The sequence below is a fragment of the Zingiber officinale genome, chromosome 1B (assembly GCF_018446385.1).
Source record: "Zingiber officinale cultivar Zhangliang chromosome 1B, Zo_v1.1, whole genome shotgun sequence".
NCBI classification, from domain to species: Eukaryota; Viridiplantae; Streptophyta; class Magnoliopsida; order Zingiberales; family Zingiberaceae; genus Zingiber; species Zingiber officinale.
The window spans coordinates 111,768,080-111,839,559 of NC_055986.1; the positions used below are offsets into that span (position 1 = coordinate 111,768,080).

Below are 71,480 nucleotides of genomic sequence, written 5' to 3' on the forward strand. Positions count from 1 at the left end.
AATATATAGTAAGTTTGGAAAGATCATTATAATATAATATATTTAACTAAATATATAATATTCATGGAAATTTGAAGAGGTCATTATAATATAATATGTTTAATAATTATTTTTGTTATATAATATTTGGCCTCGTCATTTAATACACGGTCTCCCCATATCTAAAATCTTATATCCGCCCCTGGACATAACATTTATAGATACAAAATAATACATGTACATAGTAAGTATACATGTGTCAAACAAGTCAAACAATTTATAGTTGATTTTTAAAGACCCATCAAATTCTCTATTTGATACATTTTGTGTGACCTATATATGTGTCAACCCACTTTGACACTTTTTAATTTTTATTAATTTAATTATTTCATTGGGTAAGATTTTAGGGTTTAAGATGGACAAAATAAGGAATGAGAGTATTAGAGAGAAAGTCGGAGTTACATCTATTGAGGACAAACTCCAAGAGACACGTTTAAGATGGTAAGACATGTACTTAGACGACCAATAAATACTCCAATTAGGCGATGTGAAACTATGATAAACATGCATATCAAACGAGGAAGAGGAAGACCAAAAAAGACTTTGTTAGCAACAATAAAATAAGATAAAATTTATTTAAATATAGATGATGATATAATAGGAGATAGAGCTCAATGGCGTAAAAGGATTCATACAGTCGACCCCACCTAGTGGGAAAAGGCTTGGTTGTTGTTGTTGTTGTTGGTGTTGTAAGATTTTAATAATAAGTTCCATAATTAGTTTTGTGGATTTAATTTTGAAATTAGACTTGTTTATTGTTCCATAATTAAAAGGAACATGATGATAATTAGTTTTAATATTTAATTTTGGGTTTAAATTTTAATTAGAGTTGTTAAAATTTCTTGATTTATAATGTTGAATTATGGTAATTAATTTTAAATTTTCTAGGGTTAATCTTGAATTCATAGTTTCATAATTAAACAAACGGTACTTAATTATAACGGATTAATTTCATATATTTTAGTATTTAAATTAGAGTTTATCATTTATTTTGAATTTATTATTATTATTATTATTGGTTTAATATGTTAAAATTTGTAGACTCTTTTTCTTGAATTTTGGTATTTAAATTTGAATTTATTATTCATTCTTTCATAATTAAATAGTAAATTATTATAATTAATTAAATTGTTTTAGCATAATTAAATTTTGAACTTTGATTTTCTAAAATTTAAGATTTAATTTTAAATTTTTTAGACTTAAATTTGAATTATTTATTGTTTCATAATTAAAGGGTATTTTATTATAATTAATTAAATTTGACTTTTTAGCATTAATATTTGAATTAGTATTACTAAAATTTATATATTTGATTTCTGGATTTTTATGATTTAATTTTAAATTTTTAAGATTTATCGTCTGGATTGGAGTTTATTTTATTTGTAGTTTGGTCTTTTGAATTTATTTTATTTGGATAATTATTATTTAAAAATTTAAAATTATTATTAAGATCAGAATTCATGTTATTAAAATTTGAACTTTTATCTTCTAAAATTTTGAGATTTAATTTTAAATTTTTAGGATTTAAATTTTTACGATTAGAATTGATCAAATTATTTTTTGGATTATCTTGATTAATTAATTTATTATTTAATTCTAAGTTATTAAAATTTTTAATTTGAGAATTTGAATTAACTAAAACTTTATCTTGATTGGTTTAATTATTAATATTTATTAATTTAAATTTATCTTGATTATTAATTAAACTATTTGAATTTTTCAAACTAGAATTTTCTTTATCATTCTTACTTGAATTTTTAATTAAATTTAAATTAATTTATTACTTAGATTTGAAATTTTTAGCTAAAGTTTTTTTTGAATGATTTGTTGAATTAAATATTTTATTAAGTATATTATCATTTTTATTCATGCTCACTGATCATTTTCTTTAGTTGAGTCTTTAATAATTTTAATTATTTCTAAATTTTCAAGATTTAATTTTAAATTTTTAAGATTTAAATTTTTAGAATTCAAATTTAAGTTATCCAAGTTTATTTAAATTAATTTTATGTTGATCATTATTAATATTTGAATTAGTCAAATTATTTCTAGAATTATCTTGTTTAATTATATTTGAATGTTTAAAATTAATCTTTTTATTAATTAAATTTAATTTCAAATTATCGGAATTTAAAATTTTCATGTGAATATTTTTATTAATTAAATTTTAAATTATCAGAATTATTTATAATTTTCAAATCTAATTTATCATGTGGCAAAAAAGATAATTCGCTCGCTAGCGCCTCATCAAATTTAATTTATCATGCACAATATTAATATTTATCTAATTTTATTTTCTAAATTATCATGCATAGGTAGTTTTGGAAATTATATCATCATGCACATTTATAGATCTACTTTGGAATGTACTATGATTGTAAAAAATTGGATTTACATGAAATATAAAATTACTAACATTTTTCACAATTTTTCTTATTGGACAATGATTCTTGTAGTGTTTGAACTCCTGACACTTGAAACATTTGATTTGATCTTTGTTCCTCTGAACTTTGGGCATCAATTCCTCCATTACCACTGATGGTGTCATTCGATTCTTATGAGTTGAACACTTATTTTTATAGTGTTCTCTTTCCCTGTACTTGAAGTAAATTATATACTGATGCGGTGATGGTAGGGGGCTCTGCCCCGTTACCACGGTGGAAGTCCATGGAGGTCAAAGTCAAACGGTTAATGGATGGACGGTCTTGGTCGGTCGGGTGAGTCATATCCCGATCGAGGGTTAAGCATCGACCCACCGTCTCCGACACGGAGTAGTCAAACCGACGCTCAAGGGATGAGCAGAAGCCGAGCCGAGCGGCTCCTCCGCTCGGCCTAGCTACAAGCTCGAGACCAATCGAATACACGAATAGTGAACTACCCGCCGAGCGGCTATCCCGCTCGGCCAAGCAATAGAGCAGGTGGACAGTGGGCTTCCGGCCGAGCGGTCATCCCGATCGGCCCAGCAACAGACAACACTTGAACAAGGGAATTTCAGTCGAGCGGCCATTCCGCCCGGTGTGGTAGTAGACGTAGGGATATTAGAGTCCTGGCCAAGCGGTCATTCTGCTCGGCCAAACAACAGATACAACGGGATGTCCTTCGACATCCTTTTGGGAGCTAGTGCTGATGACGAGCGGCGTGGTCAGGCAGAGGATCGTACGGCGGAAGCTTCCACTGTCACTTCAGAGATATGCTCGACCCGTTAATGTACTATATCAGAGACACTTTTTTGACATGTCTCTTCAGAGAAAGCTTGGGATAGCGTGCCCTTTTTAAGAAGCGTGCACACATGCTACAGGAGCCCTATATAAAGAGGGTTCAGGCATCGGCGGAGGTATACTTTTCTCGCGATTTCTACTGCTGTGCTATAGTTCTTTCTTCTTGCCTCGTCGGAGATTGACTTGAGCATCGGAGAGCCATCGCTAGGGACCCCTTCCCTGGCTCGGCACTAATGCTACTTGTGTTGCAAGCAGAAGCGAAATCCATCGGAGGTCAGCAGGAGTGTCATGTCCCCAGCAACCGTCTCTTCGACTTTTGGACAGGATCATATTTGGCGTCGTCTGTGGGAACATCACCTGAATCCGAGCCGAGGAAATGGAAGACGTTGGATGACTCTCACTCAAGAGGAGTTGGAGATGCTCGTGCAAGCACGGGCAGCAAAAATGATGGAGCAGCAACAACAACAAGCGATAGCCAATCGGCCAGCACCGCAACCTGCAACCTCAGCGGTCGATAGGAGAGCAGGGCAAGAGGACCGAGCAAAGCAACTCTCCGTATGGCGACAAAATCGAAGGTCGATCGACACCCAAGGGGAAGCGCTGCCCACGCTGATCCCCTTCCATCGGGCTCTATTCCAAACCCCCTCGGAGATAGCCCAAGCGCATCAGGAGCGGGGATCATCTTCTGACGAGGCGCCCGTTTGGGACGTGCGGAAAGGAAAAGCGCCCCGAAGTGCCGCTTCCCACGAACAGATCAACAGGCAATTCTCAGAGAAAATCTTACAAGACCCTCTGCCTTGACACTATATCCCGTTGGCAATCGGGACATACAACGGAACGACCGACCCAGATGATCATCTGGATCGGTTCGACAATGAGGCTACGCTGCACCAGTACACGGATGGAGTAAAATGCAGAGTCTTTCTCATAACTCTCTCCGAATCGGTGTGACGCTGGTTTAGAAGATTGCTAGATGGCTCGATACGAAGTTTCAAAGACTTCCAAATTGCCTTCCGGCACCATTTCGCCAACAGTCGACGCTACCTGAAGACAAGCGTAAGCCTCTTCGCCTTGAAACAAGGGCCCAAGGAAGCGCTCCAAGCATACATCCAGCGCTTCAACCAAGTGGCTATGGATATCCCCTCGGTCTCGTCCGAGACCATGATGAATGCCTTCACCCAGGGGCTCGCCGAAGGGGACTTCTTTCGGTCACTCATCAGAAAGTCGCCTTGGGGCTTCGACCACATGCTAAAAAAGGCCACGAATACATCAACATGGAAGAAGTCCAGGTGGCCAGAAGAAAGGAGGCGCCGACCGAGCGTCGACCGGCTAGCAACCATCTACTGCCCAAGGGGCCGAGGGCTAAAGGAGCACGGCTACACCAAGATACCAGGGCGAACGTCGTACATCATGTGGCATCCGGTCGGCCCAAGGCGTCAAAGGGCAAGGTATGGATGCCTATGTTTTGTTCATTCCACCAGTCAACAACGCACAACACACGGGACTGCCGAGGACTGATGTCAATCGTCAGCCAACCGACCCCCAGGGGATATCATCGTCGCTCCCCATCTCTTGATTGACGGGATCGTCGTCGCTCGACCGAGAGACGAGAAGAGAGAAGGGAGCCCGAGTGGCATCACCATCAGCGGAGGGAGGAAATCGATCCTTCTAGGATCCTGGCCGAGCGAAATAGGTCATCTGCCTAGGAAGAGGAATACAGGAACAATGCTTCCTAGGGAGAGATAGGCATGATCGCGGGAGAGCCGACCGGTGGAGACTTCAATCGGGCTAGGAAATCATACGCCCGATGGTTGGAGATCCATACCGTCGGATGCAGCAAGGAGAAAGCAGAAGGGCCTCAGATCAACTTCGGCCCCAGCGATCTAGAGGGGGTTGAAATCCCTCACGATGATGCTTTGATCATCCGAGCAATGATCGCGAACTACACCATTCACTGGACCTTCGTCGACACGGGGAGTTCGGTGAACATCATTTTTAAGAAGTCGTTCGATCAGCTGCAGATCGATCATAGCGAGCTAGTGCCCATGGCGACCCCGCTCTACGGGTTCACTGACAATGAGGTATTACCAATCGGCTAGGCAAGATTGGTTATCTCGCTGGGAGAGGAGCCGTTGAGGAGGACCCAAACCACCAACTTCATAGTTATGGATGTACCATTAGGAGGGACAGTGATTTCATCTTCGCTAGCAGAGAGTTATACCAGCTATAAGTCATTGGCGGAGCCATCAATTTCGGTGAGTGGTTAGCATTGATATATGTGTAGTTTAATCTATTGGATTATGGACTTAGTTAGTTTATGTGAGTATTTAAGCTTGGAATTGATTAGTCTAGAGGATGAATGATTTAGTCATCGATTAGTTTATTTGAATTGAGCTACAGATTGGGTTATGGAATGATAAGAGTTTATGGATTCTTGATCAGATTGATGTTAAGGTGGCTATTTGGTTCATGATGGATTTAGCTAACTAGTTCCTACTTGATTGGTTACGTTATGCGTATTGTGATCACAGGACTTGGATTTTGGGACAAGCGTCTCGACATGGGAATACTGGACACAGTCTACGTATAAAGGTGAGTACTTCTTGCTTTCTCTCTTTAGTATTTTGATAGTGCATGAGTTTTAAATTCATATAGATATTGTGTTTATCTTGATTCCACTCTTATTTTTCATGTGTTTGATACTTCCACTCAATTTTTGAGCTACTCGTTTCTGTTTCTATACAGTCTCACATTGCTATATATGATATTTAGTAGATACCAATTACCAGATACTAGATTTAGATATTGGATACCAGACACTAGATACCTGATGCTAGATGTTGGATATTGGATATATGGATACTAGTTACCATGTTTACATGCTTTGTATGTTGTACGTTTACATACCTTATTGAGCATGCTGGCTTCATGTAGCATACCTGTTATCTGTTTATATATATGATAACTGCTGCATATTACGTGTCATGTCATTGCATGCATGCCGACGACCATGTCTTCTTTGTGGTTGAGAGGACTGTTGGCCAGGGTCGCACGCTCGGCCACTCATGGGTAGTGGCGGCTGGAGTTGTGAGCAGCAGGGACCCTATTGCTACGTAGCTAGATAGCTACTATGCAAACTATCCACTCGGTCACTCGAGAGTAGTGGCGGCTAGAGTGTCGTATAGTTGTTATCGATCCAGTCTTTCGACCATACAGGGGTCGTGGTGCAGAGAGGTGGGCGGGGTGACCATCCATGCATACGCTGTTGTTATTATACTTGTGATGTTGGCTGCTTACTTATGTTGTTATTGCTAGTTTATGCTGCTGTTGCTTATGCTGTTATGCTTACATATGTTGAGATATACATCTGTTGTATGTGTTTAGACTGACTCACTTATTGGTATTATGTATATACCTCACATGATATCCTTGTAGTATGAGCAGTACTGTAGCAGATCTTTGTTACTTGTGACCTATTACTAGCATAGAATATGGTTTCAGGTACGGACATTTACTATGATCTCACTTTAGTATCTGCTATATTCCCTACGAGACTGTATACCTTTGTGTATCTCTAGTTCTTTACTATACTCATGCACTATCTGTCCATTACCCGCTGAGTCTTTATACTCACCACCCCGTATATTGGTAATTTCGCCAGGTAGCAAGTAAAGGATTTATGGAGTCGCCTGGAGAACCTGCCCGCCAATCCCACGTCACATTTGAGGACGATCTTATGGTTTTGGTATTCCTTACGCTATTAGTATTTTGGTTTTATACATGTTCTTGTATTTGTATATTCCTTTATATGGAGTATTATTGGTGGTATCTTGTATTTGGTTTGATATTATTGTGTCAAGTCGAGCCGGCTCGCAGTTGGTTGCATTGTGATCTTGTGATCGTTATTTGTGATTTCTGCTGTGTTTTACTTTCAGTTGTGTGGGCTGTTTAATATATATATATAATTGCATGGTTGTGTTTATTCTAGTTCCAGCCGAGTGGGCTGATTATATAACTGCGTGGTTGTGTATATATTCCAGTCGTATGTGACTGATGTATTTTGTTTGTATATATGCCTCAAATTGTCACCGGTACAGGGGAGATGCTACCGAAATTTTGTCCGTAGGGACTCCTCTAGGGGCGTGACAAGATTGGCCATCTCCCTGGGAGAGGAGCCATTGAGGAGGACTCAAACCACCAACTTCATAGTTGTAGATGTACCATCTGCCTACAACATCATCTTGGGTCGACCGACCCTCAATGAGTTCCGGGCAGCAGTATCCATTTACTGCCAGAAGATAAAGTTCCTAGTGGATGACTAGGTGGGCGAGGTCAAGGGCGACCAACTGGCCGCTCGGTATTGCTACGTGGAGATGGTCAAAGTCGAGGACAGAGCAGCTCGGAAGGCTCCACGACTAGAGGTAAATGTTATTACCAAGAAACCTCCCACCTTTGTATATGAAGAAAAGGAGGAGGTTCAGATCCACCCGAGTCGGTCGGAAGCCATGACCTTCATTGTCGCCGACTTGAATGAAAAGAAGAAGGCAGAGCTGATCGTCTACCTCAAACAAAATCATGATGTGTTCGCTTGGTCGACACATGTGTTGGAACCCCAAGGTTGTTTTGGTGTGATCAACAAGTTAAGTTAGGTCCTGTGTGTTTTTAACCTTATGTCTAAGTGTGTAGGAGCTTAGGAGCACAGGTAGTCTAGTGGAAGATGCATCTAGCGAGAAGGACGGCACACGATGCGTCCGAGGGACGAAGTGCTGCGGAAGAGTACACCGGTGGACGAGAAAGAAGCGTCCGGTGGTTCCGAGGGACGAGAAGCCGGAGCGGAAGACTGCTCGAGGAGCAAGAAACGCAGCTAGCAAGAAGGTCGGCACGGAGTGCGACCGAGGGACGAAGACTGTGGATGAGTACGCTAGCGGACGAGAAGGAAGCACACGGCGATTTCGAGGGACGAGAAGCCAGAGCAGAAGCCTGCTCGAGAAGACCGGAAGTTGGGTTCGGGTGAGCCCTATTCCGGATGGCAGAGATCACCCAAGCGAGCGGAAGACTCGAACTGAGGTGGACGGAGCCGGAGCAGAAGACCCGAGCTGAAAAAAGTCAACGAGGTTGACTTTCCCAGCCGGGGCGCCTGGAACTGTCCGGGGCGCCCGAACCAGTCCTGGGCGCCCGGAACCCTTCCCAGCACCCAGAGTTGACTTTTTGACCAGATCGCGTCAATCACGATCTGAACTTGGGGGATAAAGTTTTATCCCCCCAAGGCGCCCGGAACCCCTTCGGGGCGCCCCGCCAAGGCTATAAATATAATCTTGGTCCAGAAGCTTTTCATTAATTCCAAACAATTCAATTCCAACACTTGTACGCTCAATTTCTAGATTAGTTTCTCTGTTTTGTGCTTCAACGTTGTACGAGGCTTCTCTGTCTGAAGGAGTTTTTAGTGCTACATTTTCCTTGGATTAACAACCTCCCCGGCTGTAACCAAGTAAATCCCGGTGTGCCTCGTCTTTTCTATTTTTCTATTAAGTTTTAATTTATGCAAGTGTTCTATTGAAAGATCGAGAAGGGTTGTGCTTTTGTTTTTGCAGGCTATTCAATCCCCCCTTTTAGCCGGCCCAGCGGTCCAACAACATGAGCTGCCCGCCATCTCCCCAAGCGTGGCCCAACACGAGCTTCACGTCCGACCATACGCTCGACCGATCAAGCAAAGAAAGAGGGATTTCAGCGCGGAGCATAACGTGATCATTCGAACGAAGATAGAAAAACTATTGGAGGTCGGCCACATCAGGGAAGTGCAATTCCCGAGTTAGCTAGCCAATGTGGTACTAGTCTCCAAGCCAGGAAACAAATGGCAGGTCTGCATCGACTTTCGTGACTTAAACAAGGCATGCCCGAAGGATTTCTATCCGCTGCCCAGGATAGATCAATTGGTGGACTCGACGGCGGGCTGCGAGCTAATCTGTATGCTCAACGCATATCAAGGATACCATCAAGTGCTGCTTGCTCGTGAGAATCGAGAGAATGTCAGCTTCATCACGACCGACAGAACATATTGCTACAACATCTTGTCGTTTGAACTAAAGAACGTCGGAGCCACTTACCAGAAGCTGATGAATAAAGTGTTCCGACGGTAGATCGACCGTAATATGGAGGTGTATGTTGATGACATACTCATCAAATCCCTCCGAGTTGTCGACCTATGCACAGATATCAACGAAACTTGACAGACATTAAGGGCATACAGAATAAAGCTAAACCCGAGCAAGTGTCTGTTCAGTGCAAAGAGTGGTCACTTCCTGAGCTACATCGTCACCGAGAGGGGCATCGAAGCCAATCCCAGCAAGGTCCATGCTTTACAGAACATGCCTCCGCCTTAGAATTTGAAGGAAGCTCAAAGGCTGACCGGTCGGATCATGGCATTATCCCGATTCATATCCAAGTCATCCTATCAGAGCCTGCCATTTTCAAGATACTGTGCCGAGCCACAAAATTCCAATAGAGGAGCTGAAGGAGTACTTGAGCTCACTACCTATGTTAGCCAAGCCAGTCGCGAGTGAACCACTCTGGATATATTTGTCATCCAATGAACATGTCGTTGGATCGACTTTAGTCAAGCAGAACGGCCAAGATTAGCAACCTGTATATTTTCTGAGCTATATATTGAAGGATGTTGAATCTCGCTACACTGGTCTCGAAAAGTTGGCCTATGCACTAGTACTCGTTGTGCGGAGACTTCATCCGTACTTCATAGCGCACTCAATAATAGTGATGACTAACAGCACTCTGGGCAGAGTTTTCCTCAATCCAGAGGCATCCGGACGGCTAATCAAATGGATGACCAAACTTAGCGAGTTCGACATCCAATATCAACCCCGTGCGGCAATTAAGGCTCAAGCCCTGGCAGATTTTATGACAGAAGTCCAAAGTGACGAGCCGACGACGACGTGGAAGATATATGTGGGCAGCTCGTCCACTCGACAAGGTAGCGGGATCGGCTTAATCCTCATCTCACCTCGGGAAAATCGGATGCAACTGTCCGTCCGGCTGGACTACCGAGCTACTAACAACGAAGCAGAGTATAAAGCATTGATAGCTGGCCTGCAAGCAGCTTGGCACGTGGGAGCGGATAAAGTCCTCATTCACTCAGATTCCTAGCTTGCCGCCCAACAATTATTCGGGACCTTTGAAATAAGTAGCACACGGTTAAGGCTCTATGTAGAGGCTTTTGAAAAGATGAAGTCCAACTTCCAAGAAGTGGTTATACAGAAAATCCCTCGATCGGAGAACCAAGCGACGGATGAGCTAGCAAAGCTAGCCAGTTCATTAATGTCGACCATCATAGGTCAGCCGATCGAGCAAGTCTCACTGGTCGCCCACATCGACTGTATGGAAGGAATCACCTTCCCGAACGATTGGAGGACGACTCTGACAGAATTCTTGTGTTCAAGAACTGTACCTGCCGATCCGGAGGATGCTCGCCTAATAAAGAAGAGGGTCAGTCGGTTCACGTTAATCGGTGACCAGCTATATAAGAAAGCCTTCTCCTGACCCCTACTCAAGTGTGTTAGACCGGAAGACGTCGATTACGTCCTGAATGAAGTGCACCAAGGTTCTTGCGGAGATCATCCGGGCGGTCGCGCATTAGCCCGAAAAATACTGTTGGCTGGATACTTTTAGCCGACCCTCCATGAGTATGTCGCTCAGACAGTGGCAACTTGCTTGTCTTGCAAGAAGTATCACAACATGACACACCGGCCGACTGTGGAGATGAAAGCATCCATGGTATCGTGCTCGTTCGACCAATGGGGCATAGACATCGTGGGGTCTTTCCCTATGGCCACCAGTCAGTGAAAGTTTCTACTGGTGGCAGTGGACTACTTCTCAAAGTGTGTAGAGGCCGAACTGCTGGTTAGAAACACCGAGTGGATGGTCACCAAATTTATTTGGCAGAACATTATCTGCCAGTTCGGAATCCTGCGCCGACTTGTGTCCGACAATAGGAGGTAGTTCACCAGTCGGGAGCTCAAAGAATGATGTGAAGGCTATGACATCCAACAATCCTTCACCTCGGTGGCCTACCCTCAAGGCAATGGGCAAGCGGAAGTCGCCAATCGGGAGATCCTCAGAGTCTTGCGCGCTCGGCTCGACCACATGGGAGGCAACTGGGTTGACGAGCTCCCCAGCGTGCTACGGGCTCTTTGCACGACTCTGAAAGAGGCGACCAACGTAACCCCATTTCAGTTGATATACGGAGGTGAAGTAGTTGTCCCCATGGAGGTCGGGGTAGAATCCACCACTACGACGAAGGGAACGTTGAACGGAGATTGATGGAACTCGACTTGGTGGACGAAGCAAGGGAAAAAGCCGCCATTCGAATAACGACCTACCAGCAGCGCATGAAGCAAAATTACAATCGGCGAGTGATCCCGAGGTCCTTCCAGGTCGGCGACCTCGTCTGGAAGAAAGTGAAGCCGGTCGATGATGTCGCCAAACTCGAGGCACCATGGGCGGGATCGTTCAAGGTTGTGCGGAAGCTCCATTCGGGCACCTACAATTTGGAGGATGAAGAAGGGAGGCAGCTCGAGAGGCCCTAGAATGCGAACCATCTTCAACTCTACAGAGATGGATGAGAGGTATGCAAGTGAATCCTGTATTTCGTATCTGTTGTATGTTTGCCGAATGCAGGGCAAAGTTTGAATAAAAAAGCAGAGGCCCCTTTTAAGTGCGTCTCCACCAACGGTTGAGCGACGACCTTAAACCCGGGTGCGAGTATATATCAATCGTCGAGCGGCGATGTTAAACGCATGTCTCCAATAGTCGTCGAGCGGTGATGTTAAACGCGTGTCTCCAACAACCGTCGAGCGGCGACGTTAAACGCATGTCTCCAACAACCGTCGAGCGACAACATTAAACGTGCGTCTCCATCAACGGTCGAGCGACGACTTTAAACCCTCATCTCCATCAATGATCGAGCGATGACCTTAAACCCTCGTTTCCATCAATTGTCGAGTGGTGACCTTAAACCCTCGTCTCCATCAACGGTCGAGCAGCGACCTTAAACGCGAGTCTTCACCAAACCGTCGAACGACGACGTTAAATGTGGGTCTACCTTAAATCATCGAGTGGCGACGTTAAGCTCGAATCTTCATCAAATAGCCAAGTGGCAATGATAGACCCGAGTCTACGCTGGCGGTCGAATGGCTAACTATGAATAGGGGTTGCCCAAAAGCCCCTAAATTAGCATATAAGTGGCCCGTTCAGGAGAATGTACCAAAATACTTCAAGCTCCGCAACTTGAAAAGAAAGACAAATCGAGTAGATATGCACATAAACTACTACCAAGCGGAAAAGTTATGAGGCTGCAGTATTAGCGAGAGAAGACCAAAAAACAAACAGAAAAAAGGGGTTTGGTCGAATGACCTGGCATGCATTAATACTTAAAAGTTTATAGAGGGGAATATTACAAAGGTAGAGTCCTCAACCTCACTCTAGATAATCTAGTATGTCGTCGGGCAGAGCGACTGTGAGCTTGTCCCGGCTTATGATCTTGCTGGTCATAGCGGCCGGCACGTGGCCCCCTTCGTGAAGCTGACCGATTGTCCCTTCGATCGCCAAGTCGAACAGTCGAAGGGTCTGATTAGTGAATCTGTCGTAGAACGCATCCGAACAGAGATAGGCTTGCTTCATGGTTTCAAACCTACTCCCTTCGGCATCCTGGTAAATCCGCAGCGCCGCGCGGGATCCCTCCAGCTCATCCTTGGCGGCTGCTAGCGCGGCGTCCTTAGAGGCCATCTAATCGCGGAGGGACTTTTCTTCGGCCGAGCGGCTGTTCCGCTCAACCACCAAAAAATCTTCGGCCTCCTTAACTTCTGGGCCAGGCTCCGAGCCTCCTTGTTGTTTAGCTCAAGGTCATCGATGACCCGTTGCTTTCTGGCAATGGCTGACTCTATCTTCTTCTTGAAGGTGGTGACTTGTTTGTTGAGCCGAGCCAACATCACCTCCTGATCTGCGGATTTTTTCCGCTCAGCCTCCAGAAGCTTATTACTCTTCTCCAGGTCGACCTTCAGCTTCTCGACCTCAGAGATCAATGGCCCTTGGGAGGAGGAAGCGCCGCTCAAGACTTTGAGTTTTTTGAACTCATCCTCTAAGAATACAAGCCTGTGGCACATTGTCAGGCTCTCCACCCAGTACTACGAGTAAACAGGAAAAGGTTATAACCGAACGGAAGTGAGCCATGAGTTTACATTAAAAAACTTACTCCGATGGCCATTTGGGTATGACTGTTGGCCAGGGCGCCTGGAGGCAGTATCGCCGCACGAGCCCGTGCATCCTCCCCGACTTTGGCGAGCGGCCCCAGGATGAGGATCTGGTGATTGGGGGTCCGGGACTGGGTGTTTGGCTCACTGTAGTCCTCCGTTGGCAGATGGAGGATCGCCATGACAGAACATCGGCCGCTCAGGGCCGAGTGAGCTGAGGCCTCCCGACCGAAGGCTGGTAGGATGTCGGACCGCTTAACCTTTTGCGGTTTAGGTGGTGGTGGCATGAAGGCTACGGGCGACGCAGCGACGGTCCCCTACGGAAGCTCGGCCAGGGAGGGCATTCGGTCGGACGATGAAGCCTCCATAATTTCTGGGAGCGGAGCCGGGGTCGAAGTTTTGACCCTCTCGACCAGTTGCGCGCCCGAGGTAGCGGAACGCGAAGATGGTTTCGCTCGGCACCTCTTGCGGCTGGTCAGTGGCATGTCGGAGGAGGTCGAGCCCGAGGGTTCCTCAACGGGAATGATGGGGCACCGCTCCGTCTAAGGCTGTGAGCTCGGGGTGGCCCCTCCGCTCGGTGCATGCCTGGCTGTGCCTTCACCCACTTCCACGGGTGTCTCCTCGTTCAGCCTGAGCGAATCCTCGTGGGAGCCGACCGGCTGTAGACCTTGGCTCGCCAGTTCTTCGGTAGTCGTCGCCTCGATCGTGTTGTCCAAAAGCTTCACCTTGCTGGCCATCCATGTGCGCATCATGACTTCAGCTACAGGATAAAAGAAAAAATCAGTTAGCATCAAAGGAATATGTAAAGAAGTGTCTTACATAGGCTAGTCGACAGCCGAGTGCGGATCGGACTCAGGCCGAAGATGTAGAGGACACCCTCAAGCAGCAACTTATGGATGTTGTACTTCTGACCGTCTAGCATCACCGTAGCATCCAAATAGTCCGATCGGCTCTTGTAACCTTCAGCGGGGGCTGAGGCGCCACTTCAAGCTGTTAGCGGGTCGAGAATTTCAGCCGCTCGGGAAGACGCATGAAAAAGAAGTACTACCTCCAATATTTTTTGGAGGTCGACATCTTATCAAAAAATACTAAACCAACCCTAAACTGGAAGAGGAAGGCCCCCAGCTAGGACAGTTTCGGGTAGTAAAAATAGTGGCAGATCCGGGGCGTAAGAGGGATGTCGTGTAGCTGAAACAAGACGACGACGCCGCATAGAAGATGGAAGGAGTTCGACACGAATTGGGGAAGAGAGATGCAGAAGTATTTAGAAATTGCGATGATGAAAGGATGGATAGGAAATCACAGACCGGCAGTAAAGTGATCCCTGAATAGACAGATGCATCTGATCGACGGAGTATTTGGCCGATCGGACAAGGAAGACAGAATGATCTCGTGGTTGGAGGGGATTTTGAAAGTGTTCCTAAGGCCCTCAGCGTCACCCTCATCAAACCTAGACTCCATGGTGGTATACCAGAGTCCATGGATGGAAGTCAACGGCTGCAAAGAGCTGGTCATCGCGAAAATACAGGAAAAAAGGGGGGCAGTCGGAGGAAAGAAATACAACCGGTGGAGGAAAGAACTGCTAGGGGTTTCACCAGAACCCAAAGATGAGTCAAAATGCCCAAAAGTAGACATGATGGGGAGAGAGATTACTGGAAAGGAGAGGAGGTCATCGCAGAAAGGGAACGAAGGATCGCCGGGGAAGGTCACCGGGAAAACACTGAAGTAGTACAGCCGGAGAGCACGAGAATGAGGATGCGTGAAGAAGCAGCGATGAAGCGGGTTTATAAACCCCGAGCTCGGCCAACTAGAGCCATCGGATCTAGGTCATGGAAACCTAGGCCAAGATCCAACCGTCGAATTTAGACTGCCAAACGTTGCAATTAATGCCTGTCGCGTCAAGCGTGTGATGGCAGTAGGCGTGACACATGGTATGCTACCATGGGGCGGCAGTTAATGCAGACGTGGTAACCTGTTCTTCCTTAATAAGAGGGGATTTGCATGATTCCCAAGAAATTAGGGTGATGTCAGCATAGCCCGCACTCGCCCGAGACAGTCTGAGGAAAAAGTTCTACAAGTGTAAACCTCTATCGGCCCGATCGGATCGAGGGAGCGTGCCTATGACCGAATGAGAAGCTTCAAAAGGCCGATCGGCGAGGATCAGGCCTATCCTGATCAGTCCATACAGTGATGAAGGCTGATCGAGAGGGAATCCACTCACACAATGGTCCAATCAGTCGGACTGCAGCCTCCTTCGACTAGACTTGAAGGGGAGGCTTGTGATGCGGTGATGGTAGGGGACCCCACCCCGTTGCCACGGTGGAGGTCAAAGTCAAGATGGTCAATGGATGGACGGTCTTGGTCAGTCGGGCAAGTCATATCCCGACCGGGGGTTAAGCACTGACCCACCGTCTCCGACACGGAGTAGTCAAACTGACGCTCAAGGGACTCGCAGAGGTCGAGTCGAGCGGCTCCTCCGCTCGGCCTAACTGTAGGCTCGAGACTAGCCGAGTACGCAGACAGTGAACTGCCCGCCGAGTGGCTATCCCACTCAGCTAAGCAATAGAGCAGGTGGGCAGTGGGCTTCCGGCCAAGCGGTCATCCCGCTCGCCCCACAACAGACGACACTTGAATAAGGGGCTTTCAGTCGAGCGGCCATTCCGCCCGATGTGGTAGTAGACGCAAGGATATTAGAGTCCTAGTCGAGCGGCCATTTTGCTCGGCCAAACAACAGATACAGCAGGATGTCCTTCGACATCCTTTTGGGAGCTAGTGCCGCTGACGGACGGAGAGGATCGTACAGCGGAAACTTCCACTGTCACTTCAGAGATATGTTTGGTCTGTTAAGGTACTGTGTCAAAGATACTTTTCTGACATGTCTTTTCAGGGAAAGCTTGGGATAGCGTGCTCGCTTTAAGAAGTGTGTGCACACGCTACAGGAGCCCTATATAAAGGTGGGTCCAGACATCGGTGGAGGTATGTTTTTCTCGCGATTTCTACTGTTGCACTACAATTTTTTCTTCTTGCCTCACCGGAGATTAGCTTTAGCATCAGAGGGCCATCACTGGGGACCCCTTCCCTGGCTCGACACTGACGCTGCTTGTGTTGCAGGCAGAAGCGAAGTCCATCGGAGGTCAGCAGGAGCGCCACGCCCCCAGCATCCGTCTCTTCGACTTTCGGACAGGATCATATACAATTTAAAAACTATAATTAAAATTTATACCTTGCTCCCTCTCAATCCTTGGCATATTTGCTCTTTCGACGATTAATCTGATCAGAGTCTGTTGCTCTGATACCAATTGTAGGATCGATGCTGTCGAGAGTGGGGGTGAATCTCAATTTGTTGCTTTCTTTTCGTTTCGTCGTGTGTTTGTTCTATCAAAGTTAGTATGCAGTGGAATATATGAATAAAATAATAAGATAGAATACGTGGGATTTATTTGGTTCCCAATTCTTCAGGGTCAGTACATCTAAGGCCTAATCATGAGAGGTACTCGTCCACTAGTGGTCTTCTTTCTGAAACTTTTTGAAGGAGAAGAAACTCGTCTTATAGTTTAAATAAGCACAAGTTGTAAAAAAAAAATACAAATAAATTATTATGGCTGATATGGAAGTCTTGAGCATAGCACACGCATCCCGGAGCTTCCTCGGTTGCAAAAATTCATAGCACGTTCATTTGAGCATAGAGATGAAAAGTAGGATGAAGAATAGATTTCTTAAACGTATAGCCTTTGTCTTCTTTTATAGAGTTAGATCATATTTGTATTTGGATCAACTTTTATCTAGATGAAGTTATATCTGGATCAAGCCTTATCTCTATCCACATCATCTGACTTATGCTTATCCTCATCCAAATTGTAAAGATGAACTAGATTTTTTATCACATCATCTTCCATGTCAACATTTCACAACTCAACAATTTGGACCGAACTCGGTCGATCTACCAAACCATTAGTTTTGTCTACTATATCGGTTTGGGTCTGGTTCAACCCGAATCAAGTTTGATTCACCCATTTGCATTTGTCTATTCTCTGTTTTACTTCCAGCTCCAAGTTCCTACAAAACAACCATACAAAACACAAATAAACAACCTAGCCTATATTTGTAAGTCTACCTGACCTACTAAGCCTACCTTTTGTTTGGAGGTATCTCCTCCAAATCTATCATCTAATGTCAATCCCTTAGAATCAAGTCGTACTTCTATAAGTCTACCTGACCTATTATGCTTACCTTTTGCTTGGAGGTTTCTTCTCCAAGTCTACTACCTAAGGGTCAATCCCTTAGGATCGAGTCGTACTCCTGTCAATCTACTATGCTTCATGCTTAAAGTTCACTCCTCTAAGACTTCCTATTACCTAAGATTATCTACTCTTAGGATTTTCTACTGTCTAGCTTCACTCACTAGGACTTTTATCACCTAGATTTACTCACTAGAACTTTCACTGCTTGGTTTTATTAATCAGAACTTCCACTACCTAGTTTCACTCATTATGACTTAGCTTCACTCGTTAGGACTTCCATTGCCTACCTTCACTCACAAGACTTCCCCTTACCTAACATCTAGTTAGAACTTTTTCTTATTAGTCATCTAGTCCTGACTAGACTTCTTTCTTCTAAACATCAAATCTTATTTAAATTAACTTTTGGTCAAATTGACCAGACTTAAGTACATTATCAAACACATCAAAATCCAGAAAACAGATTGCACCAATATAAATTGACTTAATCTCTTATTTTACTCAACTTATACCTCGTAAGCTTTTACAAACTTTTGAAATTAACCTTTATGCTTAGACTATGATCAATTAAGCCTGTTGAAGACTCTTAATCAAGCCTATTTAATCTAAAATTATGAACTTAGAGATTACAAGTAAAATAATCTCTTACAACTCATTGTCTTTTATTTGTCACAACTTGATGTCATCTAACTCTAAGATTCCACTTTTCGCCTTTAATTTTTTAGATGCATTAAGCTCACCATCTGTTCAAAGTTCATCTCTGGCAATTCCTATCAAAATAGCTCTAATCTTTTAGTCTTGATTCATCTTATCCATAACAAGTCAATATCACAACTCCACGAGTTCCATGAGCATGTTAATACGTCCATCCAAACCCATACACACATCAATAAAAAAAAGACCGAAATCTAACTCGAAATACTTTATTAAACATGTCAAAATATATTAGTCAAACATAATTACTCAAGTGTTATTGCACTAACAAAAGAAGAAAATTTGTTTACTATCCATACTCGAAAGAGAAAGGGAGTAAATGTTTTGTCGACACTGATTTAGTTTATAAGAAGTCTCGGGGAGGGAAAAGATTCTAATTTATTTTTTTTTAATAAAAAGTTTTATTTTATTTTTCCAAAATTTTGGTTATTTTTTTTAAAACAAAAACAAAATGGAGTGTAAAATTACAGAAAAGTGTCCTGCAAAGCTGGAGTTTGTGATTCGTCCTCTTCTTTATTTATTCCCTCCCCGCTTCTTCTCGGTTACCTCACCACACTCTCGTCCTCTTCCTGCTCCCCCCCTCGCCGTCCACATGGCGGTGCGGAAGCGGCCGCGCCACTCTATGCCCCGGACCACCAGCATGGCCGAGTTCAGCCCCTCCCACGCCGCCGCCGCCGCCGCACAGCTCCACCCCTCCGATCGTCGCGCCCAGCAGCAACCCAATCACCGCGGGGAAGCGGCGGCGGAGGAAGGGCAGAGGAGGAACACCGGTGCGCCCTTGGCGGCGGATACGGCGCCATTCTTAATGGTATGCGGCCTTTGCAGACGCCGCCTCGGCCCCGGCCGAGACACGTTCATGTACAGGTATTTCGATCTCGCTCCAAGGTCACCCCCAAAATTCGATTTTTTTGGGGGGGTCGCCTAGGTTCTGGTGAAGCTATGATGTCTTATTAAAGCTCCTTATTAAACTCATTGGAACTCGCTAATTTTAACCTACTGCCCTTCTTCATTTGGTGTTTCATGTTTGTTATTGCATAAATCTTGTTGTTCTTCAATCTGGATCACTACCCGTGAATTCTCCCTCTACTTTGTTCCATAGACGATGTTATGAGATACTTCCTTCGATTTCACTTCATGCCTCAGAATTTTCTAGTTCCATGCATTAATGCCTTGCTAGTTCTTTCCTTACCAAGTAAGCTGATCTTTATATTGTTTTAATTGCACATAAACTTTGTTGGATTTATTTTCCTGCTCCATTTCTGTTTTTTAGGTTCTTTGTTTGGTCTGATATATTCACGTGTTTGTTTGGAAGGGGTGATATCGCATTCTGCAGCCTAGAGTGCCGGCAACAGCATATAAATCAGGTTGAGAAGAGAGACAAATGCTTGGTAACATACACGAAGGACACACCCCAGCCTCCTAGTGGTTCTGGAGATTCAGACAACTGTGGAACTGCTGCTGCTGCTTAAATTTCGAGCAACTATTATGGTTATACACTGTAAGTTGTAAGCCAAAGAAAGTAGTTGTAGTTGTAGTTGTAGTCGTGTTATTCTACGGTTTCCCAGCATCAACTAGGTGTTTTTAACAACAAAACAACCATTATGATGCATTACTACTAAGATTGTGTTTTGGAAGGAGAACATAACCTATCAATATGATGCTAAAGTAACTGTGTCTACCATTTGTTTTGGCCCTTTGTTTTTTTTCTTTTGTAAAACTGTGTGCTTGATCCTATATAGTAGTTTTGAATGTCTTAAAATTGTGAATTAAATTCCTCAGTGGATATCAAGTGGGAACTATGAGTCGGGTGATCCCCTAGTTGGGATCCTTAACAAACAATTTTGATCCATGAATGTGAAGTTGTAGTTCTAACCAGTGGATACGATAGGAAGCAGTAATAAAAAACCATGTAGCTCAACTATTCTATATTATAGTTATCTTGACAAAGGAAAAAATGGTAATCTGCCGGAAGAATCTATTTCACAATAGTTGAACAAGTAAACAAGTAGCAACTGAATTGGAAGCGGCCTTCTCCATCACACTTGTTCATTGGTTTGCTAGAATTGTAAGAATGCACATGGTTGGATTTCTTCTTGTTCCCAGCCCGCCTAAATTCTTCATGTCCAGATCATTGCATAAAAGCGGCAGTACATCGCGCTCCAGATTTATGGCTACTTCACGAAATAGTTTTGACCAGAGTTAAATTTTGTAAGCAACAACATCATGTTACAAGAAAAAACATAATAAAAATATTATCATCTTGGAGCAAGCAGTTAGGTATAACTCCAATAAATAGTATCACATTTATGAAAATATGATTAGAGTTGAAGATATAAAGGATAGAAAGTGTGGAGGAAAACCAAAAATCTATATAACATAATTAAAATTATTTAACCAATATGAATACTACTGTTTGAATAAGGTTTAATGGAGAGATAAGATCAATATAATTCACACAGTGACTAACACGGCTTGATGATGAGGACAATGGTGATCAGGTTTGATTTTCATTTGCTTTGTTTATGGTTGGCACTAACATTCCATGCCAACCAGAATTTGAATGGGTGAATGTTGACAGAGAGCCTTTTAAACACAATTCGCTAAGAAGATTGTAGAAAAAGTTGCTAATTTAACTTCAAAAGATGCATTGAGAGAAGCCTAACTTTTGAGCTCTCACCTCTCACAGCGTATCAAACTTTGATTTACGAACTTATTTCTGGAAATGAATTTCTGCAATGGTTCAAGGCTCTGAAGCCACTGAACTGGTGCGAGTATAAAAATCTAAAGCAACATTGTTTTAATGAATACATTCATGTTCCTTTGTTGACTAATGTGCGTTACACTCTGTATTATCTTATCCACTATACTTTTGGCGAATGATATTGCTCAAACAGAAAGTCTCTCATGTCTTTTCCCGATCATGCTTTAGACCACAACATGGGAGACAAAGGGAAGGCATTAGTTCTCTCTGGTGAAGTCTTAGCAGAATGGTAGACAGTAGGAATCTAATGGTGGGTGTGGTGTCAACTTGAGTGTGGAAGTATCAGAACAAGCGAGAAACCAAAATCAGTATTCTTGTTGAGATTTTAGTTACTTGAGGCAATGAAATCTAAATAAATGCAGGCATTCACAACCAACACTTTATCACCAAAAGTTCACTCCACTGGTTCATCACCCTTGACACAAGAAAGAGGAAGAGTACCAAAAAGCTTTCATGATGCTTTCACTACTTTTTCTCAGTTCCAACCTTAATTGGATACCTTGACCACAACAGTGAAACACTATTATTGTGAGCCTTCAAAAGCTTTTACTAGATTCTAGTCCTTCCATTACTTTATTTCTGTTCCAATTATACATGCACACTTCATTACAAGTCAGCCAATTGCCTCTTTAGGATTCATGTTATTTAATCTGCCATTAATCTTTTTCTAATGGCAAGTAGTTAATGTTTAATGCTTCATGCTAGGCATGATTTGTTTTAAAATAGGGAGCATCATTCAAAGAAGTGAAAGGTGAAGTAAGCAGGTAGCAAATGATAGGCTTGTAGTGAGATTTGTGATTAAGGATAATCTGGATGATGACTAAGCTTATGGTTGTTTTTGCATCACTAAACACATTCATGCATCACTTTTGAACAATTCTTTTTTATTGGAGAGCTTGACTAGAGCAGTTCAATACCTCTATTTCTTCCTTTTTGCTTCCAATTAGAGCTTTCACTGGAATCTTGTCCGTCCATTATTCTGTTCCCAAGTCTAAACTTTGATCACAAAACAGTCTTTCACCCTTCGAATTTTGATAACAAAAGTGTGAAGGTAAAATAATAATAGTAAAACTATTGTTGATATGCTTGTGAAGGAGATATAGTTCACGGAGTACTGATTTTTTTATTTTTTTTGAGGAATGATAAATGATGATTCAGAGACTGAACATGTTACCCTAGCCACAACTTTTGTTACATGGTGTTGGTTCCAATCATATTGGATAACTTGAGCATTATTTTATGTCTCAAAAAGATGCTTTCACTTGATTCTATGCCTTTTATTTTATGTTGCATTGCAGAGTAGGACAAGCAATACTGAACATGACTTGATGATTCTCAATATGATCTGCTGGAATCTAGTGTAAGTAGTAGAGACAAAGTTAAAAGTGATGTGATAGAATCAATATATTATAAAAGAATAACAAAGATACATTTGCTTACCAACTTTTTTAAAAAATGGAAAGATAATGATGTGTTTGCTAAATAAATAGACAGAAAAGAAAGGAATGAGAGGAAAATTATGAGGGTCAAGAAATTTACTTGTGTATTTATTGTAATTATGGTCAAGTGTAAATTTAAGATAATAATAATAAAGAACCAAAACAAAACAAATCCGACCTTAGCTCAGTTGGTAGAGCGGAGGACTGTAGTGTGGTCAGATATCCTTAGGTCGCTGGTTCGAATCCGGCAGGTCGGAGGTTTAGTTTTTTCATTATACTTTCTTTTCATTTTTAAAAATAAAAACACCAAACGTACGATGTTAAAACAGAAAGTGACAAAAATAAATGAAATTAAATTGTCGAACACAATGCTTTGCTAATTTATTTTTTTATTAAAAAAAACATCTTAATATGGCTTGAGTGGGCTAGTTACGACTGTAGAGTAACTAGTAAATGTTCGTGGTTGGCTTCTAGTCAACATGAATCTATTAGCCATACGCGGATGGAGATTTAGACTTAGTAGTTCGTGATATTCAGTAAGATGTGGCCATAGAAAATATCTATTTTCTTTAGTTATTTAGTGAACCAATCATTCATTATTAGAGCATACAGAAATTAGTAATTAGTATTTTATCGGACATACGTATTTTTAATTTTTCAATAGAGTTTCATAGTTTCACTAATAAAAATTATTATTACAAATATTTCAGATTAATTTTGATGTGATCAACCGAGTCAAATTAGGTGTTATTATGTTTGATCCTGGTGTCTAAATGTGCAGAAACTTAGAAACATAAGAAGTTGAGCAAAAGACACAGCAAACGAGAAAGATGACATAGGAAATGAGTCGACAAGCTCGGTGTGTCCGAGAGACAAGAAGTTGTGGAAGAGTACACCGGTAGATGATAAGGATGTGCTCGACGCTTTTAAGGGATGAAAAGTCAGAACGGAAGACTGCTCAAGGAGAAGATCGGAGTTGAGTTCAGGTGAGGTCAACTCTAGATAACTGGAGTAGCACCCAAGTGAAGAAAATCAGCTTGGAGGCTGATCTGCCTTATGGAAAGCGCACTCCAATAAGGTTGGAGGTGCCTCAAGTCCTTGTGTAGAAGACGCCTCTAACCTTATTGGATGCTCCCTCAAGCCTTCATGAAAGGGGCCCTCAAGTTTATTGGAAGCGCCTTCAATAACTGTTAGGTTGCCGTTGGAAGAAGATAAAGCTTTATCTGATAGATCGAATGAGAGCGATAGAGGGAGAAGGGGATAAATATCGCGCCTTTTAAAAAAATTTCCTTTAGTATTTTCAAAACAGAGTTGTGTAGCGGAAAGTAAAGAGACAGGATTGTTTACTTCGTTCGGAGTTTACGTCGACTCCTACTCGAAGGCTCGCGGTCCTTGACCGCATTGATAAACAATTAACTATAACCCTTCTTTTCGAAACCCTCGGAAAGAAGCAGATCGTACAAATGAGCAAGATAGTAACAGCCTACTATCTTACTTAAGTGAATTACAATGCAAGCTTATATAAAAATTATATCGACAAATAATGTAGTTGAAGCTTTGGTCGGCACTTCCGGATGGTGTAGCTTGCTGAGCTGATAGAGACTTGTAGCACGTGTTTCTTGCAGAAAAGAACTTGAGTCGATCAGAGAGAGTAGTTCAGCCTCAAACTTTGGGTCTCCTTTTATAGGTGTAATGCACGTTCGGTCAACCGATCCCTCTGTTTGGTCGATCGATCCCTCTGTTCGGTCGACCGAACCCGCTCCCTTCCTTCCTGGCTGGAGTCTGACGCTGGCTCGATCTTTCGCATTAACTGCTCATTAAGGGTTCGGTCGATCGATCCCCTTGTTCGGTCAACCAAACATGCTCCTTCCCTGTTCGTCGAGATTTGCCGTGATCTGCATTTACTGCGCCTTTAATATTGATCGTTCGGTCGATCGAACCTCTTTTTCGGTCGACCGATCATGCTGTGATACCATGTTTGCGACCCTGAACTGTTTTGCCAAATTTGCATGTTCGGTCGACCGAACCTTTTTTCAGTCGACTGATAAAAAGCCTTTTTCGACCGATTGAACCTCCTGTTCAGTCGACTGAACCCTTGGTCAAATGAAGCTTTCTGAGTTCTGGTCGTGTGGCCGCTGACAGAGCTTGATTCTGAGTTTTGAGTCAAAAGTTATGATCCTTTGAAACTCAAGGGGTCATATGATTCTGCAACACAAAGTTAGTTCGATATAAAAATAATATTCCTGCAAAACAAAGTTAGCACAGTTATAATACATATGTAGTAATATGCATGAGTATAACAGTTAGGACTGTCTTGATATCAACTTAGAAATCTTCCCGATTTCTTCAGTTGGATCAGCGAGCTTAGGTTGTTCCTTTCAGGAACACGACCTCACTGTCGCTCCATTCCAGTTGCTTACCTCAACCTACCTGTCAAACATCGGGTCCTCCAGACCTGCTTGGACTTTACTGTCTGGTCGTACTATGGCTTTCCTAATTAAGTAAATAGCCTGCACACTTAGCCAAATCATCAGATCATAACAAGACTTAACTTGAACCTTTGATAACATCTAAACTCAGGTTTGATTCTGGTGCACCTTGCACCAACATTATCTTCAGCGGATAAAGCATATCTTCTTAGAGACGCCTTGGACCTCCTTGGAGGCGTCTCCAAGCGACGAAAAACAATGGCTAGTTCATCCTAGGAGGCTATAAAAAGTCCTCTGGAGCTAGAAAATAAACAACTTCTATATTAACTTTCATAGTCTTTTCTGAGCTGTCAACGTATGTAAAAGACTTCTCCGCCTTCAACGAAGTAGTTTTCAGTGAGCTTTTCAAACATCTTGGATTAACAATCACTAGGTTGTAACCAAGTAAATTACCTAGGAACCAAGTAAATTCTGACATTTTTACCTATTCTTTTTAAGTTGTTTTCTTTAATGTTAATTGCTTATATTTGCTTAATCTAATTGTGCATCCTTGGTAAGTAAAGCAAGAAATTTTTTATAACTTGCTTGAAGGGTTATTCACCTCTCCTCTAGTAGGCCTACTGGGACCTACAAGTGGTATCAAAACGAGGATGTTTCAGAAGGACTAATTGCGTACTAAAGCAAGGAAACAATGATCGGACCGAGCATATACCCGCTAAAGTTCGAGAGGAGTTCGTCTCATGGAAAAAGAAGATGAATGTATTTTTCAAAACCAATTTCGAAATACTTTTAATAATTAAATATGATTTTGTAGTACCCAAAGATTATAATGGAGAAGAAAAGGCAGAACACTTGTCGAACAAGAAGGAGAAGAATGACTTCGTAACAAATGGGAGAATTGAATACCACTTGTTAAGTGTTCTTCCACCCTAAGAAGTCAGTCAGATCGGGAGCTATAACTCGGCAAAAGAACTCTAGGAGAAATTCCTAGAGTTGCACGAAGGTACCTTCAAAGCCAAACTCGTAAAACGGGACCTGCTCCAGAATCAACTAATGAACTTCCGATTGAAAGGAAAGACGGTTGCTCAACTGCATGCCAAACTGAAGGAGTTGATCACCGAACTCATAAATTTCAGAGAAATGGTAATGAACAGAGACTCACTAAGTTATGTTCTTAATGCTCTCTTGAGAATCTCAGATTGGACGTTTATAATCGACTCCTACTACATCTTGAAGGATCTAGAGGTAAGTACGTTTGAAAGTTTATTTTTTATATTAGAACTTCACGAATCTAGATGTGTAGGACTAAGAAAGGAACCGAGTTAGAACATCGCCCTAAAGGTAAAGAGGGATGAACCAGACTCTGAAGCTTCTCTCGACGAAGACGAAGAAGCTTTTCTAGTAAGAAAGTTTTCAAATTTTTTAAGATCTAACAATTTTGACAAGAGATAGGCAACAAAATCCCTTCGAAGCAAGAGGAAAGTTTGGTGCTACAATTGCCAAGAAGAGAAGCATATTAAAGATAACTGCCCGAAGCTGAAAAGCAAAGGAAATGACAAAGGGCCAAGCAGATTCAAGCACAAGAACCTGAAAGTAACGTGAGATAAAATGTCATCTGAATCCGAGACGAAACAGTACGCTAGACTTGCACTAATAGCAAGTTACCGAGAAGACGATGAGACTTCATCAGAAATGAGTAAAGCATCGATGAAGGAGGAGAAACATCGGAAGAAAACAACGAAAAAGGAGAAGCAACAGATTACGAGAACACAGTGAGATATATTCCTTACCTCCTGAAAAGTTGTATAAGTTCATAAAAATACTTTCTAAAAGTGTATGTAAATTAAAAACAAAGTATGAACTATTAAAAATAAAAAATACGGAATTAAAAGTTTAGACGAGATCCTCTAGTCCGCACTTTTGCGAACTAAAGGATGGACCATAGAAGTTGATTAGTTGATTTGGATAAACCCCACGTGTTAAACAGATGAGATCTATTCAAATCAAGCAATCAATGTAGTAATCCATTCTCTGGACTACAAAATGTGACCCAGAGGATCCGCTATCTTAAAAATTACCTTAGCTAAATCATGTTTATTAGAAGATTTTGATAAACTAAAAATTAAAAATAATAAATTAAAGGATCAACTAGAAAATTGAAAAAGGACACTGCATGCCTAAATTCAAATTTTTCATAAAGTTTTAAGTTTGAAAATTATAGAGGATTTAATTAGTATCTTAGAAATTACAGGAGGTCAAATTATAAAAGTGGCCAAAAATTATGTTCCTAGAAATTATTTGATAAATTCAGTAGATAGAAATTTATATTAGAAATCATATTTAGTTTGTTTTAACTAATTTTTATATGCATGCTCAAAATTTAATTCGGGTTAGTTTTAGTATTATTTGCAAAATTTAAATTCGTGCATCGTCTGTTCACATTTTCTTTTTTTGATAAATGAAAATATTATCTGCTAAAGAAAATTCAAATTTTTTTACCATTATATTATTATTTATGATTTTTTTTAAAAAATAATATTTTTAAAATTAAAAATATTTCACAAATTTATTTTTAAAAAACTAATTTTCTTGTGATAAAATATATATAAGAAAAGTTTTTAATTTTTTTTTTTAACTATTATCTGAATTATTATAAAATTTTTGCCAAAAATAATCCTTTTATTATTAAAAACTATCAAGAATTTATTTTTTTGAAAATTTTAATTTTTTTTAATAAACATTAAATTTTATATGTTTAAAAAAATTATTACGATTTTTCGAAATTAGATTCTATTTTTAATAAGTATTTAATTTTTAAAAATGAATATTTCTGCTAAAAAAAAATTATTCTAGTCACAATTAATACTTTGTTATCGCAAAATTTTTTACATAAATCTATCTATTTCTATTTGACCATGACAAAAAATTTTCAATATTTTTCAAAATTTAAAAGTAATTTTCAAATTACTTTTGTCAAATAAGATTTTTTTCACTAAAATTTAAATATTTGAAAAATAATTCTCTAAAAAATATTCAAACTTGTTCACTGATTAATTCATCCTTAGATTTTTTTTTTAAAGAAAATTTAACCACACCTAATTTTAGTTTTTTATATATGATCAAAGGGGGAGAGAGAATAAGTTAAGGGGTAGGTAATTGTATAACGATATGATTTATGTGAAACTTTGCATTATTACAAACTTTTTATGTACTTAAAATGCAAATTTATTTTGTATTAAATTGCAATATTCAAATTTCATTATTTGTTTAACCCCTAATTTAACCCAGATTGATGCACATCAAAAAAGAAGAAATTGTAAATATTCCAAGTTAGTTTTAATGTGATCAACCGAATCGAGTTAGGTCATGTTACATTTGATCCTTATGTTTAAGTGTGCAAGAACTTAGGAACACAAGAAGTCGAGCGGAAGATGCAACAGACGAGAAGGATGACATAAGAAATGAGTTGAAGGGCTCGATGTGTCCGAAAGATGAAAAGTTATGAAAGAGTACACCGATGGATGAGAAGAATGTGCGCGACACTTCCGAGAGATGAGAAGTCAGAGCGAATGACTATTCGAGGAGAAGATCGAAGTTGAGTTCGGATGAACTCAACTTCGGATAACTGGACCATTACCCATGTGAAGAAAATTAGCTTAGAGGTTGATTTACCTTATGGAAGGCACCTCTAATAAAATTGGAAGCGCCCTCCCGCCTTTGTGTAGAAGGTGCCTCCAACCTTGTTTGAGGTGTCCTCATGTCTTCATGGAAGGTGCCCTCAAGTTTGTTGACAATGCCTTCAATAGTCGTTAGGCTACCGTTGAAAGAAAATAAAGCTTTATCTTCTTGGAGACATCTTGGAACTCCTTGGAGATGCCTCCAAGTGACAAAAAAAATAATGGCTAATTCATCCCAAGAGGTTATAAAAGCTCCATGGAATTAGGAAATAAACAACTTATGTATTAACTTTCCTAATTTTTTTCAATTAGTCAATATGTGTAAAAAGCTCATGCACCTTCAACGAAGAAATTTTTAATAAAATTTTTCAACGCATTAGATTAACAACAACCACATAGATTATAACCAAGAATTACTTTGTTACCTATTCTTTTAAAATTATTTTCTTTAATGTTAATTACTTATATTTACTTAATCTAATTGTACATACTTTAAGTAAAAATAAAAGATTTTTTAAACTTACTTGACCTACAGTTATCATCCACGCTGCCAATGTTGTGCCAATGCCAGTTATGGCTATCTTTGCTTGAAAACCTAGCTCAAGGTTATTACTACTAGTTTTGATAGTTTCGGCAATTCGAGCAACAAGATTTCTACTAAAGCTTAAAATGCCTAAAATTCCTTTGTACTAGTGGAGCATTTCATGCCTAGCATACATCTTCAGATACTTTGTTGAGAAAATTTTAAAATCAATGTTCAAAAAGAAATCTAAAGTCGATTGACAAAGAATTTGTATGAATATTTTATATATAGAGAGAGAGAGCGCAAGCACATTTTCTATTTCTGACAGAGCGACCGTGCAATGTAGTGAAGTGTCTTGTAAACCTAAGTGGGGTTAGGTAGGCCATGTCTGGAGGAGTGACTACCTACGGAACACTGTCACGTAAATCCAAGTGGAGGATGAACTACCTACAATGATGGATGAGCTATAGAGATCAACTGCAAAAGCATTCCTGCATGCACTTACGAAATTTATCCTTAATGGCCAATAGAAAATTTTCATAAAATCAGACCCATCACTTTTAAGAATAATCAACCTTAGATACTTAAATTATCAAAAAAAAAAACCAAGTAATGCTAAAGATCTCTTATCTCATTTAGCTGGTACCATAAGTATTTGACATCCTAACATTGTTCTAAGAAGCCAAGAGATGAAGCAACTTGCCGCATCAACTTCGTTGCCCTTTGTTGTCTCCCCAATAGAATCAACTTCGCCTCAGTAAATGAGTCGATACCTCAAAAGAAACATAAAGGTTAGTAATAAAAAATTAAACAAAAACCTGACTCCGCCATCACAAACTGCAAGGAGTTAACAAAGCTTCAGAGAAAATGGTGATGGTGTCGATTTACAAGGAGAGGCGCCGTCTATGAGATTCTTCATCTGAAATATAAGGATAGAAGAACTTGAACAACTCACCACTATTATCTTAACACGAGTAAGAAATGTTGATCTACGCCCGAACACAGAAACTGATGTAGCAACAAGCAGCAACAACAGGAAGTACTCTAGTGCACGACCCCGCTGTGTCAACAATGGGCTCTCACACTGAACGAGGGGCCTGAGTGAGAGGCCCAACGGAGTAACAATCAATTTCTCCAACGACTGGTTTGGTGCTGCATTATAATCCACCAGTCAACATCTAAACCACTTGTCCAATTTTCAAACAGAATCAAGTAGTAATACATCATGATTTGAAAAGTGCCCTCTTTCAACATGATACATGAGATCTTGATGTTGGTTGCACTGTACTATTTGTTTTATAATCAAAGCATCTATCTTTCCGAACCAAATAATCCTTAAAGTGACCGACCCATCACAAAAAAATTTTCTATCGATCACCAAAATAAATCGAGAAACGCTCATGGAAGCTCATCCATACAACTAACGTTCTTAGAGTTATCATGAATGAAAATTCCTAGTGTGCCGCAATTGAAATTCGACCTATAGATGCTTGGTTAACCGAAGTGCCTACCTGCTGTACCATTGCTCCAGAAGCAGGTCACACTACATTATTGCAAGGATCCATAGTAAACATTGTGCAGAAATAACTGAATAGCATGTTTTTGAAAAAAACCAAATCGTCCTTCGACACTATTTTCCAAGAACACAGACTATGCTATTCGAACATAGATGTTCAGAAAACAACTCAAACATGTTTCAGACATGAGTTGGTGGGTACCATTTGTTACTCTTACAATTGAGCAGCAATTTTGGATCTTTCCGATAGAGAATTTTCAAACACAAACCATAGAGTTCAATTAACGATCATTTGCAACTTCAGAATTTAGAAAATCAATCAAAGAGAGAAATTTCAAAGCAAAATGAAGCGACAGGCGCATAATGTTTTACCAGCCATAATTCAGGATCTCTACATTTAGTTATTCTAACTGAGAAAAGTAATGGTGCATTTGTTAATAATCTCATGATTGTCTGTGCAAATCAGTAGTATTTAAAAAGACTGGAATTTCTATTGAAAAAGAGAATATATCGAAAGGCTTCTAGTATTTTTCTCGATAAAAATTGACAAAACTTCAATTACTACAACCAAAAATACTAAAGGATTGCAAAATAAGAAATTATGAGGGTAGTCAATGTCATGAATCCTCTAATCTTCACACATTTAACCCTACTGATTCAACTTGTTGATTGAGAGAAAAATTAAATGACAACCTAAAAAATTCAAATTATCATTGCTGATGATCGAATGACTGCTTACAGCAAACATATGGCTTTAAAATAAAGAATTCAAATGGTAAGACACACACAATAGGAAAGTAAACCGTCAGACCCCCTTCACTGAAGGACAACCATTAAATAAATATACAAAGTTTATTTCAATCCAAAACCAAACATTGAACTGATGTAATAAACATTTTTGTCAAGATGATACATAACCAAGAAAAGGCAAATCCCATCATGAACAGGTGTACATTATAAACAATAAGTGACACTCACCACAAGTCCACAAGATAATTAGACTGACAGCTTGATCCGTCAGCCTCACTACAGTTTTAAGGGCGGAAGGATTGCTTGGCGTAGCTTTCAGTTCGTTGGAATTGATGTCGAACTGGAACTGATGTTGTACTGAATCACCTTTGACAAGGTTTTAAGTTTGTACCAACTGTTTTGAGATTGGGACACCACTAATTATATCTTTTGGATGATTTTCTAAACTCCTACTGTTGGAAATGATCTTAAGTTGATTATTTTCTTCGCATAACCATAGTGGTTCAATAAATTCACGAGAATTACTCAGTTACTCTTATTGTCCGGAGGGGCAATTGTCAGTTTTTATCAATGTTCTAAAAAGTGCTAGGCAATAGACGAGTGGTTACCCTAGGCGGATTTTTTTTTTTCTCCTGCCAATCGATTTATAGTGGCTTCTCTAAGAAAAAAATATGCATAACTTGATTTCCACATACAATGAAAATATTCTGAAATAGCAAAAATACACAAACTGGCAAGGAGCAAAATATTAATCAAAATTCAAAATATTAATTTGTTCAACTTCAACATACAATGAAAATTAAAAATAGCAAAAGGACACAAAATAACTCATAATCCTATATCCCTAATTCTTCTTCTAGTTCATCTTCATATTTCTCCAACACTTCCTTTATCGGATTCAAACTCAAAATTCATGACATTTTCCTTTTCTTCTTCATCCAATACAAATTTTTCTTCGTGAAATTCTCTTTTTATCTTCAATATTTGTCTCAACATCTTCATCTCCACCATCAACAATCCATCCTTGTGTCATAGTTGCTTCACTAGCAAGTAACACATCAACTCCTTTTTCTTTTTGTCTTCTCTTTTTGTTTATGATCTTGGCATTGAATTGAACAGACTAAATTGTTCAATCTTCCAATATCTAATCTATTTCTTTTCTTTGTCTGAATCTACATTAAAGAAAAATATTAATATTGAACACATATTTAGACATTTAGTAATTAATATTTAGTAGTAAGTACACATTAAGTAATTAAGTACTTATCCCCTCAAAAGTACTTCAATTTCTCTCACAATTGAAAAAACTTGTAGTTAAAGAAAGGATCCTTTTAGCCATTTTTTACAATTTAAGCACATCATTTCCAAAAAGATGCCACCATCCAACTAAATAAAAACAAATCAAATAATAACAATAAGCAAAATCACGGAACAAGCAATAAAAATTACAAAATAAAGTAAGCAATTATTACTTAATTCTTACCCGAATCATATTTCTCATCGTTTTTTTTTTTGCATCCAATTATAGCAAATGCTCTTCCAAATCCCCCCGCTTTGTTGATATACTTCAACAACTGCACATTTACTATCTCACTTTAGCTATCAATATCATCGGGAAAGAATGCTTCAATACAAGTGAAAAATCCACTCGTGACTACTTCTTCACTTCCTATGCTCTGGTCGTTGAAGGAGTAATAAGGATTCACAAGGTAGGCCGCCAAATGTAGTGGACTATCAATAATCGGACGATAGTGAAGCTCTTGATTTTTAAATGTCACTTTAATCTCCAATCTCGCTCTAAGTAATTCTCCATACACAAAACCTATAAATGACTTCTTATCCCCATCAATAAGACGAAGCAACTTAACTAAAGGGGCAAACACCTTCAAGCAAAAACTTACCCAATTCCAAAAAGAGGCACTCATAGCGGTATTATATGTCACCTTCCCCTTTCCACTCTTTGAATGTTTGCAAGTATTCCATTCTTCACTAGCAACCATAGCTCTTAGTTCAACTTTTTTCTCCATCAAGCTTGCAAAGTTGGAAAAGCGATTGAAAATCATGTTACTCCCAGCCTTATTATGTCCCTTTTTTTTGGTAAACTTTCTCATCATTGGCAATATCTTGTGATGTGCATAAATAAATTTTATCAAACTCTTTGCCTTCTCAATCATCCCTTTGAACTTAGGTTGATTCCCAATTCCTAGAAGCATAAGATTCACGGTGTGAGTTGCGCATGAAGTCCAAAATATATGTGATCCCTTTTCCTTCAACAAATATTTTGCCACCATATTATTCGAAGCATTGTCCGTTACCACTTGAACTACATTTTGGGGCCCAACTTTTTCAATTCACTTGTCCACATATTCAAAAATATAATTCCCGGTGTGTGCTTCAGTCGTTGCTTCCCTCGAAAAAAGGAAAGTTGTGCCTTCTTTACAATAAACACACAAATTCATGATACTTCTTTTCCTGTCCATCCAAGCATTAGTCAAAATTGAGCAATCATTCAAAACTCATTCTTATTCTTGCTTCTTTAATAGACTTTTAGTTCTGTTTACCTCTTCCTTCAATAAGGGCTCCCTTAATAGGTATTGAGTTGTAAGACAATAACCCGGGCCAAATTGACTAACCACTTCCGGAAACCTCTTGAAGCTATCATTGTCAATGGGATGAAAAGGAATACCGGACTCGTACACCCATCGAGCTAAATATTGGTACACACGGTGTACTTTGCTTCCAAAGTACATCAATAATATTTTATTATTGTTTTGTCTTATTACTTCCACTCAATGAAGATTCGAGATCAATGATAGATGCAAATCGGTCCATAGGGCCAAGAGTATGCGGATTTCTTCTTGTCCCTAGACTCCCTTTATCTTCCTCATTCTTCAAGAACAACTTCTCTCACCTCTATTTCGTTCATATTCTTTTGTTTCTTTTTTGTTCTTGCTTCTTCAATGGCATTCTTACACTTCACTTTATCCTCATCCGAAGACTTCTTACACGGGGCAACATTTCCCTTGATATTGACAACATATTATTTTATACTATAAATCCCACCACTAATAATTTTTCCACACAAACTTACATTTCAACTTATCCAAATTATTAGAATCCACCAAGTCCGCAAATTCTCAACCAACATCATTTGAATTACGCTTCAAAAAAGTATGAATCTCCGACACTGAATTAGATGCTTTAGAAGATATAGTACCCAACATTTTACTATACAAGTCAAAAATTATGAATATCAATTTTAAAAAAATCATTTGAGTTAAGCAATGGTTATTAAGCATTCAAAAAATCAATTATCAATTCAAGCCAAGCCAAGCAATAACATACAAGATTTAATAGCATACAAATATACAATTAAATTTACTAACCTAACAAAAGAAAAAGCTACTGGGAAGAAAAGAATGAGACCGTCGAAGGCTGAAAATGAGAGAACAAGGCACTGCGCTCCAGCCCAGCAGTTAGGGATGCTTTCCCTTAGTCTTTGGTAGCCTTCGCTAGCTACGATGAGCTTTGGCTGCTGCTGCCAAGAAATAGAGCAAGGTGCTGGTGGCTGTTGGCTGGGATAAAGGTAGCAGCTATGGCCTAGGGCAGCAGCTAGGGCTGATGCTGTGGCTAACTGGCTGTTGGAGAAGAAAATGGCAGCAAATGTACTGCTCTTTGATAAAGAACAAGAAGGGGAGGGAAAGGAGGAAGCAACTGTGGCTGCTTGAAGAGGAAGAGAAGAGGCAACTACTTGAAGAGGAAAAGGAAGAGGCGCTGCTGCTAACCTAACCTTAAATGTTAAAACGATTCAAAAATCAAAATATAAACCTGTTTCGTCAATCGATTCGGCATTTCTTGCGAAATGTTAAAACGATTCAAAAATCAAAATGTAAACTTGTTTCGTCAATCGATTAGATGTGTTCAATCGATTGACCAATCGATTCGGCAAGCTTCTGTTTCTCACAAAACTCATGCGAATCGATTGCCAATCAATTAGAAGTGTTCAATCGATTAGCCAATCGATTCAGCAGGCTTCTATTTCTTGTTTCTCGCAAAACTCATGCGAATCGATTGGCCAATCGATTAGAAGTGTTCAAACTATCATCGAATCGATTCGGCAAGCTTCTTTTCTCGCGAAACTCATTCTAATTGATTGCCCCAATCGATTAGAGGTGTTTAATCGATCAACCAATTGATTTAGCAGGCTTTTATTTAAAAAAAAATCAGATGCCTGTGCCTAAGAGGCGCCTAGCCGCCTAGGCGGCCGACTAATGCGGCAATGCCTACTGGCATCGCCTTTGCAAAAGGTGGGGCGGCAGTCCTAGGCGGTGCCTTCTAGAACACTGGTTTTTATAAAACATTACTACTACTACTACTACTACTACTACTACTACTACTACTTTCCATCAGTATTCTTCTAGTAAGGTTTGAGAATGACTTTGAATTTGAATGGGAGGAACGAGATGGAAAATTTCCTTCACCAGGCTCTTCAAAAGACTGTTTCTAACATCTGAACTATTTTATTGTTCATCATACCTTCCTTAGGTAAATGATTGACCCACTTTGTTTCAGTATACAAATTCATACCATCCTAGATGATCACCCTCAAAATATTCAATGACTCCAAAACTTAATATCATAACTAGGTGTGGAAATATATTTAGATAATGCCTTAACCCAACATGATCCTGTGTGGGTTGGATTCTGGATTTCAGTTGAAAATATGAGGAAAAAACAACTGTATTTTATTAATAACTAAACAATTACTATTACATCTTAAACAGAAAATCTACAAGTTGAAATTTTTAAAAGAAACTGACTGGAAAGGTCCTATTTGGCTATTTCCAGTTAAACAAAGTATACTTAAAATTTAAACAACAAATCATAAGACAATATCAAGCAACCAGAAAACACTAAAATTCAGGTTAAGTCCAGTTAGGTCAAGTTCACACTAATGTTCAATTTCTATGCCGTCCCTCATGTATCTCAGTTCTTGTCAAAATATAGCCAGTAAGATAATGAAAAAAGACTACCTTGGTTATCAGGGTATGTAGCTGACATATACTTTAGTTCCACTTCCACACAATATCAAGCAACCAGAAAACACTAAAATTCAGGTTAAGTCCAATTAGGTCAAGTTCACACTAATGTTCAATTTCTATGCCGTCCCTCATGTATCTCAGTTCTTGTCAAAATATAGCCAGTAAGATAATGAAAAAAGACTACCTTGGTTATCAGGGTATGTAGCTGACATATACTTTAGTTCCACTTCCACATAACTTAAAAGTCTTGCTTGTGTGTAGTTGAAGTAGCAATTTCAAGCATGTAATCATGAATCTTCTGCCTTAAATACTATGCAACAAATTCACCTACTTGATGGCAATAAATGCAAAAATACACCACAAAAATACAAAATCTTCTAAGAAAAAGAGCGTTTGTTAAAAATTATGGTGTTTAAATAAATTTTCAAGAAATACTACCTCACCATTATCATTTCAGAGTTTACTCTAGGTTGAAAGTTTTATGATAGTAGCTTTCTCTTAGAGAGCAAAAAAGCATGTCAGTGATCGATGGCATGCCATTGAAAATAAAACAAACAGTAATAGCAGTCACAAATAGAATGGTCATAAAAAATTATTAAGGTGCATATCTATCCTGCAGTATGCTATTCTATTGCTAAATGCATTGCAAAGGAGGCAAAAGAGGGGCAAAAGAGAGGCAAAAAGATATTTTAGCACGATACACTAAAATGAAGTAAAACAAGAATGATAATTTAATCAATATTGCAAGAGATAAACCTTATTTGCTCCAATGTAGAAGAAGAATGTTCAGCATCACAGCAGTCTCTTCAATACTGTACATGGTCAAAAGGTCAGAACAAACATGTCTCACTGTTGAACCTATGATTTTTCAGAAATAGGACCAAGAAGAGGCTAGAAGGTTCTAGTCAATGCTGTAATAAGGATCAAATGAGAGAAATTAAAGACGTGTTAGAAAGACACTAACCATAACCTATGTGCTTAAAAAAGCAAGATAAATCATTCACAAGTCAAGTAAACATCACATCTGAAAATACATGAGTTTGCAGCTGCAGCTGCGGCATGACACCTCTGTTAGCACTCCATTATTGTCAGAGCCCAAGACATCAAATTCTGAAAGGATGCAAAAGTATAAAATGTAATAGCAGCGACATTATAAGTAGATATCACATCTCATAAAAGCCAGGAGCTTATAAATTCCAAATCGAGCAATTTCTGACATCAACAAATCCCAATAAACAATCCACAACAGAATGGTCCTGTAAGCAACATACAGCCATTCAATTTTTAGAAATTGTTGATAAACACCAATCTCCAAACAAAAACAGCTGCTGAAGCCTAGAAATTGAAACTGATAATCAATAACTAAGAGGGTAAAGTACGAACAACATTGTCCAATGTAAAAAACAGAGCTACGGAGTTCCAGGGAAGAATACCGAAACAGAAGTAAAAAATCCATACAGCGATAAACATGAAAAATTAGACAAAGTAGTTCCAGTATTTGAACAACTGTTGCATTGGAAGCCTTTCACGATACCCAGCACCAACAGAGATTGAAAATCCATTTGATCTTTAAATGATACAGATAACCACGACCTCAGAATGGAACTAGAAAACAGGGAAACAGCAATTAGCAAGAAAATCAAACGTGATATATGGAAGACCAATATTTTGCGCATATAATTTCATAAAAACAAGTAAATCCATATCATTTATACCTAAAATTGTCCATATCCGCCCATTGATCCAGTCGATCGCCTTGACATTGGAGTTGCCCCTGTTGGGTAAGAGCTGCCACCTCCGGGTGCTTGTTGAGCGACAGACTGATTGCTCTGATAGCCTGGAGGACCCTGAAACCCTGGAGGCCCTTGAAACCCTGGTGAACCCTGAAAGCCTGCAGATCCCTGAAAACCTGCAGATCCCTGATACCCAGAATTTACGACCCCATAGTTTGGCACCTGTGCCATCTGAGGTAAAGTGGGTGCCGTCTGCTGGCTCCCTGTTGCACCAAAAGCAGTTGCAAAAGCAGGGTTCAAAGAACTAAGCACATTAGGTGTGATTCCAAAAGCTGCTGGATTCTGCCCAGCAGCTGTCAGTAGAGCAAGCATTGCAGCATTTGATTGCATAGCCTGCCCAAACGCTTGTGCCCCGCCCATGCCAAGAAGACCCTGCCCCATCATTGCAGCTTGTTGTGCTAACCCAGTGTCTGCTACAGGCATAGTATAACCAGGACCACTCAGAGTTCCTGTACTCGGTGCTACATTGAGTGGAGCTGCTGCATTATGATATTGTGTCCCCTTACTTCTGTCATTACCTCTCTCACATTGAAGAACTATTCCCTCAAAATTCTTATTTGGCTCCTCGAGGGCTCTCATGGCGCCATCCACCGTCCTATAGACAAATAAAGCGTAGCCTTTGGGCTTCCCTGTATGCCGATCAAAGCCAATAGGGCCCTCCTCGATCTCACCATACTGGGAGAAAAAGGCAAGGAGACGGCCACCATCGACGTCACAATTAACGTTTCCTACATAGATCTTCCTCGCGACGTTATCCTGATAAGTGGCAACACTAGGGCCAGTGTTAAAGTTCGAGTGGTTCTGGGCAGAATTTTGGGGATTGGGCGCGGGGCCAGAAGATGCGAGTTGGCAGGAGGCCATGCGGCTGTCAATTAGCTTCTGCGGGCGGCGGAGGGCGCGGCGTGCGGAGCTCCGGTGACAGAATAGAACAAAACCATATCCCTTGGATCGGCCACTGACCTTGTCAAAGATGACGCGGCAGTCATCAATGTCTCCGTAGCGGGCAAACGCGGAGCGAAGGCCCTCGGCGGTGGTTTCCCAGTCGAGCCCGTGGACAAAGAGCTTGCGGTGCGAGGGATCTAGGTCAGCGGTGCGGCGGATCTCGGCCAGGGTAGCGCCATCGGATTCCGCAGCGAAGCTGAGGAGGGTAACGAGCTGGTCACGGGAGAACGTCTCCAGAAAATTACCCACTTCGTCATCATCGCCGTCGGCGTCCTCCTCGTCGGAGGCGAGAGCAGGGGTGTAGAGGACGGGCGGCGGAAGGGGATCCGAGGCGGCGGAGAGGAGCTCGCCCTCTTGGTCGACCTTGCGCTTCTTGGTAGCCATGGAAACGGCTCCGAAGACGATTCCACTGCGAGGGTTTTGCCCTTTTAGTTTTTAGGTGGGATCGAGGTTACAAGGCAGGGTACCTGTACACTTCAAGAAAGTAAAACACATCGGTCGGGAAGGTCCAACTGGGAGGGGATAAGTTAATTCGAGACCACAGTCGGCCCGTCCCGGCCCGGCCCAATAAAATTTGAAACTGAAGAGTTGTTTCTTGGCGATTGAAATTATTATCATCCTAAATTATTATTTTTGTCGTCATTGGATAAGAATTTTTTGGGAATGAAATTAAAACACAAAAGTAATTTATTTAATCTTTTTCGCTTTTGCCAATGTTTATCGGATCCCAATAGTTTTGGATTGTTACAAAGGAGCAGAATGATATATTAAATATAACGGCGTTACGAAAGCAATAAAGAGCCGGATCGAATTCGATTCGCCGTAAGAGGAGTACACGCGATAAATACGATGGCAACGGCTGCGGTGGCCACTGCATCGCTCCTCGCAGCATCTCGTCTCTCCCACGCCGCTTCTTCCTCCTCCTTTGCTTGCCCTCGCCGTTACCCCGCCGCGATCCTCTGCTTCGTACGGCTTCAACGCCGCTCTTCATCTAACGTCTTCCGTCGCCGGTTCTGTCGTATGGGTCACTCCGCCGCCGCCGCCGCCGCCGCCGCCACGAGCGCTAGTCTCGGCCTGACCAAGCCCAACGCCGTGGAGATCCCTCAGGTATTCCCTTTATTTCTGGATCCCCTTCCATGGCATTCTCTCGGGGGTTTTTTTTTCTCGTTGCCCTTCTGTTTGGGTTGCTGACCTTGGAGTCGGGAATGAAAGCAAGCCTTTGAACTTTAAAGTTTATTCATTTCTCTATACAGATTTTTAGAGTTCGTCGATGATACACCTTTGTCTTATCACTTGTGAATTTTGTCTTTGATCGTTCACCTGTTACTCAAAATGTACAATTTTCTATGTCCGATTGGATGGATCTTGTTTCCATATATTATAGATTTGTAGATTGTGGCACCTTCTGGACTAATTGACAATGCAAGTGCATCTTAAGACGGTCGACTTTTTTTCATTATTGAATTTTGAAAAAGGCTAACTTGTGGTATGGTTGGCAGACAGACGAGCACCATAAATTAGTGGCAAGTAAGGACTTCTTGATAAAGCTTTTAACTATGTTCCCATGTGATATGAAAAGATTAATTTGAGCACCCATGATCTATCTACTTGATCATCTTGGACTGGTCTGTAACTATTTTTATTGTTCTATGGTCGGATTAGGCAACTCGTGAATTGTTGTTGTTGTTATTATTATTATTATTACTTTGAAAAAATAATTAACAGTAAGCCTATTGGTGTTGCCCTATAAATAACTTCGAGTCATCTGGGATTGAGTTTTAACTTATCATGTTGATCACTGACCCGCTTATGTGTCTATTGTCATTTTCTTTTCTTTTTCTTCCTGTACGATGATCCAAGACATTTTGTTGTTGCATCTTTGATTCACATTCCAGTTATAGCTTTTTGATACTGAAGAATGAAGATGCTAACATAATTGTGGTTTCCAGTGCTTTTGGCTAAAGAATTGTCAAAAATACTACTTTATAAAATTGTATAAAGATACCACTTTTATATAATTGTGGTTTCCAGTGTTTTTGAGTGTCATTCTGACCACAGATATGCTTGCATTTTTTTCCGAAGCTAATATGGAAGTATACAGAGTATTCATTCTTGGTATTAGCTGTTAGAAAACACACGGCCATTATTTTGTATCATTTCTCTGGTAACAAAATGATGATAAGCATCCCCTGTCAATCATGTTCCAATAGTTTTCTATGTAAGGCAAGGCTACTAGGAAACAAAATTGAAACTGATGTTAGTTTGACAGAATATCTTCTTGGTTCATAGACCAAATTATTGTGGTGGTCATTTAGTGGCCTTGACTTAATTTTATGGCCTTAAGGCACATTTGACATCAAATGTCTTATGTCCAGACATTAAGGGCATTGCATAAAATGTTGCTTTCCAAATTTGTTCCAATTTTTTCATCAAATTCCTTATAGAAGCACACATTTTACATTTAGTTCCAGAGTAATTTCTCTCATGAAATTGTAATGGTAATTTTGTAAAAATTTGAACATAAAACTTGTGGCAATCTTTTCCTAATAAGGGGATTGTTTGTCTAATTGACATTTTCCATCTTATTTTCCAATTATTTGTAGATTATATTTGCTGCCAAGGAGGTTGATTCTGTAGAATGGGAAGGAGACATACTTACGGTGGCTGTATCAGAGAATGACATGAAAAAAGATCAAGATTCCAAATTTGTGAATTTAATCTTGAAGAAACTGGATGAAAAGCTTAGTGGTCTTTTGGCAGAAGCTTCAGCAGAGGAAGATTTCAGTGGAAAGTCTGGCCAATCTACAGTTCTCAGGCTACCTGGGTTGGGTTTCAAAAGGATAGGCTTACTTGGGCTTGGGTCTTCCTCATCCAAAGTGTCTGCTTATAGAGGCATTGGAGAAGCTGTTGCAGCAGTGGCAAAGGTTGCACAAGCAAGTAATGCTGCTGTGTGTCTTGCATCATCAGATGGGCTGTCGGAAGAATCAAAAGTAATAGCTGCTTCAGCCATTGCATCAGGTTGTTTTTTTAATGCCATTTCTTTTTATGGACTGATATATTCTTTGAAATACATCTAACAGTGGAAAAAGGTGCCTATTTTCAAGGATACGTTTGAAGCTAGGATAGTTTGATTGAATATTGTTTATTGAGTTCCCCTTGTTTTGATTTGTAGGAACTGTGCTTGGAGTGTTTGAAGACAACAGATTTAAGTCAGACACCAAGAAGCCATTGCTTAAGACAGTGGACATCATTGGTTTTGGTTCTGGATCAGAGTTGGACCAGAAACTAAAGTACGCAACTGATGTCTGCTCCGGAGTGATTTTTGGTATAGAGCTTGTAAATGCACCTGCAAATGTGCTAACTCCCGGTAAGTGAGAAATGATGATACTGAATCACGTTTCTTGTGATTCATATTTTTAATCCTACCAATTCTCACATTTATATTGCATATGCAATGTGATGAGATTCTTTTAGTAACTTCTTATGCTGTCAGGTGTAATGGCTGAAGAGGCTTCAAAGATTGCCGCATCATATAGTGATGTTCTTACTGCAACAATATTAGATGTTGAACAATGCAAAGAATTGAAGATGGGATCATATTTAGGTGTTGCTGCTGCTTCTTCTAACGCTCCTCATTTTATCCACTTATGCTATAAGCCTCCTGGCGGTGATGTAAAGAGAAAATTGGCAATTGTTGGGAAGGGTTTGACGTTTGACAGGTATAATGATTATCATATGTAAGAAATCCTTTACATAGAGATGTAGGATGTAGCCATCATCTGTAAGAAATTTTTTTATTTTTTAAACAAAACATGTAGTGGCCTTTTTTCGATTATTTTGTTGCTCTGCCTGTGTTCTTGCCTAAATGCTAGCCTCTCCATATTGTTTATCATTGTTTTTTTATCATGATTATGTCTATTTATGCTACTGCAGTTAAGGATTTTTCTCAAACTAGTTGTTTTTGACCAGCATGCATCGTGCTAAAAATTATGCAAATAATGGCATTCATTAAATGAATAAAGTTATCCTTTATGCTGTTTTTGTTTCTCCAGTGGTGGTTACAACATCAAGACTGGACCAGGCTGTTCAATTGAGCTCATGAAATTTGATATGGGAGGTGCTGCAGCTGCTCTTGGTACTGCTAAAGCCTTGGGGCAAATTAAACCTCCTGGTGTAGAGGTAAGTTTATTAACTTTGGTGACAAGGAAACAGTCTACAAAGATGGCATGTGTTTCAAATTTTTTGTTCAGGCCTGAGATTTGTGTGTGATTTTACAGGTTCATTTTATTGTGGCTGCTTGTGAAAATATGATTAGTGGCGCAGGCATGAGACCAGGTGATATTCTCACTGCTTCAAATGGGAAGACTATTGAGGTATAGTTGTTCGCCTTTAAAGTTCAGATATATTTGGATATTTATGCATAGGGATCAATTGATTCGATCTAATTTAGTCGATAATCATCTCAATGATTTTTGTAGCTTAATTTGATCAAGATATAATTGTTTTCCTTCCATTTTGTTTTCTGCTTGTCATTGCTTTTTTCAGATTGCAGTTTGGTTATGAGAGATTTTCTGTTTACTTTGATTGCTCCTGAGCATCTTTAGGGGGCTATAAGAGCTAGCTTCCAGCAGCATTAGTTTGAAGGCCATTCAAATCAGAAGCTTTTACTATCTTTCTATTTCTGTTTAGTCTTGTTTGAGCTCATGTCTTTTCTGAAACTAAACTGTCTAAATCTATTGCATGAATATTTACTGCATTATGGATCTCAGTCTCACTACTAGCTATTTTTACTTGGCATTTTGGAGATCTGAGGGACGATAGTTATTGTTCGTCTCTACTGCTTTCTTAGTTACATTATTCGTTCTTTGGAATAAATTGTATGCATCTAGAGTATTTTCTGCATTTTCTTCCTAATATTTTGTACAATAAATTTCTTGTCATAAAATACAGTTCACTTCACTCTGAAGATCTTACGTAACTTCGGTAGTTATATGATCCAATGGTTCTCTTGCTAACATCATTATACTTTGCTAATATCATTATATTAAATCATTATTTACTACATTTTCCCTAAATTTGAATTTCTTCTCTTTTCCAGGTCAACAATACTGATGCAGAAGGACGGCTCACACTTGCGGATGCTTTGGTTTATGCGTGTAACCAAGGCATCGAAAAGGTCTAATCATATCACATTATACTAGTTTACGACAAGAATGATAATTTAACAAAATATTTAACTATGCATATCGGCTGGATTTGTTTAGTATATCAAACCAAGTTAAAACCTAAGATTATCCTACTGAAATTTGTATCGACCTAGACCTTTCGAGAGTGTTTGCTATAGACAAGTTACTTATTGCGCATACCACACTGGCTCAGTGAGCAACTTGTTAGGCTAATAGAAATGGGAAGATTTATGACTATGTTATAATACAGTGTTTAACCGTAATTTTTTTTTTGATGAATCAAATCCTTGACTATGAATGAACTTATACATGTTTTATCCTAGAAACGGTGAGAAAAGCAATGGGGCAGATGATGATAGAAAGTAGGTTATGCTTCTTCAGGTCTGGAGACATGATTCCTCTTATCGCATAACCTTTTTTATGCAGGTTGTTGATCTAGCAACACTAACCGGTGCCTGTGTAGTTGCCCTTGGACCCAACATTGCCGGTAAGGAGCCTCGATAATCTTCAACCCTTTGCAATTTGGTTGATTGTGGCTGACTGTCTTCACAAGCTGCTCTCTTCTCCGCAGGTTTCTTCTCTCCCAATGACGATCTGGCCAAGGAGATTGATGCTGCGGCCGAGGCTACGGGAGAGAAGTTCTGGAGGATGCCTTTGGAGGAAAGCTATTGGGAGTCCATGAAATCAGGAGTCGCTGACATGGTGAACACTGGAGGTCGCCAAGGCGGCGCTATAACGGCCGCTTTGTTCCTGAAACAGGTTTGATGCTTCATGATTCTAAAAACCAATCCTGGATTCTTTCTTTGAAAGGAAACAGTTTTAGAGGCAAATATTCCATGTTTGAGATTATCTCCCCGGTGAGCTATGATTTTAAACTAAACCCCGCTTATTTTCTTTCAGTTTGTCGACGAGAAGGTTCAGTGGCTTCACATCGACATGGCAGGACCTGTGTGGAATGATAAGAAACGCGCAGCGACTGGATTTGGTGTGTCTACTTTGGTTGAATGGGTTTTGAAGAACTCTCAATAAGCATGCGGACAAGCGTCCACAATGAATAATGTGTCTATCCCGCTTGCCTTTCTGCTGATCTTCATGGCTTGCTTCGTGTAGTTGAACAAAACTTACTTTCTTATGAATAATGATCTGTCTCGTATTCGGATTTCAATAAGATTTTAAAATCGATGCTAAAATCAAAGATTTAAATATGATTTAATTTGATTATTTGAAATCAATTCAACCTAAAATAATATAAAAATTTATGCTAAGAACGTAATTTTATCTCATTTAGTGGTTTTTCTAACAGATGCCGCCCAAATAAAGCGCGGGAAAAGTTGAGTTTTTTGAAACATAAAACTGAGCGGTGTGGAGATCGACGCATCGCTGCCTTTGTTTTGACGGAGCGGGAATGCAGCAATCCCGGATCAGCGCCTTCTTCAAGCCCTCCGGCGATCGAAGGCTCAAAGATAAAGGAGAAGCGGAATCGAAGGCGCGGAGGGATTCCTCTAGGATCCTCAAAAAGAAGAGGAGTTACGCGCAGTACCATCTCGAATTAGGGCAGTCGGACTTCCTCCTCCACTCCTGCTCCGTCTGTGGGATGATGTACGCCTGCGGGGACGAGTCGGATGAGAAGCTCCACAGGGATTTCCACAAGAAATACTATGAAGGAATCCAATTTAAGGTCAATCAGACTCCTTCGATCTCTTCTCTATCCGCCTTCTGTTTCTTGTTTTCTAGCTTGTGTAATTTTGATCCGCAGGGCTTGCGTGATGAGAGAGTTGTCTCGACGTCTAGCGGAGACAATTGCCGCATTCTATTGGTGGTTGATGGTGATCCTCCATCACACAGGCGCAAGGTTGCTGGAACACAGCTTGATCGCTTAATCTTGTTGTTTCTAGTGCTGGGAAATTGTTTGATGAAATGACTGAGAAAATGGAAATGCATCTTATTGAAATTGATCATGCAAAAGTTTGGCTTTGTAATTATATTGCTTTGATGAAAGATAGCTGACACGCATCCATGATCGCAGGTTAAGGAGGTGCTTACAATCATGGAGAAGGAGCTTGGGTTTAGTGACGGTCAGCTTCTGAATAAGCAATGCAAAGTGAGTAACTAGTCTTTAATATAATAATCATGTCTGTGACTTCATTGCTCTAATTTTATCTTATGGGAAAATGCAGGTTTATCTGTTTATTTCAAGTTACAGGGTTGTTGGTTGCCTAGTTGCTGAATCGATAAGAATGGGTCATAGAGTTATAGAAAATTCTGCATCACGCAAACATACGGACCATAATAACACATATTCAGATAAAATGTGTCAAAATTTAGAAAGAAAAGGTCCAATTTTACAATTTGGAGGGATTAGTTTCAAGAGAGTGGTCATCAAAAGAAGTGATGGCAAGAACAAGGCGAGCATTGATGAGTGCGAGACTGGAGCTGTTCTTTGTGAGGAAGAATCTGTTCCTGCTCTTTGTGGCTTTAGGGGCATCTGGGTTGTACCATCCCAAAGAAGGAAGCAGATTGCCTCACGACTACTGGATGCTGCAAGGTAATAGCTGCTTAGAATGACTTTAAAACTGTTATCTTTATCCAACAGACACTATGATATTACTCTGTTTGACACCTAGTCGAGAATAGTTGTTGCAGATTGCAAATACTTGGTCGACAATGCATTTATTATTTTCTTGTGTTCACAATCATTTTGACCTCAATTTTATTTGTACTTCAGTGAATTCTTCTCGCATTTGACTCTTCAGCTTGTTTAATTTATCATACATGTAAATGTTGACTATGAAATTATCTGGTTCACAATGAGCATTGTTTGACGACCTAATTTTGTGACTTTTTTCAGGCAGAGTTTTTCCCCGGGTCGAATATTGGAACACTCACAGTGTGCTTTTTCCCCTCCAACCTCTTCTGGGAGAGCACTAGCATCCAGATATTGTAGTGGCAGTGCTTACCTAATCTATAGGGAAGAAGATGTATGAGGTAAAACATATATCACTCTTTTAACTTTAAATTTATGTCAAATTATCATTTATTACATAAGTTGAAATCCTGTTAGTCACAACTATTTAACTAGATTATAGTGTTATTCTTTTAGCTTTACCTCTAAGATTTTGTTCATTGCAATGCGGGTGAATCACACAGGGAGGATTTGAAGGGCAGATTCAGACATCGACCATGGAATAAGTGATTGGGCGGTTCGAGAAGCCAAGAGGGAGAAAGAGTGCTTGTTCATCTTGTTCCGTTGCGGCTTTCTTCGTCTTCATTTGCAAGTAACTTCAGCATGAGAGTTTGATTGTCAATGTTCTCAATCACTTGGCTCGAACCTTCACTATTCAGTAGTGAAAATTGTAGTTTTTTCCAGCGTTCTTCATCTTATATTTATCAGTATGTTCAGTTCATCTGTGATCAGCAATGTTCAATTTCTTCAGTGTTCCATTATTTACACAGGCAAAGTGTTTATTTCGAGTACCAAGCCAACGAGCTAATTGACTGCAGAAATGCACAGAAGGTTTAGCTAAGAGCATTTCAATTAAATATTTTTTTTTATTTCTGTTTTAAAAAATAAAATATTAAAAAAAATGAGAAATATGAAGGAAAGAATATTATAAAAATTGACGGATGATTAACTCGAAGAATCGACTAAAACATCATTCAATTGAGGATCTTTTTCTTATTGATTTACTTAACTTTCTTCTGGTGATGACTCAATGGTCCGATCCCGATCACAATTGAAAATAGATTAATTTCCACAATCACAAATGCTTTATTAATTTGGTGGTATGCAGAGAAAAAACTAAAGTCACGGTAGAAGAGAACTCTTTCTTCTCTGTCTCTCTGTATACATGCAAGTGAGATCAAAGGAGGTTATCAGAAATAAAACCACTCCCTCCAAAACATTCAAACTCTGATATTTGAATGCAATTGAGTTAGGTCGGGTCAGTCCTTATGGGCGACCCGTTTAGTCAATATCCTTTTTTTTCTTACATCTCCTACTTGCACATGAGGATTAGACTTCTTCAATCTCTAGATAGATTATAATTACCAATTTCATACAAGCAAATGGATCGTGTGGCCAACGAGCATATTATATAAGAGTTCATAGTGATACACCTATTAAGGATATATAGCAACTCATTTCAAAGTAATCATGAGGACATTTTACTCGTTATTTCTCAGATTTATTTTACTACACAAATCAACGTATCTCTTGTCCCAGAAATAATAAGAGCATACTTGATTCAAAAATATTTATTTATTTCATATATTCACAATTATGTTCTAATAACTAAGTTAAACATAATTAGTTGGTTTGTGAATATAAAATCAGTGTCAAAATAAATCTTCCTTTCCCACTTGAATCTTTCAATCTTTATTTATAGATGTTTTCTTAGACATGTACCGTATTGCCAAATCATTCATAGCTATTGGTAGCATGCTAAAGTAGCGTCACTATACATAAATAAAAGAAACAGTTGAAAGTCTTAAAGGTATTAGATTATGTTTATATATATATTAACCTATGGATTTCACACAATGAGCTGAGACTCAACTATTCATTTTCCAAGTGGTCACTTCAGCACACGTGGTATGAAACACTTGTTATGATGTATTTCTTCGTCTTTGGAAGTGTATGTCATAAAAAAATTCACATTGTGCAGATCTTAGTCCAAGTGTATCTCAACACTTAATTTGAGTTTTCTCCTCGTTTATCCTCCAACATGTATCACAAAAACTCTGAGCTGGCTATCAGGCAAGTTTAATGGATTGTGAGAAACTCCATTTCGATTACAATAAAAAAAATTTATGAAGTAATCTCATCTTACTAGTATATTACTAAGGCAACATAGGTATAGATTTGTTCACAACAAAATCAATATTGTCTCATCTCTACATGTTTCTTAGCATCAAAGGCGATTGCTCGTATGAGAGAGTCAATCTCAATTTGTCAGATACACTTTTAATGTGCAAATAAATGACTCATAAAGTAAATATGTACATATAATGCATAATAAAATATTATTATAATAATGAGCACAATATCATAAATATTTATGTGTTTAGTTACAATCACATCCTACACAATCCAAGAGTTCTAACGTGATTTATAAATACTTCTCTTAGGATTGGCTTAGTCAGAGGATCAACCACCATCATTCGTGTAGGCATGTATTTTAAAGTCACACTCTGCTTGTCAACTATGTCTCTAATGAAGTTGTATTTTGTGTCGATATGTTTGGTTTTTCCATGATATTTAGGGTCTTTTGTATAAGCAATTACTGATTGATTACCAAAATAAACTGTTACAACTCCCACTGGATTGCTTACTACACCCAAATGACTTAGGAATCTTCTCAACCAAACACCTTCTTACATTGCAGAAGCATATGCCACAAATTCTGCTTCCATTGTGGATAGTGACACACATGTTTGTTTCTTGCTTCTCCAAGATATGCATCCTCCATTTAACAAAAAAGCATATCCTGAGGTGGATTTACGTTTATCTAAATCACCACCCTAGTCTGCATTTGTGTATCTCATTAGTGTTAGATTTTTTTTTCCTTAATAACATAGGAAGTCATCTGTAGTGTCTTTTAGGTATTTCAAAATTCTTTTAATTGTACTCCAGTGTCTTCTTCCTATATTAGATTGATACCTGCTAATCAGACCCATGGCATAATAAATATCGGGATGAGTACACATGATTGCATACATCAAACTCCCAACTGCACTAGAATATGACATTTTAGACATTTAGAAGTGTTTGGGCACATTTCACGACTTAAGTTCTCGCCTTTGGCCACAAGAGTATCAATGGATTTACAATTTAACATCTAAATCACTCTAGAACCTTTTTAATAAAAGATTCTTGAGACAATACAAAAAGTCTCTTCGAAAGATCTCTGTGAATTTTAATACCTAGAATGTAATCTGCTTCACTCATGTCCTTCACTTCAAAATTTGAAGACGACCACTTCTTAATGATTTTAATATACTCCTTATCATTTCCTGCTAACAATATGTCATCGACATAAAGAGATAGAATTACAAACTTTTTATTGGATCTTTTCACATAAACACAATGATCTTCATCAACTATAATAAAGTCATATGAGATCATTGCTTTGTGAAATTTCAAATACCATTGTCTAGAAGACTGCTTAAGGTCATAAATTGATCTATTCAATTTACAAACTTTATTTTCTTGACCTTTAATTACAAAACCTACTAGTTGTTCCATGTAGATTTTTTTCTCAAGTTCTCCATTAAGAAAAATAGTTTTAACATCCATTTAATATAATTCTAAATCCAGATTAACAACTATGGCCAACAACAGACCAATAGAAGTAAATCTTACTACTGGTGAAAAAGTTGCTTCATAATCAATACCCTCTTATTGATTATAACCCTTTGCCACTAGTCGAGCCTTATACCTCTCTATTGTTCCATCAGCCTTTCGCTTAATATTGAGAACCCATTTGTTTCGAATAGCTTTATGACCATGAGAAATTTCAACTAGTTTCCAAACATTGTTTGATTTCATTGAATCAATTTCTTCTTCCATTACATTTATCCATTTGTCCCTCAAAGGACAAGATAGAGCTTCGTCTATGTTTTTAGGCTTTTCTTCATCAATTGAAGATATGATATAAGTATGCCCTTCAATCTCATAATGATGTTTAGGCATACCTTTCCTATTACTCTTCCAAAGTTGAGGATTAGATGAATTAATATGATCAGGATTACTCCTACTCAAATCATAAGAATCATCATGATCAGGATTGTTCCTATTAGGGTTTCTCCTACTCAGATCAGATGAATCATTATGATCAAGATTACTCCTACTCAAATCATAAGAATCATTATGATCAGAATTGTTTCCATTAGGGTTGCTCCTACTGGGATCAGATGAATCATTATAATCAGGATCTCTCCCACTAGAATCAAACAACAACTCATCCACTTGAGCTTTAGATGACTCATTTGGCAACAACCTATTATCTGAATCGGATAACTCAAATAAAGGTTCATTCCCCTTAATTTCACCTCTCTTATGAAAATCAGTCTCTAGAAAGTTTACATTTCGTGATCAATCTCAATAATGCTTCCATCAACTTGTTCACCAATGAACATGTAACCCTTAGAATACTCAGAGTATCGGATAAAAATATATTTCTTTCCTCGAGGACCCAACTTTCTATATTTACTTGCATAATCATAAATATAAGCATATGATCCTCAAGGTCTAAGGTTACTCAGGTCCGATTGTCTACCAGTCAAAAGTTCATATGGCGTTGAAGGAACTGACTTTGAAGACACCTTGTTCAGGATATACCCCGCGGCTAATAAAGCATCTTCCCAAAAGGAAATAGACAAATTAGCTTATGCCATCATGGACCTTATCATATCTAACAATGTTATATTCCTTCTCTCACTAACACCATTTTGCCGAGGAGTGTAAGGAACAGTCAATTGTCTAATTATACCCTTTTTATTACACAGATCCTTAAATTGATCTGATAGATATTCACATTTATTGTCTTATCCATTTGATTTTCCACTTCATTGACATAGCGTCTAAAACATTCCAATGCTTCAGATTTATGTGAAATCAAATAGACATGAACATAACGAGTGAAATCATCTATAAATGTAATAAAGTAAGAGGATCCATGTCTAGCCCTTACACTCATTAGACTACATATATATGAATAAATCAATTGTAATGAAAATTATACTCTAATTGTTTTTCCAAATGGTTTTTGTGTCATTTTACCAACAAGACAATGCTCACAATTAGAAAAATCAACTTTAGAAAGAGAACCTAATAGTCCTACTTTTATTAGCCGATTCATCCTTTCTTGTCCGATGTGACCTAATCTAGCATATATGCCAAGTATAAGCATCCACATTTGTGTTACTAGATGAACAAACGTTTAATGAAACACAATAATCAACATAATAGTTAAACATTTGTCTTACACAATCTAACACAATAAAACCATTCCTGAGATGTCCACAACCATAATACATAGTGTCATAGTAGATACGAACAAAATTACTACTAAAGTTCAAACTGTATCCTAATCCCAACAAACATTTTTTTGTAGGGAAGAAATACTGAAAAAATTGTGTCTGGGTGCCCGGAAGGGATTCGGGCGCCCGGACTAGCTTCGCCCAGAAGGGATTCGGGCGCTCGGACTAGCTTCACCCGGGCGGCTTGTCAGGCACCCGGGAGGTCGGGCGCCTAGGGCTGGTCCAAGCGCCCAGACCAGAAAAGTTATCCTAAAGTTGAGTTGGAGCGCAACGACTAGCCAAACTCATGTCAACAGTCCAAGTGCCCGAAGGGGGTTTGGGTGCTCGAAAGTGGATAAATTTGACTGATTAAATTTCAACGAGAGATTGCCACATCAGCAGAGGTCCAAGCATCCGGAGGGGTTCCAAGTGCCCAAAATGAGCCTATATAAGGGCATTCGACCAGCAACTTCAGGAGATCAATTGCTATAACTTTTGTACTCACTCACTGCTTCGAAAAGATCTCCAGGATACCTAAAAGCTACACTGACAACATTCGCTCAAGTTTTCAAAGTTGTATTATCGGTATAATTTAATTTTTGCAATTGTACTTAAATTTTGTAATTGTTTCGTGATTATAGTGATTGCCTAATGAAAGCATTCAGCGAGTGCGTGACTTGGAGTAGAAGTCGTCAAAGACTCCAAACCAAGTAAAACCACCTACGTTAGCGTTCATTTTTCGTCTCTATTCTTTTCCGCTGCATACTCTTGATTTCTGAAAAAGTGAAAAACGTTATTCACCCCTCCCCCTCTAGCGTATTTATAGTCCTACAAGTGGTATCAAAGTGAGACCTCTCTGAATTGGTGAAACTACCAATCAAGTAGGGGGTTCCTTTTTGAAAGAAAAAATTATATATCATTTTTTAAGCCTTTCATTTTTTCCTTCCAAAATTTTTTTATTAAAAAATTCTCATTTTTTCCATTTTTCGCTTCTTTACTGTAGTTAGTTTAAATTAGTGTCAGTCACCTCTTTGAATTAACTATGTATTCCTTTTTAATCTTCCAACGCTACTAATCCAAGACCAAGTCTTGGGATTCTCTTTTCATTCGTGATTTTGTGAGATCCGAAAATGTCACAAATCGAAGGTTATAACACTGATCATCCTCCTCTCTTCAATGGTAACGACTTCCCTTATTGGAAGAAGATGATAGAGATCTACCTGAAGACAAACATCAATTAGTAGTTCAGCATCCGCAAAGGCTACACGATCTCGACGGACAACGCCGACAAACCACTCGAACCCAAGGATTGGAACCCGGAAATAAAGAAGAATGCTCAGATAGACAATAAAGCCCTAAACACCCTCCAATGCGGGTTGACGAAGGAAGAGTTGAACCGGGTTGGACCTTTCAAAAATGCAAAGGACCTTTGAGATAAACTCATCGAGTTACATGAAGAAACAAACAATGCAAAGGTAACTAAAAAAGATTCACCTCTAGATAAATTACATAACATCGAAATGCAGGAAGAAGAAAAGATGACTTGGGATGAAGAATCGGTCATCAAAGATTGAAAGCATCGCAACTACCTCGGGCTGATGGCAACCGGACTAGAATCAGAAAGTGAGACGGAACAAGATGATGAGTCTAAATACGAATCAAGCCACGAGTCTGCACTCATTTCTGAAGGTTCAAACGAGGTAAACGAGGTATCGTCTATCTTAACTGCTAAATTTTTTAAATAATTGCATGCCTAAATAAAAAATTAATAAAATCTAAAAATTAAAATAACACACTCCTTAAGAAAAATCAACACCTTAAGGAACAATTTAACTCCCAAACAGAAAACACTAACTCAACTCAAGTCAAAAGACGAGGAAGAAAATGCTAAATTGAAAATTGAAATAACTAATCTAAGAGAATTGTTAGAAAAATTTACAATTAGATCCAAGTACCTAGACATGATACTTGGATCTTAACGAGTTGTATATAATAAATCCGGGCTTGGATACAAGTCCAGCTCAACAAATAAAACTTTTATATCACTTATAAACCAAAACAAGAAACAAACTAAAACTTTGGTTCCAAAAATGTCTCTAACCACGCAAGTAAGACTCAATAGATTTTATGTACCTAAAACTGAAATTCATTACCTAAAACCAAATTCAACTAAACCTATTAATTCAAACCCAAACCGAAAATGTAAAATGAAATCAAACAATTCAAACTCAAATAGAAAAAATAAATTTAAATAAAATAACTACAAAGTTAATTTAAATTCAAATTACAATCAAGTTTACTATAACTATAAAACATATCGACACAAACCTAAAACCTAAATCCAAAATTCAATAATTCAGTGGGAGGCATCAAATTAGTTGGCACCTCCCAAATAATTATTTACTCGGCTGGGTAATTAGGACTAGCTTAAATAAGAACAAAAGTTTAACCTGACAAACAGTACTGGAGAAGTTTTGGATGATAATAGGTTAGGAAAACTCTTTTTATGTATGTCTAAGAAGATATTATTTCGACCTGGTGCATTTGACTTAGTGAAACTAACTGAAGCTGCTTCTTACTAATCCTAACTGGTGAGACCAAAGATTTATACTAAGTTCAGTGGATAGGATTATTTAAAAAATTTCGAATGCGTGGTTACTCTAATGATGTCCAGGTGACTTACCACAGCTTAGAAGTTTATTTAAACAATACATATTTGTTGGACCTAAAACTAAACTTGAATTTAACACAAGTTAAACCAAATTCTGAAATTCAACTTAGCTCATCTCACAAAATTATAGGATCCTTTTATTTAAAAATTTAGAATGGTGAGATGAATAAAGTAAAATAAAAAAAATAATAAATTAAATTAAAATAAATTGAATTAAATTAAAATAAATTGAATTAAATTAAAATAAATCAAATTTAAACTATAATCGAGTTCACACTTAAGCTAAAAGTTTGTTTCTCCTAATTTTTAGAAATCTAAATGAATATTGGACAGTGGTTGCTCTCGACACATGACCAGGGATCAAACAATGTTCATAAAGTTAACCTTCAAAAGACTAGAAACAGTTGACTTTGGAAATAATGGCAAACTGAAGGTAATTGAAATAGGTAACAATGAATTAGAATCCGATTTCATTATTGATAAAGTACTCCTTATTGAAAATTTTATATTTAACTTATTCAATGTTAGTTAATTGTGTGACTCAAAATATAAGATCAGGTTTACATCCACTGAATGCTTAATTAAACATATGAAAGACCCTACAATAAAATTAAAAGGACTTCGGAATAATAATATTTATACAATTTGTTGGTGCAATATTCTCTGGGTCAATGTTGACCAGGTTGACTAGGCTTGAGTTGGCTCAAGCTTGAGTCTTGATGTTTTAATGTTTGAGTTTTGATGTTTGATAATACATGGAGATTGCAGGTGTAATCGTCCATTTGGGGAGATTGCTGGTGCAATTCCCCTTCGGTCAAGGTTGACCAGTTAGAAGTGAAAAAGAGTTAAGTAAGTCAAAGGGTTGATCAGATACTTGACTATGAAAGTTCTGGTGAGTGAAGCCAGACAGATGGGAAACCCTAGTGAGTGAAGCTAAAGTTTTGAAAGTCCTGCTCTAATGGAAGGTTTTGAAGCTCCAACAAATTCAAAGGGAAAAACTCTCAAGAGGAGCAAGTGGAGCCAAGAGCAAATTCAAAGGAGTAAGGCAAATGACAAAGTGGCCAAGCTATTGGTCAATTTATTGCCAAGCAATATTTTGGCTCAAATTGGAGAATTCAAGGATGCCAAGGAGCTTTGGAGCAAATTGGCAAAGATTCATGAGATCCCCTCCACTGTACCAAATCAAGAAGAATCCAAAGAGGGTGACTCATTGGATCAAGATCAAGAGGAAGAGGACTCCAAAGTTGATAGATGCTCAACTTCCGAAGAAAAAGTCCAAGAAGCTTCATCTTCAAAGGAATTCAACGAAAAGGGCAAAGAGGGAGCATACTCTTTGTTTCATGTACAAGATGAAGATGAAGAAGCCTCCACCTCTAGGATTGAGGGGGAGCAACCTTTGGTGACATCGGATCAAGAAGAAGGAGAAGCTTCTATATCCGGGTCAAGTGGAGAAGAAGATGATGCATCCTCCAAAGATCAAGAGACATTGAATGGAGGATCATGTGCCACCCCTACATGTGAAGGTAAAAATGTTTCAATTAAAAATAAAAATCATATTATATGTTTTGAGTGTAGGGAACATAAACACTACAAGAGTAAGTGCCCTAAATTGACCAAGAAGAAGGGCCAAGTGGCATAAATGGACAAGGATAAGCCCAAGGAGACTGCCCCCACAACAAAGAAGAGCAAGGAGCACATTGTGTGCTTCTTGTATCATCAAAAAGGATATTATCGGAGTCAATGTCCAAAGAGGAAGAAAGAGATCAAAGCAAAAGGAGGAAACACAAGTCAAGGGGGAGCCTCCAAGGTAAAACCTAAGGTATCATTTATTGAGTCAATCCCTTTGAATCATGGTAAAAAGCATGCTAATTCTAATTTATATCACTTTAATGCTATTTACCATAAAAATGGAAAGCATGATAGTATTAAGGAAAATTATGTTGCCTATCATGCTAAGACTACCACACCTAGGGTTAGGAAGGTAGATAAAAACCTAGACAAGAACACTAAGGACCATAGTTATAAGTCTAGAAATAAAAATGCTCAAGGATTAAATGAAGAACCAAAATCTAGGGATTTATGGAAAGAAAATCAATCCTTGAGGTCGAGGCTTGATAAAATGGAAAAGACCCTAAAAAGGATGGAAAATATCCTAAAAGGGCAAAATGAGTATAAACTAGGTCTAGGAAAATAACAAGGGTCATCCAATGGTCATAGGAGTTTGGGATACAAATCTAAAATCAAGAAGGATGTGCCTTCTTATCATAGGGTTCCATATGGCTATGGAATCAACCTTAGGTCTAGAGGTCAAATCAAAGATACAAGGGAAGCTATCCCTAGGAGTATCTTTGCAACGATAAATGTGACTAAGACTTCTAAGAAGTCAAAGAAAGTTACTAAGAAGGTCACGAGGGAGGCAATCCCTAGATTTGACCTAGAGAAAGTGATCAAGGTTTCTAAGAAGTCTAACAAGGTCACTAGAAAAGTATCTAGAGAAGTTATCCCTAGTGAGTATCTAGAACATCCAAGGAGCACCAATAGGTTTTGGGTTCCTAGGAGCATTTTCTCTACCCCTTAGATGGGTTAGAGAGTGTCAACTCTAATTGGAAAGGTAGTTAATCCAACCTTGATGAAATTGACACTCGGAGAGCATTTTCAAGGTTATTATTAACCTTTGAAAATGATGTGGATTATCATTTACTCTTTGGAAGAGTAAAATGTGTCAAAATTTGATAAATTTAACTTAATTTTCATTGGCACAAAAAGGAAAGAACAAAAGAAATGTCAAGTTAGGTTTTGACATTCTCTTAAGAAAAAATGGGCAATCTAGGAGTTAATTTTAAATTAGCTAAGGTTTAAGGATACTTAGATAGGTAATCTAGGTATATTTTATTTATGTAAATTTGCTATGATTATTTGCCCATCACATGCCATGGAATCACATTTTTACATTCATGCTTATTATGAAAAACAAACAAAATATCATGTCATTGTGGGACCATTAGATTCGATAGAGGGGGGGTGAATATCGATTCGAAAACTTAGAGTATAAACGCAGCGGAAAAGTAAAATAGACACAAATGTTTTTTACTTCGTTCGGAGCCTGTGACGACTTCTACTCGAAGGCCCGTGGTCCTTGACCACTTTCGTTGGGCAATCACTAACAATTCGAATATAGTTACAAAAATGAACACAAGAACTGCTGGTGAAAATAAAGCAATACCGACAAGGAAATAAAGAAACCGAAGGAGCACTTTGTCGGAGCTTTGTTGGCATCACACTGAACGTCGAGCAGCAAGACCAGCAGTAGAAGAGTTCTCAGATTGATTGATTGTCTGAAGCTCCTGCCTGGGGCTTCTTTTATATGCTGTTCCGGGCGCCTGGATTCCTTCCGGGCGCCTGGAATGTGACGTCGCTGCTCAAATCGAGATGCTCCACGTGGTGACGGCTTGGTTTGGATATAATTTGACTTCCGGGCGCCCGGATCCCCTCCGGGCGCCTGGACCACCTTGTTCAAGAAAACTCCTTTTTCCTGCAAAACAAAGTTAGTCCGAGGCAATATATATCCTGCAACACAGATTGTTAGCACATTTTATCATAGTAAGAATTAGCACAAATAGTATGACTTAGATTCCGTCTTTCCAAGACTGGAATCTAGTCACGATCTCGACTTAGATATCCGAAATGGATCTAAGCCGGATCGACGCCTAATGTTCCCTTCCCGGGAACGCGTCCTCGCAGTCACTCCCCTCCAGTGACTTACCTCACTTACATGTCAGACGTCCGGTCAGCCCGTCGACCCGTCTGGACTTCTCGTCAAGTGTCCGGTCAGCCCGTCGACCCGCTTGGACTTCTCGCCAGCTATCCGGTCAGCCCGTCGACCTAGCTGGACTTCGTGCCAGACATCCGGTCAGCCCGTCGACCTGTCTGGACTTCTCCTGCACACTCGATCAAAGTGTCAGACAACAACAAAACTAACTTAACATATTTGTCATTCATCAAAACCTGGGTTAAATCGTTAGTGCTAACCGCACCAACAGTCATGTCATTCATACATCATGTAGTTATAGCAAATTTTCTTTAGAAAATTATTTATTTTGATGTATGCTATAACACCTCATGTATTATTTTTAATTCCTTGCAATTAAGGATAATGACATTTACTATCAAGTAACATCCTAGGTGGATCTTCATAATCTCAAAATGTCTAGGTAGATATGCATGATCCCTAGTTTAGGGAAAAACCAAACTTTACATCTCACAAAGACCTATAAGGTGACTTGTATGTATTTTAGTGCACATTAGATACAAGTGAGATGTTAGGATGATGAACAAAACTCAAGAAGTTGATTTAGTGCATTCTTTGAGTTTTATGTTTATCAAAACACATAGTTATGTGTTTTCCAATCATTGGGAAAGCGAATATACAAGTCATGTGCATTGAGCCCAAAGAACATGGTTAAAAATTGATTTTGAAAATATTTTTAAGATACTTTTGGAAAACCTTGGTGAAGACTATCTTTTGATAGTAATCATCATTGAAAAGTTAGACACAAACTAGAAGAAAACACTAAAGTTTTTACAAGTTTTTAAGTTTGTGTCAATCTTTGAAAATAGGAAGTATTTTCTTAGAAAACTATTTTTCCTTGATAGTATATACCCTAAGTAATGTTTACATGAATTTTCATGATTTTTAGAATTTTGTAGAATTTTTAGGGAGTTTCTGAACTTCACTAAAATTAAATTTCAAGAAATCAGAGCTTCAATCGATCACATGATCGATTGGAGTGCCTCAATCGATCGAGTGATCGATTGAGAGGGTTGTTTTCGTGAGCAGAAGCTCGCTGGATCGATTCTCCGATCGATTCACAGTGGCTGAATCGATCCATGGATTGATTGAACCTGTTTCAATCGATTGAGACTCAACTTCAATCGATTGAAGCGCTAATTTTGGTTGGGAAAGCCTGCTTTCAGTGAGTTAAACCATTTTCCATCCATGTAACCATTCCTAGCCCCTCAACACACATTTGTATATATTTAGGGAGAGTTTTCATGATGAAAACAAGGATGGATTGGTTAAGGAAGACTAAGTAGAAGTTTAGGTTGAGGTTTAGTTTCACTATTGGATTTTTGAACCTCAAAACTTATAAATTTGGGTTTCCTAAAGATTTGGGGATTCCAAGTTATTGTTGGTGCAATGACAGAAGTTTGAAGCATGTCTTTAGGGGGAGTTACTCTTTAAGGACATGGAACTTATTTTTCGAAATCTTTGAAGGTGGTTAAACCTTCGTTTAAGAAAAACAATGCTCAAGGTTGAGCATTGAAAAATAATGGAGAGTAGATATCTTCATTGTGGGGTTATGGATGCTCTAGGATGAGCATCATAACGTGGAGTAATGCTCCAAGGTGAGCATTTAATATAGTGAAGGATATGGGACCTTCATTATTGGATTAGTTAACGCTCAAGGGTGAGTGTTGAATATAATGAAGGGTATGAGACCTTCATTATGGTGTTGTGAATAACGAGAGAAGTTGTGAACAACGGTGGGTAACTCTTCAGGGGGAGAGTGTTGGAACCCCAAGGTGTTTTGATGTGATCAAACAAGTTAAGTTAGGTCATGTTTTGTCTAACCCTTGTGTCTAAGTGTGCAGGAGCTTAGGAACACAGGAAGTCGAGCGGAAGACGCAGCTAGCGAGAAGGACGGCACGGGGAGAGAACCGACGTGCTCGGTGCGTCCGAGGGACGAGGTGACCGTGGAAGAGTACACCGATGGACGAGAAGAACGTGTGCGGCGTTCGAGAGACGAGAAACCGGGAAGGAAGGCTGCTCGAGGAGAAGGTTGGAACTTGGGTTCGGGTGAGCCCTATTCCGGATGGCCGAGATCACCCAAGCTAGCGGAGCCGGAGCGAACAAGACCCAAACCGAGATGAGCTGAACCAGAGACAAAAAAAAGTCAACTTCTGTTGACTCTAAGGCTCGGGGCGCCCGGAACCATTCCGGGCACCCGGAGCAGCCCGGGCGCCCGGAATGAAGATTTTGACCAGATCGATTCTAACGCGATCTGAACGTTGGGGGATAAAGTTTTATCCCCCCAGGGCTCCCGGAACCCTTCGAGGCCCCCCGACCAGTGCTATAAATATAGCACTGATTTGCACATATCTTTTATCTCACTTGTAATCAACTTCTGTGGGCTTTACTTTTCTGTCTGTACTTTCAACGCTGTAAGAGGCTACTCCGCCAAGAGGAGAATCAGATAGTGCGCCATCTTTGCCTTAGATTAGCAATCCTCTGATTGTAAACCAAGTAAACCCTCTGTGTCTGAATTAGTTTCTAATTAGTCTCTTTTGTTTATTTTTTACAAGTTCTTTTAAATTAGTTGAATATCCGAGAAAGGTTTGTGGTTTATTTTTTGTAGGGCAATTCACCCCTCCCCTCTTGTCGGCCTCCAAAGGGACCAACAAGTGGTATCAGAGCAAGGCGCTTCAGGAGGACTAACCGCTGATCGAAGCAACGAGATGGTCGGACCAAGCATTATTCCACCAAAATTCGAGGGGGACTTCACATACTAGAAGCGTCGTATGGAGGTATTCCTAAAAATTGATTTTGAAATTCGGTTTATTATGAAGTATGGTTTTTTAGCTCCGACAAATCAAGATGGAGAAGAAAAAGAAGAGAGCCATTGGACAAAGAAGGAGCAGAATGAGTCTGTAGCGAACAGCCATGCGGAATATCACCTACTGAGCGTGTTGCCTCCTCAAGAGGTCAACCGTATCGAAATCTATTCATCTGCTAAAGAACTCTGGGAGAAGTTCCTGGAACTCCACGAAGGCACGTCCGAAGCGAAGCTCGCTAGAAGAGACATCCTCCGGAACAAGCTGATGAACATCCGTCTGGAAAAAGGTGAGAAGGTAGCCAATCTACACGCAAAGGTAAAAGAATTAATTACTGGTCTCGAGAACCTCGGAGAAACAATAACAAATCGGGACATAATACACTACGCACTCAACGCGTTTCCAAGAACTTCAGAATGGACATCAATCGTCGACGCCTACTATATGTCGAAAGACCTGGAGGTAAGTACTTTAGAAGAATTGTTCTCCACTCTTGAATTAAATGAAACCAGGTGTGCAGGAACAACAAAGGAATCAAGTCAGATGATCGCACTAAACGCAACCAAAAGGGATGAACCCTAATCAGACTCAGAAGATGATCAGGAAGCATACATGGTAAGAAACTTTAAAAAGTTTTTTAGATCTAATAAATTTAAAGAAATGCAGAATAAAAAGAATCCAAGAAATAGAAGAAGGATGTGTTGCTACCAGTATCAAAAGAAAGGACACCTAAAAGAAGATTGCCCAGAACTAAAAAAGGACAAAGGCAAGATTCCCAAGAAATACAAGAACCTAAAAACTACTTGGGACGACACTTCTTCATCTGAGTTCGAGACTCAAGAATATGTCGGGATAGCACTGATGGCAAGCTACGAAGGACAAAGTATATCAGAACCCAGCATCGATGAAGGGGGAGTGACCTCAAATGAAAGTAGCGAAGCAGGGGGAGATTCAGGCTTCAAGTCTGATATGGTAAGTGAGGTATGCCTCTTACCCCTGATCAACTTTACTTTGGTATTAAGTCAATGGCTAAATCCATGTATAAATTAGAAAATGAAAATACCAAAATTAAAAAATAAAATTTTGGAAATAAAAAGAACTTTGGCAAAATCTTGTTTAATAGAAGAGTTTAATAAAATAAAATTTGAAAATAATAAATTAAAATAAGAAATAGTAAGGTTGAAAAAGTCCAACGGTTAAAATGGTTCTGCTTTTAAAAATTATAGAGGACTAAACTGGTATTATAGGTTTCACTAAAATCAAATTAGAAAAATGTCAAAGGCCTATGTACCTAGAAAATATTTAATTAACCCTGTAGGTAGGAACCTCTATTGGGTTCCGAAAACATGTTTAACTTAAATTTTAAATTAAACTTAGCATTTTTCAGCAAGAAAGTTAAACAGATAATTTCTTTATGAGGCTTTGTCTAAGGAAGTGGTTGTTGCTCCAATAACCAAGAAGGCCTAGTGCCTCGCCACGACCTGGAAGCCAAAATACTGAAATCAAATGTTTAATCAACTTTCTGGAAAAAGTATTAAAGTTAGAATTAAATAATGCTTAAAAGTTGTTAAACATTTGTTTTGAAAATTTTGTTTAACTTAGAAAATGTTTCTGTTGCAAATATACTTTAAAGGGTTATTTAATTTGTTTTGAAATTTTTTTTTTACTTAGAATTTTTTTAAAAATATTGCCTTATAAAAAAAATTTTATAAAAATTGCCTTAGATTTTTTTTTTACTTATGGAAACTTTTTTAAGGAAATGTTGAAATAAGTTTCAAACTTAAATTTTAAGAAATTTTTTTAACACTTATGATTTTTTTTTCTGAAAAATATTTTACTTAATTTTTTTTTACTTAATTGTTTTTTCGAAAGAACAATTCTGAAAAGTATCTTTACTTAGACATTTTTGCAAAAACTTTTGAAAATATTCTCAAATTAATAAAAAGAATTCTGGACTTATTTGTATATTTAAAAGAATTCTAGACTTGTTAAAAAGAATCCCATTTTTTATGTGATCAAAGGGGAAGAACAATGTTAAGTCTAGGGGGAGGTACATTTTAAAATTGAAAAATCTTTAGACTTATTTGCAAATTAATTATTTTTATTGCATTTGTTTACCCTATCTTAACTTGGGTTGCTCACATCAGAAAGGGAGAGATTGTTGGAACCCCAAGGTGTTTTGATGTGATCAAACAAGTTAAGTTAGGTCCTATTTTGTCTAACCCTTGTGTCTAAGTGTGCAGGAGCTTAGGAACACAGGAAGTCGAGCGAAAGACGTGACTAGCGAGAAGGACGACACGGGGAGAGAGCCGACGGGCTCGGTGCGTCCGAGGGACGAGGTGATCGCGGAAGAGTACACCGGTGGACGAGAAGAACGTGCACGACATTCGAGGGACGAGAAACCGGGAATGAAGGTTGCTCGAGGAGAAGGCCGGAACTTGGGTTCGGGTGAGGCCTATTCCGGATGGCCGAGATCACCCAAGCTAGCGGAACCGGAGCAAACAAGACCCGGACCGAGACGAGCTGAACCGGATGTGAAAAAATCAACTTCTGTTGACTTTAAGGCTCGGGGCGCTCGGAACCATTCCGGGCGCCCGGAGCAGCCCGGGGCGCCCGGAACCCTTCCGGGCACCCGGAATGAAGATTTTGACCAGATCGATTCTAACGCGATCTGAACGTTGGGGGATAAAGTTTTATCCCCCCCAGGGCTCCCAGAACCCATCGGGGCGCTCCGACCGGTGCTATAAATATAGCACTGGTTTACACAGATCTTTTATCTCACTTGTAATCAACTTCTGTGTGCTTTACTTTTCTGTCTGTGCTTTCAACGCTGTAAGAGGCTACTCCGCCAAGAGGAGAATCAATAGTGTGTCATCTTTGCCTTAGATTAGCAATCCTCTGATTGCAAACCAAATAAACCCTTTGTGTCTGAATTAGTTTCTAATTAGTCTCTTTTGTTTATATTTTACAAGTTCTTTTAAATTAGTTAAATATCCGAGAAAGGTTTGTGGTTTATTTTTTGTAGGGCAATTCACCCCTCCCCTCTTGCCAGCCTCCAAAGGGACCAACAGAGAGTTCTTTTTGATGTGTGCCAATAGGGGAAGAATGTAGGGTTTACCTGTTAGAAGTGAAGAAGAGTCAAGTAGGTCAAAGGGTTGATCGGATACTTGACTATGAAAGTCCTGGTGAGTAAAGTCAGGCAGATGAGAAACCCTAGTGAGTGAAGCTAAGTGAAAGTCCTAGTGAGTGAAGCCAGGCAGATGGGAAATTCTAGTGAGTGAAGCTAAGTGAAAGTCCTGGTGAGTGAAGCCAGGCAGATGGGAAACCCTAATGAGTGAAGCTAGGTGAAAATCCTGGTGAGTGAAGCCAGACAGATGGGAAGTCCTAGTGAGTGAAGCTAGGCAGAAGTTAAAGTCCTGGTGAGTGAAGCCAGGCACGAGAAATCTAGGTGGGTCAAGGCTGATCGGACACTTGGTGTTGGTAAGTCTAAGTGGGTCTAGGTTGGCTGGACACTTGGCACGAGGAGAAAAAAATCCAAGTGGGTCAAAGGGATTGACCAGACACTTGGTGAGGAAGTCTTAGCAGGTTGAGGGTGACCGGATGCTAGGCATGATGTTTCAACAGATCATGGTTGACCAAATGTTGGTTTTAGGGACTTTGGACTTGATTTGGCAAGTCACAAGTGAGCCAAATCGATCACCCGATCGATTGGCTCATGCCCAAGCGATCGGGTGATCAATTGGGTGAGTCCCGCGACAACACTTCCTCCCAATTGATCAGTGGATCGATTGGGAGGGAATCGCCGTCGCACAAAAGCCTTCCCAATCAATCAGCCGATCGATTGGGAGCCTCCAATCGATCGGGTGATCAATTGGGAGACTGGAAATCGTAGGAGAGCCTTGAATCGATCGGGCAATCGATTCTGGCTCATTCTAGAGAGCACAGAGGCATTCTAAATTGATCGACCGATCGATTCAAAGCCTCCCCAATTGATTGAGAGCAATTCAATCGATTAGGATCCGACCATTGCGCAGGTTATTGTCGTTGGCGAGCGATTTCCTCAGTATCTCTTCGATTTCTCTTCACGCGATCATAGTGATTTCTCCATAGAGACTCACGCCAGTTCTTGAAGCATTCTTGGAGTAAGGATTGCTGTCCTTCCAAGATCAAGAGGTGCTCAACACAAGAAGAAGAAGCTAGGGTTAGGGTTTATGCTGTAAATCTTGTAAGATCTTACTTGTATTTGCTTCCCTTTCTTTCTTCTTGTACTGAGAGTGTTGTAAGGCTTCTCCGCCTTCGGTAGTTACCGTAAAGGAGTGTTTTCATAGTGGAGAGTGCTTGTGTGTGTGGATCCTTAGATTAGTCACCTCTTCTTGAGGTGGATACCAAGTAAATCCTTGTGTTAGTGTTGTATTTTTGTTTCTTGTTATTTCCGTTGTATATCATCACCAAGAAGCAAGCAACGAAGACCGCGATGAGCTATTCACCCCCCCCCCCCTTCTAGCATATTTCAACCCTAACACAATTAACCTAGTCAGCTCCTCACTTAAGTATTACTTGACACAAAAAGATAAAACCTGGTTGTAGCATAAGAGAATGTCCCACGCTAACTTTAGAAACATCACCAACAAATGACTTAGTTAGAGAACTACCAAAACTACCTAATTTAGACTCAATAATTTGTAATGCTTGTCAACAAGGAAAATAGATCAAATCAACCCACAAACCAATTAATCAAATTCAAACTAATTCAACACTTGAATTATTACACTTAGATTTATTTGACTCGCATGGGATTAAATCTATTAATGGAAATTTATACTATCTAGTAATAATTGATGATTACTTAAGATTCACTTGGATAAAATTTTTAAAAAATAAAGATAAAATATTTAATAATTTTTGTAAACAAATTGAAAATGAAAGAGAATCAAAAATTAAAAGAATTAAGAGTGATAACGTTGTAAAATTTAAAAATCATAGGTTTACTAAATTTTACTTAGAAAATGGGTACCATTAAGAATTCTCATGTCTTAATACACCTCAACAAAGCGTCATAGTGGAAAAAAATAGAACTCTACAAGAAGCCACTAGAACAAGGCTTAATGAATACCAAGTACCAAGATATTTCCATTTGAAATTTACTATAATAAATTACCTAGTATTAAATACTTTAAGGTATTTGGATGTCCTGTTTATATATTAAGCACAAGAGAATATTTTAAAAAATTTACATCAAAAGTAGAAAATGAAATCTTTGTAGGGTACTCCTTAAACAGTAGAGGATATAGATTTTTTAATAAAACTACTCTAAGAATTAAGGAAACAACCAATATAAAATTTCATGAAATTATTAACACTAAAGAGTTTAACTCAACTCAACCTCAATACCAACCAATTGATTTCACTAGATCTAGCACTGATCTAGGGGGGGCTAGTGAAAATCTAATAGACGAATATGATGTTGAACAAAATCAACTACAAGAAAATGAACAAACACAAATTAAGTCTAGAATAATAAGAGTTAGCTTAGACCACCCAATTGAACAAATTATAGGTGATCCAGACCTAAGAGTTCAGACTATATCATCTTTTAGAAATCTAAGTCAAATATCTTTAATTTCTAAAATTAAACCCAAAACAGTAAAAGAATCCCTACTTGACCCAGATTAGATCATAGTCATGCATGAAGAACTAGCCTAGTTTGAAAAAAATGAAGTTTGCGACTTAGTACCATTATCTAATAATAAAAAGGTAATAGAAACAAAATGGATATTTAGAAATAAATTAAGTGAAAATGGAGAATTTGTTAGAAATGAGGCTAGACTAGTAGTTAAAGGGTTTAATCAAGTAGAAAGACTTAACTATGATGAAACATATGCTCCAGTAGCTAGACTTGAGTCTATTAGAATACTACTTAGCTATACAGCCTATAAAGGATTTAATCTTTATCAAATGGATGTTAAATTCATCTTTTTAAATGTGCTAATAAAAGAAGAAGTTTATGTAGGTCAACAACTTGAGTTTGAAAGTATAGATCATCCTAACCATGTGTTTAAACTAAAGAAAGCCTTGTATGGTCTTCAATTGGTATAAAAAGTTGACCTCCTATCTAATTTCCAAAGGATTCAACTAAGGTCAAATTGATTCAACTTTATTTGCAAAATCAATTAAATAAGATATCTTTATAGCTCAAGTATATGTAGATGACATAATCTTTAGTTCAACCAAATCAGAATTTTTACAAGATTTTATAACTTTAATGGAACAGGAATTTGAAATGAGCCTATTAGGTAAACTAACTTATTTCTTACGATTATAAATTAAATAAACAAATGAAAGAAATTATATTTACCAATAAAAATATATCAAAGAATTACTTAAAAAATTTGGAATGAAAAATATTAAAGAAATAAAAATACTAATGGCAACTGATCCTGTCTGAGAGCCGAGTCGATGGTCGCTGGGGACGTGGCGCTAGCTCCTGTTGACGGGCTGAGGACTCTGAAGGCGCAAGGCTCCTGCTGACGTGGACCTGCAAACACAACGCCGAGCCGGGCAGGGGTTCCCCGGCGATGACCCTCCGACGCTCAAGTAAGATCTCCGACGAAAAAGGAGTAGAACCAAGAAGCAACAAGAACTGTAGCTACAGTATATATATGTGCATACCTCCGTCGAAGTCTGGGAGTCCTTATATAGAGCTCCCCAGGGGCGCGTGCACGCTTCCCCAAGCGTGCACGCTCCTCAAAGCATACCTGGAATGGGCGTGTCAGAAAAGCATGTCCGACACCCTACCTTAATAGCACGAGCATATCTCTGATGTGATAGTGGAAGCTTCCACCATACGATTCTCTGTCTGACCAGGCCGCTAGCCATGCCTCTTGTCGGCGACACTGGTTCCCAGGAACATCTCGCCACCTGCTCTCTCTGTTATTTACCGAGCCGAGCGGAGGAACCGCTCGGCTAGCGCCTTTCTTGGGCCGAGCAAAGGCCACGTCGGCTAACGCCGTCCAAGCGGATGCCCGCTTGGCCGAATGTCGTGTCCACTATTAGCTAAGCGGGACAGCCACTCGGCTTTCGTGATGGCCGCTCAGCTTCCGTTTCTTCCCGTTTTGCCCTATGAGCGTCGGAAACTCGGCGTCAGACCGAGCTGTAGAAATGTCGAGTCGGTTGTTCCTCCAGTTGATCAGGAAGGTAACTCGCCTGGTTGAATGTCTGCCGGGAGTTGACCACCTCTACCTCCAGCTAGGCGGGCCCCCCTTTACCACCGGATCACATGCCTTCCCTTCAAGTCTAGTCGAAGGAGGCTGAAAGTCCGACTAATTGGATGAATAGCCTGTTGAGTGGTGGGTTGGTGGGCTGGTCGGCTAATAGACGAGTTGGATCCAGCTCGGTCTCCGTAGGACTGATCTTTCTCCCCCGGTCGGCGACTCGTGCCTTTACACTTGGCTATTTTGGATACTTTTCCCGCCGCTGTCGCAGGGGCGCGGGCCGGTCAGCTATTGCTGACGCCGTCCAAATCTCCTCGTGATGCATGCAAATCACTTTCATTAAGGTCGGGCACGCGCTCATTAAATGTTGTCCTATGGGGTGACGCCACATGTCTTTAGCGCAGTTGTCGTACGTCCAAGGTGGCAGCTACTGATGTGACATTTAACGGTTCGAATTCAATGGTCGGATGTGCGCTCTGATTCCTGTGACCTAGATCGGACCACCCCGATCGGCCACGCCCATCTTTATAAAGTTGCCTCGCCGACGTCTGCTCCATCACTGCTGCCTTCGTGTTCTAGTGCTCCGGCCATTGTCTGTGTTCAGTGCTCCAGCGATTGTTTGCGCTCAGTGCTCCGACAATCCCCGACTCTCTCCTCCAGCGCTTCATTCTCCTGTAAGCTTTGAGTTCAGTTCCGTCGTCTTCCTTGTTAGCAACCTTAGGTCAAGGTTGACCTGGTTGACCTGACTCGAGTTGACCTGACTCGAGTTGTATTTTGATGTTTGACTTAGGAAGATTGTTGGTGCAACCTTAGGTCAAGGTTGACCTAGTTGAGTTGTATTTTGATGTTTGACACTCGTGGAAGAGTTGTATTCTTGATATGGGACGGGAATAGATGTTTGGGAGATTATTGGTGCAACCGTAGGTCAAGGTTGATCTGATTCGGGAAAGAGTCCAAGTATGGAGACTTGGCAACGGAAAAAGTCCAAGCAGGGAACTTAGCACTGGAAAAGTCCAAGAAGGAAGCTTGGCACGCGAAAAGTCCAAGTGTGGAGACTTGGCACGGGAAAAGTCCAAGTATGGAGACTTCGCACTGGAAAAGTCCAAGTATGGAGACTTGGCACGGAGAAGTCCAAGCAGGGAGCTTGGCACGAGGGAAAGTCCTAACTGGGATGTTAGGCAGGTGGAAAGTCCTGGTGAGTGAAGCCAGGCAGTGAGAAAGTCCTAACTGGGATGTTAGGCAGTGTGGAAATCCTGGTGAGTGAAGCCAGGTGAAAGTCCGGGTGAGTGAAGCCAGGCAAGGGAAAATCCAGATGGATCAGGGATGATCGGACATCTGGTGTTGAGGAAAGTCCAAGTAGGTCAAAGGGATTGACCGGACACTTGGCGGGGAATTCTAGCAGGTCAAGGGAGTGACCAGATGCTAGGAATGAAGTACCAACATGTCGAGGTTGACCAAATGTTGGTTTGGAAGGCTTGGGACTTGGTTTGGGCAAAAACCAAGTCACTAGTTATCTGATCGGTCTGGTGACCGATCAAGAAACACCCTGATGGATCGGTCTGTGGACCGATCAGAAGGTGATCGATAGCCGCGAGAAAGACGCCTGATCGGCCGTGGACCGATCAGAGCTTCCTCGATCGGTCGTGGCGACCGATCGAGACGATGTCGCGGAAGGAAGAGCTTCAAAGCCAAGAGTTGGGATTGGTGCGTGGACCGATCCAGGACTGATCGGTCCACGCATCGATCTGTACGAAGGTTTTGTGCAGCGGATCGATGCGGGGACCGATCGCAGGTTTGATCGGTCCGCACGGATCGGTAGGCTTGATCGGTCCACGATCGATCAGGTTCTAGCTGCTGCAACGCAACGCTAGTTTTTTCATTGTTTCTTCTTCGGTATAAAGGAGACGAGGGCATCTTCTGTGAAAAGATTCTTCCTCTTCTCTTCTGCTAAGTGCTGTCGTGCTTGAGCTTTGTTGAGCTCTTCTTAAGCTTCGCGTGAGATTCTTCCTTCGGCTGGGACTCCGACTGAGCCTGTGGTTGGCTGTTGCTTCTTCAACAGTCGACAAGAAGGCAAGGGATGTTTACATTTGCTGTGTATTTACTTCTTGCTTCTCTTGTATTTGTACTTCTTATCTTGCTGTTGCAAGAAGTAGTTGTGGCGAGGTTTCTCCACCCATAAGGAGCTCATATTTAGCCGGTTCTCCGGGGACTCATCCACCGACAGATTGGTAGGCTTCGTCCACCTTACTGACATGCCGAGGAGTAGGAGTTCATCTCCGAACCTCGTTACATCGGCTTGCTTTTCTTCTCCTTAGTTTCTTCCTTGTATTTCCGCTGCGACTAACCCTAACTGTAGGAAGAACGCGAGAATTTGGGGCGTCTATTCACACCCCCCTCTCTAGCCGAGTACGAACGAACCTAACAAGTGGTATCAGAGCGAG

General features: G+C 39.7%; 5 protein-coding genes and 1 non-coding gene across 13 annotated transcripts in view; 4 read left to right on the plus strand and 2 right to left on the minus strand.

Moving 5' to 3' along the window:
• Positions 1-19,000: 19,000 nt before the first annotated feature.
• LOC121987823 (FCS-Like Zinc finger 7-like) lies at positions 19,001-20,149 on the plus strand. Its single transcript, XM_042541574.1, has 2 exons — positions 19,001-19,332; positions 19,781-20,149. The coding sequence occupies exons 1-2, from the start codon at positions 19,061-19,063 to the stop codon at positions 19,935-19,937; spliced, it is 429 nt and encodes a 142-aa protein (XP_042397508.1). The 5' UTR covers positions 19,001-19,060; the 3' UTR covers positions 19,938-20,149.
• Positions 20,150-22,841: 2,692 nt separating this feature from the next.
• Positions 22,842-22,925, plus strand: TRNAY-GUA. The gene is given in 2 exon segments: positions 22,842-22,878; positions 22,890-22,925. It is a non-coding gene; the product is annotated as a tRNA-Tyr (tRNA).
• A 6,930-nt stretch (positions 22,926-29,855) lies between these two features.
• Positions 29,856-39,817, minus strand: LOC121972361 (UBP1-associated protein 2B-like). Of its 7 annotated transcripts, none has more exons than XR_006109342.1 (4): positions 38,321-39,817; positions 37,640-37,715; positions 37,362-37,417; positions 29,856-30,449 (listed from the first exon to the last, which is right to left on the minus strand). XR_006109342.1 is itself a non-coding variant. In XM_042524043.1 (2 exons), the coding sequence occupies exon 1, from the start codon at positions 39,722-39,724 to the stop codon at positions 38,321-38,323; it is 1,404 nt and encodes a 467-aa protein (XP_042379977.1). In that variant the 5' UTR covers positions 39,725-39,815; the 3' UTR covers positions 37,948-38,210. The 7 variants fall into 7 exon arrangements, 1 of the variants encoding a protein (XP_042379977.1); XR_006109341.1 differs by having other exon boundaries at positions 37,362-37,516; XR_006109338.1 differs by having other exon boundaries at positions 37,570-37,715.
• Positions 39,818-40,145: 328 nt separating this feature from the next.
• LOC121972385 (leucine aminopeptidase 1-like) lies at positions 40,146-45,691 on the plus strand. Its single transcript, XM_042524066.1, has 10 exons — positions 40,146-40,447; positions 41,944-42,358; positions 42,513-42,707; positions 42,834-43,059; positions 43,393-43,519; positions 43,618-43,713; positions 44,439-44,516; positions 44,953-45,013; positions 45,098-45,285; positions 45,427-45,691. Exons 1-10 carry the CDS (start codon positions 40,190-40,192, stop codon positions 45,553-45,555), a joined length of 1,773 nt encoding a protein of 590 aa, XP_042380000.1. The 5' UTR covers positions 40,146-40,189; the 3' UTR covers positions 45,556-45,691.
• A 97-nt stretch (positions 45,692-45,788) lies between these two features.
• LOC121972392 (protein CHROMOSOME TRANSMISSION FIDELITY 7-like) lies at positions 45,789-47,930 on the plus strand. Of its 2 annotated transcripts, XM_042524073.1 has the most exons (6): positions 45,789-46,204; positions 46,283-46,378; positions 46,553-46,627; positions 46,704-47,071; positions 47,375-47,511; positions 47,674-47,930. In XM_042524073.1, the coding sequence occupies exons 1-5, from the start codon at positions 45,932-45,934 to the stop codon at positions 47,508-47,510; spliced, it is 948 nt and encodes a 315-aa protein (XP_042380007.1). In that variant the 5' UTR covers positions 45,789-45,931; the 3' UTR covers position 47,511; positions 47,674-47,930. The 2 variants fall into 2 exon arrangements, with proteins under 2 accessions (XP_042380007.1, XP_042380009.1); XM_042524075.1 differs by lacking the exon at positions 46,283-46,378.
• A 2,993-nt stretch (positions 47,931-50,923) lies between these two features.
• Positions 50,924-71,480, minus strand: part of LOC122041031 (uncharacterized protein DDB_G0287625-like) — a 25,875-nt gene continuing 5,318 nt past the window's right edge. Inside the window, exon 2 of the mRNA XM_042600566.1 lies at positions 50,924-51,597. Coding sequence (XP_042456500.1) covers positions 50,924-51,597 — 674 coding nt within the window. The remainder of the gene's footprint in view (positions 51,598-71,480) is intronic.

Bases quoted from the DNA above. Each gene is read 5' to 3' on its own strand.
- LOC121972392 (XM_042524073.1), top strand. From the start codon at position 45,932: ATGCAGCAATCCCGGATCAGCGCCTTCTTCAAGCCCTCCGGCGATCGA. The intron at 46,205-46,282 runs GTCAATCAGACT...TTTGATCCGCAG, and splicing joins ATGAAGGAATCCAATTTAAG to GGCTTGCGTGATGAGAGAGT. The intron at 46,379-46,552 runs GTTGCTGGAACA...CCATGATCGCAG, and splicing joins CTCCATCACACAGGCGCAAG to GTTAAGGAGGTGCTTACAAT.
- LOC121972361 (XM_042524043.1), bottom strand. From the start codon at position 39,724: ATGGCTACCAAGAAGCGCAAGGTCGACCAAGAGGGCGAGCTCCTCTCC.
- LOC121987823 (XM_042541574.1), top strand. From the start codon at position 19,061: ATGGCGGTGCGGAAGCGGCCGCGCCACTCTATGCCCCGGACCACCAGC. The intron at 19,333-19,780 runs GTATTTCGATCT...TTTGTTTGGAAG, and splicing joins CGAGACACGTTCATGTACAG to GGGTGATATCGCATTCTGCA.
- LOC121972385 (XM_042524066.1), top strand. From the start codon at position 40,190: ATGGCAACGGCTGCGGTGGCCACTGCATCGCTCCTCGCAGCATCTCGT. The intron at 40,448-41,943 runs GTATTCCCTTTA...AATTATTTGTAG, and splicing joins ACGCCGTGGAGATCCCTCAG to ATTATATTTGCTGCCAAGGA. The intron at 43,520-43,617 runs GTAAGTTTATTA...GTGATTTTACAG, and splicing joins TTAAACCTCCTGGTGTAGAG to GTTCATTTTATTGTGGCTGC.